This window comes from Mus musculus, chromosome 10 (assembly GCF_000001635.26).
Source record: "Mus musculus strain C57BL/6J chromosome 10, GRCm38.p6 C57BL/6J".
Lineage (NCBI taxonomy): Eukaryota > Metazoa > Chordata > Mammalia > Rodentia > Muridae > Mus > Mus musculus.
This window is the reverse complement of record NC_000076.6, coordinates 82,270,289-82,342,377: the sequence shown is the minus strand read 5'-3', so window position 1 is coordinate 82,342,377 and position 72,089 is coordinate 82,270,289. Positions and strand designations below refer to the sequence as shown.

Genomic DNA, 72,089 nt, shown 5'->3' with positions numbered 1-72,089 from the left:
AAGGCAGATTGCTGACTGTTTCTCTAGTGTCTTCCAGAAGTTCTGCACTTGGCACTTGACATTCAGGAATAGGGTCCGTCTGGATTAATTCTGAGCAGGTGTAAAGTCTGTGTTATTAACAGATTTGCATAAAGATGCCACGGTGGTCCAATCATGTGTGTTAGTAAGGCCAGACTCACTGGGTTTTCTAGCCTCATGTGTCAAAACTGACTGTATTTTAATTGTGTAATTTTTTTCTTCTGTTTGTTCTCATGTTCTGTCGATCTCTTTATTCTTTCACAGACAAAACAGTCTTGTTGTTTTGAAACAGTGTTTCTCTGTGTAGAACAGGCTGGCCTGGAACTCACAGAAATCCACCTGCCTCTACCTCCCCAGGGCTGAGGTTAAGGAGAGCGCCACCACTGCCCAGAGACACTATATTCTTTATTGCAATTTTGTTTGAAGTCAAAGGAGTCACAGTGTTTATTAATTATCCATTCTTGCCTTGATCACCTTTCAGTCATGATTACCTTTTCTCATCAGTTTTCTGTTGTTGGAGCATAAATTGTTAGGCTTTTTACTGGACTTTTGCTGAATCTATAGCTCAAATCCTGTAGTGTTGTATTATGATATTGGCATATTAGCCAAGATGGTAGCAAACCACATGATAGCTTTCTACTCAAAGTTCGCTCAACTCCCTGCTAAGGCAAGCCCATCCCAGTTTATCCCTGAGCCTTTTCAGGAGAAGTTTTTAAGCACAAAAACAGTAAGCTGGAGGTGGAACTATAGAGGCCAAAGAGCAAGGTTAGTCCATGTAGAGACTACCCCATAACTATGAGCTTTGATGTATAAGGCCTTTGTAATAATTATTATTACTATTATTACTACTACTGTTGTTGTTGTTTTGTTAGATACTGTCTATGCTGAGTTTACAGTCTGAATGGTAGGCACTGCCATCATGGAGTCAGTTGTGCTAAGGTCTGGGGCCAAATGTTACATTCCCTACTGGTCTTAGTGAATGAGTTAAATAATGGGCTCGTTCTACTTCAGTTTAAGATGCAGGGCCCCACTGTTAATCCAATCAGAATGAAAATTAAAGGCCCAGTCAGTGCTGAAAGCAGATTACTTAGCCAGAGGACCAAGAGAACAGAGACTAGTATCATTTATTTCCCTAAACATGACAAGATTTTTAAAAATTATTCCCGATCAAGTAGCATAGACACAATGGTTTTTCTTCAAAGCCAGAGATTTTTATTTTTATTTTTATTTTTAACCTCATGAGAAGTAAGTCTAAGCCTTTTCAATTTTGTAGGATCATTTTTGTAAGGAATCTAACTGTTGTTTTAATGCAGAAACTTTTAATACCATTAGGTCCTGATCAAATTAGTTTGGAAATAATCAAAAGAGACACATTTAATTAAACCATTACTATATGCCCTCAACATGTTCTCAGGGTCTCAGTACGATTATTGTTCTCAAGATGAATTAACCTGTAAAATTAGTTTGGGCTTCCCCTAGTCACAGTGAATTTTGTCAGTCAATGGGCTGAAAGTTTGGATAGTTCCTGCCCATATTTAGTATCACGGGGGCTAGGTGTCTGAGCACACCCAGCAATCTTGGTCAAAATCTGGCTGGTAATGTCTAAATCCATCTCTAGGGTCCTTTTCTATGGCACAGAGTCTTATTGTTATGAAATATAATATGGCAAGGTAACATGATGGACCCATGTCAAGGTATTCCCTTGAAATATTACCCCATGCAACAGATCTGTTATAAAGAGGTTTATTTGGGAAAGGGAGGGGAGTGAGGACCTGGACAAGGGGTAGAGGCAGAAGAGTGGACAAGTAGACAGACAGACAGATGGGAGCAGAGCCATTAGGGGCAGAGAAGCTGGACAGTGCAGAGAAGGACAAGAAGCAGACACTGCTGGGAGCCAAGCAAGAGCTTGGGAGGAGGCAGGTCCTTTTATGTGGCTGCCCTCCCCTGGACACCTGTTGATTGCTGCAGGTCATGACTTAAGCAATTGCTAGCTAGGTTCCTGAGGGCAGGCCAGTAGAGTCACCTGTATGGTAACATGCCTCCTTTTTTGTTTAATTAAAAAATGAGGAACTGGGAAGGTGTGATGGTGGGGCAGTAGTAAGGATATTATAGTCTTTAGCCTACTTCCTCCTTACTGGGAGCAACATCATCTTTGGGGACCCTAGGAAAATTGGGGTGCTGGTCATGTCCTGGGAGAGCTGACTGTTTCACTTGTCTAGGATCTATGATAACATCTTGGGCTAGGAAAGTGCGGGCCCAGTTGACGAAGTCTGTGAGGCTACACCATAGCATCTGTGGTTAGCTGCTCTGGAGCCATCCTGGGGGCAGATCTCAAGGAATCTGGAGTCCACTTGACCCATGAGAGGTGTATATGAGTGGATTTTCCGAAGCTTACAAGAAATTTTTTAAGTTTACAAAAAAGAGAAAAAAATTAGATATGTAAGTATTACCATTGTTTGTACTACAGTTCACATTGTAGAGGAAAGCAGTGGACAAAATATTTATGTCATAGCAGAGGCTTGGGAAACAATTTTGGGTTAAAAGCATGAATACTCTTTAATGTGAGCTCAGGGAAGACAGAAACCTTCCATGGGCAGAAGGGACAAAAGCTTACTTGATCTTGGTTTTCAGTATGCCTGCAGACTGTGAAAGAGGGGCTTGTTTCCTCTATTCAGAAGACTCGAGGTATATAAATTTAGCACACTGAGACACTTTTGAGTCTATATTTAAAAGACATCAAAGGAAATTTAAAATCTTGAGCATGCTACGATGATAATGAATCATACGTTACTAGAGTAAGGCTAATAATTTATCAGAACTCCATTGATCAGTGTTAGAACTCTGAACTTTTGAAGTCTTAACATGACAGTAGCATAGTGAGGGGAAGAAGTCCTTTTTTATACCTTAAATCACTTTCTTATCATCATTTAGGCTTTTGCTTGCATTTACCACCCTTAAATCACCTTCTTAGACCCTCAAGCACTTTCTTAGATCATCATAACATAAGTTTTCATAGCCTCAGACCTTACATAAACTTTACACTTTTTCCTATGCACACATGGTGAGTAATTCATGGTATTCACCATGAGACACAGGTGGTTGCTTACTGGGAGCAGTCACTGTAAACTGAGTTCCTTCAGATAAAGGAACAATAAAAAATTACATCTGGGGCTGGAGAGATGGCTCAGTGGTTAAGAGCACCGACTGCTCTTCCGAAGGTCCTGAGTTCAAATCCCAGCAATTACATGGTGGCTCACAACCATCCGTAATGAGATCTGATGCCCTCTTCTGGTGTGTCTGAAGACAGCTACAGTGTACTTAGCTATAATAAATAAATCTGTTTTTAAAAAATTACATCTGAGGGCGGTGGTGGCGCATGTCTTTAATCCCAGCACTTGGGAGGCAGAGGCAGGCAGATTTCTGAGTTCGAGGCCAGCCTGGTCTACAGAGTGAGTTCCAGGACAGCCAGGGCTATACAGAGAAACCCTGTCTCCAAAAAACCAAAAAACCAAAACCAAAACCAAAACCAAAAACCTCTTGGCTGTCTGAGCATGGAAAAAAAATTACATCTGAAACCTGTGTGTCTTTTAACATGACACCTGTGAACAAGACAAAATGTGTTTGCTGTTTCAGAAAAGAGACCTAGTAGTTTTAACTAACTAATGAATTGAATAATTAGCACAGTGGATTACCTTGGGGTAAGGAGCTAATTGCCTGTTGCTCTCTAGCTGTCAAGCTACAGTTAGCTTAGCTGTCAAAATGATCAGAGATCTGAGAAGGATAAATTAATCTAAATGGCCTATGTATCAATTGAAATGACAGACTAGTCCATCGTCCACTACCTAGACAGTTGTTCCTGTTTCCTGTGGTCTCCATGGCGCTGTGGGCAGAGCAGTCTTTGGCGGCCATCAGGCACAAAAAATGAGAGGCTTTTTCTGTGAAGGAGGAACATGGGGGAGACTATCCTCACCTTGTCTTAAGCCACATGTGGCAATCAATTCTCCAGTGTCCTGGTTGTCCAGGCTAGCCCGTAGCATCCAGTGAGGCATTGGAGTAGCCTTGCCCAGTGGTTAGCACACCACCATCCACGTGGAACACTTTGTCAATGGCCCACATCTTCTTGGAGACCTTGGGCATCACTGTTAGGATTTAGGAATATCTGTCAAGGTTTAAACTCATTAAATGCTGTATTAAGTAGATCTCTAACAGGTTTGAGGGCTAGTACCTTTCAAGCATATCTGAGTTATATAATCTTTGTTTTTCATTATCTGTTCTAAATTGTACCTTGCAAACTTAAAACAGGAGGTTAAATAAAGCTTATTCTTGTAATTAACTGCAGCAGTTCTTAGCATGACTTCAAATATATTTCTGAACACATTCAAGAAATTGATCCTTTATAAGGTTACTGACTACCAATTTCCATTTCTTAATGGTCCTTAACAGCTTACAGTAATTTAGTAGCTATTTTAAGACTAGGACTTTACCTTTTATCCCTGTTAGGTTTAGATTTAAAGATCATGGTTTCGAACTGAAACTCTTCTAGTATCAAAATAAAACTTTTTACTCCATAAACATAATCCATGAAGAGACTGGGAACTTTTCTGGCCTTTATATGGTGTATAATAGAACATAAAAGTATCTTCGGAGACCTGTGTCCTTGGTCAGCTCATGTCACATGCTGCTGCTCTTAGTCAAGATGATGATGACGCCATGGCTTTCAACTTACCCCATAGGAAAGGTAGCAAGTATCCACATGTTGCTTATATCTCAAAATATCTCAAAATATAGCCACATGGTTTAAGATTATGCAAGCACAGGCTACTAATCCTGCTATGAGTTTTAACCATATCTAATAATTTATATGTCAAAAATCCTGTTTTTGACTCTGGACTTTAAAAAATATGTTTGGGTCTGAAAAACAATGAGCAGAAACCCGTTTTTAGAGTCAGTAATGAAGTAGAACAGTATAAAACATTTTAATATTATCCTTATTTAATAACATGTGAATTCATAATTATATTAGATCCAGGGGCTAGAAAGCCCAGAGATGAATTGAACCCAGGCAGCTGACATCGGAAAAAGAAACAGAATTCATTCACACAGGCATGTACTGGCCCTGTACATCTTAAATTAGCTTTTGTTAATCTGAATAGACCTTTATAACCTTGAAATTTCATCATCATATAAAGAATTTTTTGAAATTGGGGTTGACTCACATATGCAATATGTTGTAGTAAAAATTGAATTTCTATCATGGCACAAAAATCCATACCAATCTAAAAGTATTTGGAACTTGTTGCTTTCTTAGTCTAAAAGGAGATACAATAATAGAGAGTTCATTAGGAATAAGAAGTTTTATATTTGTTACTTTATATCACATGGTCATCTAAAGATGGTGAGGTCTCATGGCAGGTTGCAAGCCATATGGCTGACATGGTTGCTTTTTAAAAACATTTGTGTTTCTATAGGTAGATATTTTTAAATGATAGCTGCAGCTTGCACATAACATATACACATAAGGGGTTGAATTTGAGTTATATACACACTCACATATATATGCCCTAAACATACATACATACATGTGTGTGTGTGCATTTGCAGATTATATAGATTCTATACCATATACAATGAACAAGTTATAAACCCTTTGATAAAAGTTTTCCGCATTAACTTAACATACATTTTTTGATAGCAAGTGCATAGAAAACAGAAATAAAAGATTTTTTAGAGTGGGTAAGTAGAGCCTTAGAGATAAGAGACTTTGGCACAGAAGAACAGTACACATTTAGATATATGGAAATCATTTGTCCATGGCAGTGAGAAGTTGAGTTTATGAAGAGAGTAAGAAAGCCTCTCTCACAGTTTGCTGGGTCCTGTTTATAGTCTTTCCAAACATCTCATGTTCTTACACAGGTCTTGCCCTCACCATGTGAGTCTATTTTAGTAAAATTGTACGTGGGTCTGTGTCAGCTGACATCACTCTACCAATTGGCCCAAGTCTGTGGAAGGGGCAAGAAGCCATAGGACCTTCATGAGAAGTTCTTTGGTGAGTTTCTCTTTATGGAGTCATGAAACACAATGTAAGGCGAAAAAATACATATGTGTCCTTAGCAAAGAATCCTTCATAGTGCATCCTTTCACGTTCTTGCTTTAGAAAAACACCCTCTCAACTGTGTCTGCTTCAGGAAAACATCCTTTGACATGACTCACTTTCCAAAGAAGCCAAAAGTTTCCACTTCATTTCCTAAGACTAGAATCTTTTTAAAGGAATTTTCCAGAAAGCCTCAGTTTCACAAACTTGTTTTGTTTTGTTTTTAGTGGGAATCAGCAGCCAGGAGGCTTAGCTGCAGGGCATGCATAGAATTGTAAAACCTGTATTTCTATCTCAATGGATAAATAGCTTTATCCTTCCCTTCTATAAAACAATACACATTTAATGTGGGCATCAGCGAACAAAGGTAAAATGAATATGGGTTGTTGGTCTATACTTACATTAGGTAATATCTTACTTGTATTTGTCTTTCTTGGTTCCCAGGTCCACGCCTGAAGACAGTGGGGGCTGGGTCATGACCCTGTATTCATACCAAACATAAGACTAAGGTGGAAGCAGAGTGTCAGGGTATGGAAAGGCTTGGAGACCAAATGAAACCTTAATTTTAATGGGTCCTTAGTCCAAAGACAGTTATTTCGTAGCAATCATGGCATCCACTTTTTGATCTGGGTATAGTGGATCCATGGTGCAATGCCAGCTACCTTCACTGCTAGAGGAGTGGAAAGAATCACCCTTTAGTGTTCTGCCCAGGGTCATTCCAGGGTCCCTTTGGCTGCTTACTTGACCCAGACAGTATCATTGGACTGCAACAAGGACAAACTGGTGATAGCATAAAAGTGCCATGATTCCCCGAAGAATGACACCCCGGACACAAATAGTATGTAAACACAAAGTGTTTTATTCTGCAGAAGTCCAGCATGCTTAGATCTCCCCATTCCCAAGACAGAGAGGCCCGGGTGAGCTTGCAGGCCTGATTTAAAGCACATTAGAGAATCCCCAGTTAGGTGAACTCTATGTTAATCTGTTGGGTCCATCTCTACAGATCTTCTGTCACCGGGCTGGAAACTTGCAGGGGAGGTCTGGAAACTGCTGCCAGGTGGCAGGGCAGCTTCTGAGGCCTGGGCTCGACTGGAACTGTCCAGTTCTTGGAAACAGAGATTTAGGCCTACTCTCCTTACCTGCCCATTTGAAGCCTGTCATGGAATCAGCCTAGCCTTTTCAGTGGACATGGAGGTCAGCTGTTTCTCTCAGATAGTCCAATAGTCTTTATGGAGGACTGGGGTGCCTGCGGTGAATTGAGAAAGGAAAGTTATAGAGTTCTGCCAACTATCATCTCTGAGCCTGTGAAGAGTGAAGGTTTTGTGAACACAATTTCATAGTGGAGTAGGTCCCGCCCTATATGGGATGCAGCTAACCAAAGTAAGGTAAAGGAAGGGGGCCTGTCCATTTTTTGGTAGACTCTAATTAGAGTTTTGTTAGAGGTTTTTTTGTTTGTTTGTTTGGTTTTGTTTTGTTTTGTTTTTAATGCCCTGTTTATTCTTTTTATCTGGCCAGAACGCTGAGGTTTATATGCCAGGCCAGATTAAGTCAGTTTGCCCAGAGTTTTTACAGGTGTTGGTCTATCATTTGGACCCTTTCCTGGAAAAGGGCTCTCTGTATTTGATTCACTTGCGCACAAGCCTGGCATCTGGCTCCATGTGAGGCTATGCAGTCTAGGTATAACACGACTTGATCTGAGCAACTCAGAAAGCTTTGTGGACCTCAGATGCACAGTTTGGTGGAGGTTATTTACCAACAGTTCTGGCAGTTGTTTTTAGAAAACAATCTTTTCCTCTTGTGTCTTCCATTAACCTGTGGGTTTGAGCTGTGCATTTCTTCTTTACCTTGGTGTCTCAGGCAGGAAGGGGTCTTTGTATGTCATCAGAATATCAATAGGCCCATTGTTCTTCTGGCCTTGAGTCAGGCAACCATTTAAGAAGGCCAGCTGTGGAAGACAGAATTTATATAGGAAGCCAAATAGCCTCTAGGAAGGCCAAAAAAATTTTTCACATTTTTTAAATTAGATATTTTCTTCATTTACATTTCAAATGCTATCCCAAAAGCCCCCTATACCCTCCTCTGCCCTGCTCCCTTACCCACTCATTCCCACTTCTTGGTCTTGGCATTCCCCTGTACTGGGGCATATAAAGTTTGCTAGACCAATGGGCCTCTCTTCCCAATGATGGCAGACTAGGCCATCTTCTGCTACATATGCAGCTAGAGACACGAGCTCTGGGGAGACTGGTTAGTTCATATTGTTGTTCCACCTATAGGGTTGCAGACCCCTTCAGCTCTTGGGTGCTTTCTCTAGCTCCTCCATTGGGGGCCCTGTGTTCCATCTTATAGATGACTGTGAGCATCCACTTCTGTATTTGCCAGGCACTGGCATAGCCTCACAAGAGACAGCTATATCAGGGTACTTTTAGCAAAATCTTGCTGGCGTATGCAATAGTGTCTGTGTTTGTGGCTGATTATGGAATGGACCCCCCCCCCCCCACCCAATATGGGGCAGTCTCTGGATGGTCCATCCTTTCGTCTTAGCTCCAAACTTTGTCTCTGCAACTCCTTCCTTGGATATTTTATTCCCTATTCTAGGGAGGAATGAACTATCCATGCGTTGGTCTTCCTTCTTGATTTTCTTGTGTTTTGGAAGTTGTATCTTGGGTATTCTAGGTTTCTGGGCTAATATCCACTCATCAGTGAGTGCATATCAAGTGACTTCTTTTGTGATTGGGTTACCTCACTCAGGATGGTATCCTCCAGATACATCCATTTGCCCAAGAATTTCATAAATTCATTGTTTTTAATAGCTGAGTAGTACTCCATTGTATAAATGTACCACATATTCTGTATCCATTCCTCTGTTGAGGGACATCTGGGTTCTTTCCAGCTTCTGGCTATTATAAATAAGGCTGCTATGAACATAGTGGAGCATGTGTCCTTCTTACCAGTTGGAACATCTTCTGGATATATGCCCAGGAGAGGTATTGCTGGATCTACCGGTAGTACTATGTCCAGTTTTCTGAGGAAGCGCCAGACTGATTTCCAGGGTGGTTGTACTAGCTTGCAATCCCACCAGCAATGGAGGAGTGTTCCTCTTTCTCCACATCCTCACCAGCATCTGCTGTCACCTGAATTTTTGATCTTAGCTATTCTGACTGGTGTGAGGTGGAATCTCTGGGTTGTTTTGATTTGCATTTCCCTGATGATTAAGGATGTTGAACATTTTTTCAAGTGCTTCTCAGCCCTTCAGTATTCCTCAATTGAGAATTCTTTGTTTAGCTCTGTACCCCATTTTTAATGGGGTTATTTGAATTTCTGGAGTTTAGCTTCTTGAGCTCTTTGTATATATTGGATATTAGTCCCCTATCAGATTTAGGATTGGTAAAAATTCTTTCTCAATCTGTTGGTGGCCTTTTTGTCTTATTGACAGTATCTTTTGCCCTACAGAAGCGTTGCAGTTTTATGAGGTCACATTTGTCGACTCTTGATCTTACAGCACAGGCCATTGCTGTTCTGTTTAGGAATTTTTCTGACGAAGACCAGCTTAAGGAGACAGATAGACTACTGCTCTAGTGGTAAGTAGCAAAGCTTTACTGATTTCATCAGCTTATAAACATGGGGTATGACTTTGCAATTTTTGCTCAAAAGATAACATCTTTACTTAGTTACTCTTGCCACACAATATTATCATTTTTGGAGTCATTTTCTCATAACAAGAACATTCTTCAGAAGAAGGAATTGTTTATCATCAGACCCAAGGACATCCTCCTCTCCGGGTAAATAGTAACTCTTGACTAGGAACAAGGAAAAACTCTGGCCCACAGAAAGTTATGTTAGGACATCCCTCCCTTCCAGGAGGGACGGCCCCTGAACTTTCCCCCAATTAACTGCTCTGATCCTTTCAGGCCAGAACCAAAGGGAAGCCATTGTTCTCCTCATTTTTCCCCTGTGCCCATATCTTTGAGGGTTTTCCCCACTTTCTCCTCTATAAATTTCAGTGTCTCTGGTTTTATGTGGAGTTCCTTGATCCACTTAGACTTGAGCTTTGTACAAGGAGATAAGAATAGATCAATTCTCAAGCTGGGCGTGGTGGCGCACGCCTTTAATCCCAGCACTCAGAAGGCAGAGGCAGGTGGATTTCTGAGTTCGAGGCCAGCCTGGTCTACAGAGTGAGTTCCAGGACAGCCAAGGCTACACAGAGAAACCCTGTCTCGAAAAACCATTAAAAAAAAAAAAGAAGAATGGATCAATTCTCATTCTTCTACATGATAACCGCCAGTTGTGCCAGCACCATTTGTTGAAAATGCTGTCTTCCAATTTTTTTAATGTCCTTCCCACCCACCCACCCTCAGTGGTGAGAATCCCTCTTCCTCTCTTTGTAGATCATACTGTAGACCTGCTGACTTTGTCTCTCGGTGGTTGCCAAGATAGGTAGCTTTCTACAAATTGGGCTTCCTTAGCCCACATTTTGTAGCCTAAGGTTGGTAGAGTCCCTCGGTGGCTCTTAAAATCTGTTTTCCAGGAAACCTCTGAAGAAAAGGCAGGAACTCTTCATTTACTGTCTTTAAATCCTAGGGCAACCTGGTCCAGGTATGCTGCCCATTGGAACCTCCAACTGGGTTTTTCTATTAAAAGCAAAGATGTTTTGATTCAACTCAACCAAAGGGAGGCTGAAGAATGCACTCTCAAGTCCAAGACAATGTACACCTGTTTCTCTGGAATAATCAGATTCAGGTGACTCAGAGGTCCCAGGTTTCTTCCTAGGGAGGAGAGGGACATTGGAGGTTAACTGGCAGGCACTGGGATGCCTGTAGCTTCAAGTCAGATAATATGGCCTGCAATTTCTCCTTTTTTCCCAGGGTCATTAGGTATTGTTTATCTTTTGAATGAAGGCAGAACTTTGGGACAGAGGCCACAATTTTGCTGAGTACCTATAAATCTTACTGTATCTCATCATTAGAGAAGGTGACAGTGGCTTTCTGTTTATGCAAAAGGTCTTGTTCAAATAATCAGTTTTTTGTTGTTAAACACCTTTTGGACTCCCTCAAGTAGCTGGGACCTACTTTATTCTCTCTCTCTCTTTCTCTCTCTCTCTCTCTCTCTCTCTCATCTTTAACCTTTTTTGTATTATCTTGGGCCAGTTGGATTGCAAAGGAAAGAAATCTTTATAGCAGCTGTGATTAATCTTTTTTAAAATTACTTAGGGAAATTGTTTAAAGTCTCTGTATTAGACAGAAGGGAATATCTGCTCTGTTCAGGCTATGTTGCATGGCAGCAACTCCCCTGGCCAGCCCAGGGGCAGAGCTTTTACTTTTATCTGAGAATACAGGGTTGTATGGATCACTGATTTTAAAAGACACATAAATTATGAAAGAGAAAGGAGTAGTAGAACTTTCTATTTTCCTTTGGGCTCAGCTCAGGGCAATATTTTCCCTTCCTCAGGACTGCTTAGAGCAGGCACAGAGTCTAGGGAATGCTCACCTATAGAACTGTTCCCTCCTCCCTAAGTGCATTCTGCGTAGGTGGCAGGGATGGGGCTCATATGAGAGGTTGACCTCGCTTCATCTTTATACGTGGAGCAACCCTGAGTGAGTAAGACTCAAGTAAGAAAGTAAGCAAGTGCTCCTCCAAATAGAGTGGGACAGGTGGAGGTTTGTTTGTTTGTTTGTTTGTTTGTTTCTCTGAGTGACCTGACTGAGCTAGTAGGATTCCTGTCCCCAACATGAAGGAACATAGGTCTCAAACCAGGTGCAGGAAGGTTTCATACCAGAGACAGCCACTGATCAATACAGAAAACCAAACTGATAGAAACACATAGAAAAACATATAGAGATATACATACACAGACAGACAGACAATAAAAACAGCCAGTGTTGCCATCACTCATTCATACCCCTGAATAGACAGAAGGATCCAGTGGCATCTCACAGGACACTGGATTAGCAGCTGTTGAGAGCCAGCCCGCGGCTCACATGGACCGGGTTTCACCTGGGAGGCAAGCCGGGGCTGAAAAGAGAGGGAAACTAGGCAGTCAAGAGAAAAATGGAGCTAAGTCAAGATTCCTGATCAAAGCTCAAATGTTTAATAGGGAGCTGTGCTTATAAAGGGGGGAAGGCCCATCCCCCCGCTAATCCATTCTTGGAGCCTGGAACCAACAGCAGGTGACAACGTGCAGGATAGGGTGTAGTCTCTGGAATAGTTCAGCGGCCTCTCCGCAAGTAGCAGTGTCTTGAAGGAGAACAGGGGCATTGGCTGAACAATAGAGTCATCTAGGCAGGAAGGCGTCACCCTAGGTAATCTCCTTAGTGGCAGCAAGGTCAAGGTCTGGATCAGCCTGCTTCAGGCTGGGAGTGTTACAAGCAGCAGTGACCTATCTCTTCTATGTGTCCAAACAGAAGGCCCCTCATCTATACTTACCTCCAAAGGTGACAGAACAGGTCACTTTCTGATTTTTTCTCTTTTTGTTGGAGGTATCAGATGTGTCTTGAAATAGGCAGCCAATAATCAAAGGAAGCCCTAGAGACCTGAAATATATCAAATTATGCATCCCATAGGAGTTCCCTTACTAATGAACTCTTGCCCTCTCCAAAGGGTGCAAGAGATACCTGGTGCCTCCATGTCTGCTCTCTGTGATCTCAGTGGGACCTCTAGAAAAGTTGTTGGGTGATCACCAGAGAAGATTGCTGGGGAATGGGTTTAATCCATTAGAAAGTTTCCTTCTTAGGTTTTGTTTGGGACCATCTGGCAGCCCGGTACCTCCTGCTCACCCCCACCACCACCACCACACCTTCCTATAGAGAGCATAGTTAAAGCTGAAACATTAACCAGATGCATTGTCAACTCAGATAAGCCCTGGGGTTTAGAATCCTTATACACCCCGACCTGCACGTACTACTCTGCTGACTCATAATCATGTTGCTGATGTTTGAATGGGCCAATCGTATGTAACCGCACCAGTTCTTCCTAGCCCCTAAACCCTACCCTATAAAAACCCTGAGTTTTTGAGTCTCAGGGTCGATTCCTCTGTCTCCTGCGTGAGATATGTATTGACCCGGAGCTCCACCATTAAAGCTACCTCGTGCTTTTGCATCAAGGAGGTCTCTCGTGTTTCTTTGGGTAACCCCGTGTCCTGAGGCTTGAGTGGAGGGCTCCTTCTTGGGGTCCTACAGAACTACAGAAGCTAAAAAGCAAGGTTAGTACATGTAGAGACTTTCCCACAGCTGTCAACTTTGATGAATTAGGCCTTTAGTTTTATTTTGGCAGGTGGTATACTCTATGTACTGTATTTTTATAGCCTGAATCCCACTTTCATCATTAAGTTAGTTGTGCTAACGCCTGCAGCCCGGTTATAGTGCTAAGAAGGTTTATTCTTTTGTGTTTGGTGTAGTAGAAAAATTTAATCCCAATCTGGGGTTTCTAACCATGCCTTTGACCATTTAGTTCCCTGATAAAAGATACACACCACCTTTATATTTACAATAAGCCTAAAACAGCACAATAGCTGGGCAAATATCAACCCACTATGCAACTAGAATCTACTATCCTATGGATAACCCTGAATTATTACTTACTATCTTTCATCTGAGCTGCTCCTAACTCCAGTGGACCAGCCCTCAAGGCGGCCATGTTCTCTTGAAGTCACCTAGGCCATGGCAGTGGCTTCTTCCTCCTCCATCTCCTTTCCCCTCCTTATTGCCCAGTTTCCTGAAGATATCCAGTTTTAAGTGAGTTCATGACAAATGTGACTTTCTGGGTCTGCATTACCTCACTCAGGGTGATATTCTTAAGTCCCATCCATTTGCTGGCAAATTTCATGATGTCTTTGTTTTTAATAGCTGAACAGTATTCCATTGTGTAGACGTACCACACTTTCTTTATCCATTCTTCAGTTGAGGGACATCTAAGTTGTTTCTAGTTTCTGGCTCTTACGAATAAAACTGCCATGAATATAATTGAGCAAGTGTCCCCATGGTATAGTGGAACATCTTTTGTGCTGTAATCCCAGCACTTGAAAACCTGAAGCAGGAGAATCACCACCGGCTTGAGGACAGACCAGAGGACACAGTGAGACCTTTCTCCAAAAACACAAACTAATTTTCTCATTATAAGACCAAGAGAACAAGCTGTACAAATTCTGCAGTGTGTTACTGAGAAACAAAATGCAAAGTTTTCTAAGGCAGCAGGAAATCCAGTGGTGACACCTCTTACATGGGTAGACTTTTCATTGGCAAGAGTTAAAATTTTCTAATCTATCATTTTCACTTCTTCTTCTTCTTTTTTTTTTTTTTTTGCAAATTCTTTAAGAAGTTACCGTGTGTGTGTGTGTGTGTGTGTGTGTGTGTGTGTGTGCGCATTAGTTGAACATGGAGCTTTCACACCCATCATCCTAGTACTTTCGAGGGAGACTCCAGAAGTCCAAGATTCACTTGGTCCAAATACTAAATTCCAAGCCCTCTAGAACTATAAAAATGTTCTGTCTCAGTTAATACACACAAAATTACAATGTGTGTAAATATAAGTATGAGACCGTCTGTGGTCAGAATTTGATCAAATAGTTCTGGTAACATGTCTCAGTAAGAAAAGTGCTTGGTATGCAGGCCCGATGACCTGAGTTTGACCCCAAGAACCCTTGGTAAAAGGGGTAACCAACTCTTAAATGTTGTCCTTTCATCTTCAAATTCACAACATGGCACTCTTATGCCTGTCTTGACACATATATCACCCATATACAACACAGATACACACAATAGTAAATTTCTTAATTGTCTGAATATGAAAGAAAAAAAAAAACTTGGGTCTTGGATTATCCTTAACCATTGTGATGGGATTGAAATGTCTTGTCAACCTTTGTGTAGATATTTCAAATAAATAATACTTGCAATGAGAATGAAGTGGGTTTTTGTTGTTGTTGTTGTTGTTTCTTTGTTTTGTAGCACTATTTTCTCCATTTCTCCTAGAGCTTCTTTTAATCATTCTTTATGTGTGACCTTAGAAAGACTTTGTTTTGTTTTATGAGATAGGATCTCAAGTGGCTGACCTTGTATTCCAGATTCTCTTGCTTCCACTTCCCCATTGGTGTATCATGGCTTTTGTCAAGGAAGTTAAGGTTTCACTGGCAGATTAGAACCAAAGAACACTACAAAGTCATACCATGTAACAGGCCTCAAGGGAGAGGATTATTGTGTGTTGTATACAGAGGTTATTTCTAAGTGAGGGTGGACAGAAAAAAAGAGGGTGGGCAATGAAGGCACTGGCTTTTTACAAAGGAATACATAGCATATATGCATAGGGAAAATACACTATGTGTGGTAACTGCAAAAATGTGTTGCTTTTCAATGACTGGTGGTAATGTTGCTGCTGTTTGTCCATTATTCAAGGTGGACTTGGAGAAGAGTAGTTCAAAAATTCCTTCTCTTCTTTATCATAAAATGTGAGGAAATATTTAGACATGATTTATGAGCCAGGGATAGGGGTGCTGTGCTCTTTAGTTCACTTGCTGCTGTCTGAGGGAGGCAACATCTTTGGAGCATTGTTGGTCTTCATTATCAGGACATATTTGGTAGTCATGAGTCCCTGGTTCTTTTGCTAGCCATTGGTAATCCTGTAGCAATAACTGACTAATTGTTTGATTAGAGATTTTTTTGAATTTGCCATTGCAGAATGAAGAATATAAATTAATGTAGGGGTACAGTTAAAGCAGGAAAACAAGAAGAAAGTGGTAGGAGTTTTACCCAGTTGAGGTGAAATTCTTGTGAGAGTTCTAAAATATTTTATAAGGAGTAATTAGTCATTCAATTTTTACTGAGTAGTTGGGGTTGGTAGGGAATATGGAAATATCAAGGGTGTTTCAGCCTTTGGACAATATGGCCATTGTCCAACTTGAGGGAAGTGGGGATTTATCTCCAACAGTAAAGGTTGGAGTCTGTCTTGAGCCCTTTTGCTGGTAGTGGCAATGCCTCCACCTACCCTGAGAATGTGTCTACCAAAAACTGGAGGCACCTAACACATTTAACTGTGGGCATATTGGTAAAGTCAAGTTGCTCATCAACACTGGGGAAAGAGCCTCTGGGCTGGTAAGTAGGAACAAGGGGAATATGATAATGAGTTGGGTTCTGATACTTGACATATTTTACAAGAGGCAGTAATAACCTTTAAATGGGTTGCAAATGAGCCTTGATGAGATGAGACTTGGCTATTAGGATGAAAGAGCTGGTATAGATAGAACAGAATTTGTTGAGTGTGGAGGGTGTTGGGAATGATAGTGTGATGATGTCCTATAGTGGGTGGGACAGGTCTGGGCCTCTAAGGGCTTCAGTTTTAGCCTCCTCATCAGGTCTGTTATTTCCCTTAGACATTATAGAATTTTGGGTGTGGTGGAACCAGCCATGGACAATTTCTATAGCCATGGGGAGATGTGTGGCTTGTAGCATGGCCATAATTTGGTCTTAGTTGGTTATTGACCCTCCTCTTTTTGTAAATAGTTAGTACTCTTTCCAGATGGAAGTGTGAGACAGGGGAATATGAAAGGCTTATTTGAAATCTGTGGGCAGGAGAGGGTCTGTGCTTCAAATAACTCAGTATCTGACACTATGGCATAGCCTGTTTGTTTGTTTTCTGCTTCCCCTCCCTTTGTAAAACGGATCTGCCACTTGTGTACTAGGAATACATGGCCTGAACAATGTGCATCCTGTGTATGTAAGGAGTGGAGCAGTAGTTTCTCTAAGGTTTCAATGCAAGAATGAGATGGAGAGCGGTTTGTGTTTGGTCTGGGAGGAAGATTTGAGATGCTTTCTTATCCAAGTTGACTTTGGTCATGGTGTTTATTACAGCCATAGAAAACCTAAAATACTCAGATACCCCCTCTTTGCTATATTCAGATTTGTTTTCACTACTCAAACAGTAGCAGAATATCCTGTCTCACAGTCACATCTCCAATGCTTAACTGTAATAGCCAGTTCCATTATGTTTTAATCTGATTTGGAACATCAAGCATAGAAAAATAATGTAAGCAATGACTAATTACATTTTTAGTTGCTTCTCCTGTTAAAGCAGTTACAACTAGAAAGCCTGAAACGATATCAATAGTCACATGTGCATATTTTAATTTTATAAAATCAGAAATATGAGTAACATCCATTTATCATAATTGATTAGGTATAAGACCTTGAGGATTAACACCATTATGTGGTACAGGTAGAAACTGAGGACACTGAGAACAAGTCTTTACACACATGTGCACATTCTCTAAAAATACCAAATTATTGTCTCAAGCTATTACTATTTTGATGATGTAAAGAATGAGATTGTATGGCCAATTGTTCCAGAGTAAGGCTTATAATCTGCCTGGTATACAAATCTGCTATGGCATTGCCCTTAGGGGACTGTCCAGGCAATCCAGTATGAACTCTTAAATGTCCAGGACAGTACTTTAAAGGAACAGTACTTTCTCTTAAATTGAGATGTATTTGCATAAATAATTGCAAAATTTGAGAATTAGCAGTATCTAAAAAAGTAACAATTTCAAGCCATTGCAAACCATGAGCTATATATTGACTATCAGTCTACAAATTAAAAGCTTTTTTTTTTCAATATTTCAAAAACAGTGGCTGCAGCACATAATTCAATTATTTGTGCTGAAGTGGAGGGAAACTCAAGAAAACATGTGAGCCAATTATATATAGTTCTCTCCCCTTAGGTGAGCTATTTACAGTAATGTATTCTTTATTGGCTGCATGCGTAAATTTACAGGAAATATAAAAGCATGCACAGAGGCAAATAGTAACAACTTGTCTTTTGGATGATTATCAATTTTGTCTAAAATGTTTGCCATGCAATAGGCCAAATATCAGTATTCTGCAATAACCAATTTAATTGTTTGAAATAAGGAAGAAATGTTTCATCAGGTTCTTAAGACATTCTTCCCAAAATACTTTCATGATTCTATCCTACAATTCTGTATTAACACAGCAACAGTTTCATAATAGGGTGTTCAAACTTTACTTGGAGATGAAGAAAGATGAATCCACATTAATGGTCCCTTTGCCAAAGAATTGCTGTGCACACATGAGTAGCAATAACTAACACAAACAGCCAACAATTGATTATAGTAGCTTCCTCTACTTTCTGCAGAGCTGTTTGTCCCTCACAAGTTAATTTGCATCCCCCTTGAGAACATCAAACAGAGGCTTAAGTCCTCCTGTGGTGAGCTGAAGGTGAGGTCTTAGCCAATTAACATCTCCTAGAAGCTTTTTACAGTAAGTAAACTATCCTTTCTTATTTGAATTTTCTGTGCCACAGTTTGTTTAGGATATAACTGATGTCCCAAATAGTGAAAAAGATAATGCCTTTGAATCTTTTCTGGAGCAACAACTACTCCAAAATTTTAAGGTCCATTGTATGAGAGCAAAAGCTTGTAGTAAAACGCCTTCAGAGGGATCAGCTAATAAAATATCCTCCATATGATAAATAATATACACTGAGGGATTCAAAGTCCTACCTTCTTGTATTGAAGCAGATACAAATTTTTTACACAATGTAAGGCTATTAGCCATTCCTTGAGGCAAAACTTTCCAATGATATTGCTTCATAGGCTCTTTAAAATTACAAGCTCACTAAAAGCAAACCCTTTACAATCAGGATGCATAGAAACAGTATAAAAACAATGCTCCAACTGATAAACACCTCTGTAGGGTCTTGCCAGTATGACAAAGACAAAAGGAATGCCACACAAGCCTCTGCTGAGGCTGCTCTGAGCTTCGCATTAACTCAATTGTAAATATTTCTTAATCTGAGCCTATTTCATGAGGCCTGGCCCAGTGATTACCCCTCCTGCAGCGAGGACAGATTCCAGGGGAGTGATTCTGCTGCCTGTCTATGCCTCTATTTTTTCGGACAGTCTTTCCTAAAATGATTTATGCCCCCATACTTAAAACATTCCTTATCACCTCAGCACTGTGAAAGCATTGCTTGTACTGTAGTCCCCTGCAAGGCAGCAGCCATAGCCAAACCCTGATTATATGAGAGTCCAAATTCTGTACAAAGACAAATGTATTCATATAAGTCTGTCTTTGCCAAAGTCTCCAAAAAGTCTACCAGCTGCTTTTAGCAGTTCCTTGGGAACCTGTTAAATAAACTCCCACTGAGATCTCCTTTCCAATCTTGGGGGGTTAAATTTTGCTTCCACCACTATATCCAATAAAGTTTTTGTAAAGGGGGCAACAGGCCCATACTTTGCCATGGCTATTTTTAACTTTTACTACTCTTGCAATCATCTCCACTTGCTTGACTTGTTCTTAATTACAAACATGGATGAGTTAGAATCCTGAGCCTGTGATTGAGCTGCAGACTGCAGCCAATGGAACACTGGCAGCTTAACCATAATTTTTAAGTTTCTTTTGCAATATTAGAGCATAACCATAACTTTGAAAAGCAAAATTCAACTTCCAACAAACAATCCAGTCTCTCCAAAATCACCACTAAGTGCATCACCCCATGCTACAAAGTTTTTGGCCACCAGTTCCTGTGCACAATGGTGCAGCCTTTAATACCTCAAAGAAATGCTGCCGTAAATCCTAGTCTTATTTCTAGGATAAGAATTACATACAATATTATCCCAATTTAGAGGTATCTTTAGAGACCTGTTTTCCTGGGTTGGCTCATGCCGCGTGTTGTTGTTTAAAATGACTCCAACCCTGAGTTACCAGTTTTAAGCTAACTTTCTGTTACCAATGTTACAAAATTTCTAATACCAAATAACTTTTAAAAGCCAATACTCTATTGCCAAGATGTGCAGAACATATTTATACTTTTAAAACCAGTCAGAAACAAAAATGAAGTGGCTACACATCTTATATATTTAGACCAAATAAAATGTTCTTTCTTTTTCTAGCTGTAATTTCAAGAAAGGAGCACCTGTTACCTTCTGAACCCAATAATCACAAGTGCATGGAATTTTCTAGGAGAAAGCAGCCATCAGCTTATTTGCCATAGAACTTGAGAAGCTGCTGGCCCCTTTAAGAGCAGCTTTTCTCCAGCTGTGTTTGACTCCCAGCTACAGTGCAGTAACTTATCAGCTTCTGCTGTGCAAATTGAGACTACCTTCTAAACAAGTTCAACTAAATCAAGGGATGGACAGCCAGCAGATAAAGTTTTAACCATTTTTTTCTTTTGAACATGAAACATAGAACAACAATCATTCAAACAACAAAACAAAAACAGACATAAGTTGACACATGGACAGATTGGTGCACCAAAGACAGACAATAGACAGAGAGGGAAGAGAACTTGTAACCAGAACTAAGGATATCTCCAGTAGGAGCCAGAGAGGAAACAGAACGGCTCCTGATTTCCTCCAGTCCCTAGGAGAGCTCTGAAATCCACTTTCCTTCTCTTTTGCTAATGCATCCTGGATAGGGGACAACTGCTTTTCTGAAACCTATTCTCTCTCTCTCTCCTTCTCTTTCTCTCTCTTTCTCATGTCATTTGTATATTTATCATTCCACTTCTGAGAATGATGCACAGCATAAACTTACTTGAGCTAAGAATTTTTCTAACATGTTTTTTATTGTTTTTTTTTGGGGGGGGTCTCTCTCTCAAAAAAAAAAAAAAAGGAAAGAAAGAGAGAAAGAAAGGAAGGAAGAGAGATAACTGCTCCTTTCGCCTGAGCTGTTGACTGCGGACAAATGCCTATATAGAATTCCCCTGTCCGAATTGTACTGTCACACCCTAGGTGAATTCGACACTGACTCAGCCTAGCCTGTATCCTCTCTCAAATGCACCTCCTGCAACAGCCTCCAAAAGATGAAATGAACGGCTAGCGCTAGTGTTAATGCTGTTTGTTGCTTGCCACCATGCAGGATACTATTACTTCTTCTGTTTTCTGTGGACCCACCAAGACAGTGTTTCTCAGTTCATCCCCCACCCCAACCTCGTGTCCAGTGCCCTTGTTTGGGCATCACCCGTAGCTGCCCAGCAGCCAAGGAGAACTGGGTACCTGAAAGGGAGGCTGGAAATGAAAAAGGACGGGCAGGTGAGAGAAGGATAAAGCCAAGACACAGGTTCCTGATCAAGGCTCAAAGCTTAATATTCATTCAGCTCTGCGTTTATATAGGAAACCCACAGACCCATCCTTTGTTTCAGCTGGATTATGTTGCAAAGCAAGCTCTGCAGGCTGTCTGCTCCTGTAGAAAATTGAGGGTGCAGCAAGGCAGAAGACCTCCACCTATGTCGGAAAACTCCACCCTAGGTCGGTTAGGTCAGTGGAAGACAAACTGTGGCAAACAATTAAGGTCTGTTTAGCCTGCTCATGGTTAGGGGAAGGGCATATCTGGGTCCTTGGAAGAGTCTCCGTCTAGTTCTGAGGGGACTTGTGCCAGCAATACACATTGTGGGACAAACTCAGTTTCTGGTGGGTGGGGCTCTAACAGCCCAGAATTGGGGAAGAGTCCTGTTCTCAGCTGGGTCATTTCTATTTTTACTGGCATCTTCTGATCTCAGAAATAAAGCTGTCTTGTGTTGGAACCCAACCTTTTTAATTAGTAATCAGACTTAATACACAAATCAAGGAAAGCAGGGGCTTCAGGTATTCCCAGCTAGAGAGAAGCTGTGTTTCAGACGTCATTCGAGAGAGAAAAAGACAATGCCAATTAGACAAGATCCTTGGGGACTAGGATGAATGCTACATCCACTCAGAGACCAGTGAGCAGGGACGTTGGCTACATCCTCTCCCCGTGTTTGCAAGAAGTATAAGGAACTCTGGAGGTGCTGGGCACCCTTTGGTGAGAGAATCCAACAAACAGTAGAAAGTTGTCTGCAGTGCTTTAGACTGAAGCTGTCATGGTTTTTGATAAACCAAACGGACCCGGATAAATCCCAGATCCAATCTTCAGGTGCCTGCAGCCAAGGATCTCACTGTTGAGATCTGGCTCCCCCTTGTGACAGAGAAATAGCCAATTAATAGATTTCCCCCAGCAGCTCCCCCATGGAGAGCATTCTGGGAACTTTTAGTGGCTAGAATTATCTTGGGATATGACAGGGGAGGTCAAGAATCGAGGAGAGTTGTGGAACAAAGGAAGTTTAAGTGGGACAAACAAACTCTGAGAATGTCTTCCTTCAAGGCTAACAGTAGTTATGCAGAGTGAATAACGGAGAATTGGGGCTTTGTCCAAGGATTCTGGGCTCTAGGCAGAGCTAAAGACATTCAGAAACGTGTTAGAATAAGTGGAGAAATGAATGTCTGCAATCCCTTCACGTGGGAGGATGCGGCAGGCATGCGGTGGAGCAGGGTGTGCCCTGGAAGCTGCATAGCAAGATCGCTCTCCCTCTCAAAAAATTATTCAGAGACAAATGTGCTACAGCTTGCCTCTAAATAGCTAGCACTATTTGAAGAAAACAACATCCGAGGGGATGAAAACAACAGGAGAATAGGCTGTGGTGGTGCTGAAAGGATAATGGGGCAGGATGTGTAGGAGGAGGGGAAGGGCGCAGATGACCCAGAAAACTCAGGACCGAAGAAGACAAAAGGAAATGATCTCTGGGATACCCAGTGACCAGATCAAAACTGAGAGGACTTAGAGTAGCAGACAATTGGTTATTGAGCGCATATGAAGTCTAATGTGTTGAAAATGGAACTCACATCCATGCTGTCAGGTCAGCCAGGGGCTGTTTTTCACAACTTAGGTCAGCTAGCTTGGATCTTGGATATGTTTGTTAAAGAGTCTGTAAGATTAAAGAAGAGAGTTTGAACCAGGAAAGGCATGAAAGGACCAACCTAGCTCCATACATGGCCTCAACAAACAGCAAAATGCTAGTGTCCCATCTAAACTTAAGGCAGGGTTTGTTCACAGGGATTAAATCTTAGTGTTTCAGAGCAAACTTAGCATATAGAATGTATTATAAAACACTCCCTTTGTAGGAGGGGGAAGAATTGGGTCTCTGTTCAGCTAGTGACTGAAGGCTACAGAGGGAGAGACATAGAAGGTGAGCTCTTTTTTATAGGGTGCCCAGACTCCCCAGTGATATGAAGTGGAAACCTCTGATTTATTTAGAAAGTCAGTTTTGTCAAATGATGTTTTCCTGAGGCACACAGGTGTAGGGATGTCTTACTAAAGGAGACAGGTGAAAGAATGTTTTCTTGAAGCAGACACATGAAAGAACCCATGATGGAGTATAAATATGACCCCACAGAGTTGGAGAGGAGCATTGAGCATTGGTTTGTTTTGCTCTGCCTCACTATTCTTTGTTAATGATACACATATACTGTTTTGCCTTACATAGTATCTTAGTCAGGGTTTCTATTCCTGCACAAACATCATGACCAAGAAGCAAGTTGGGGAGGAAAGGGTTTATTCGGCTTACAGTTCATCACCAAAGGAAGTAAGGACTGGAACTCAAGCAGGCCAGGAAGCAGGAGCTGATGCAGAGGCCATGGAGGGATGTTACTTACTGGCTTGCTTTCCATGGCTTGCTCAGCTTGCCTTCTCATAGAACCCAAGACTATCAGCCCAGGAATGGCACCACCCACATGGGCCCTACCCCACTGATCACTAATTGAGAAAAATGCCTTACAGCTGGATCTCATGGAGTCATTTCCCCAACTGAAGCTCCTTTCTCTGTAATAACTCCAGCTTGTGTCGAGTTGGCAGACAAAACCAGCCAGTACACATAGCATTGTTGAGCCAGCTTGTGGTAATGATGCCATAGAGAGAAACTCGCTAAAGAACTTCTCATGAAGTTCCTGTGGCTTCTTGCTGCTTCTGCAGCCTTGCTTCAGGTTGGTTGGCAAACCTTGCAGTTTCTTCAGGATTGAACTATAGCTGCTGGTTCATGTGTAGTGTCTACTTGCTGAGGGGACTGGACTGCAGCTGCTGGTTTGTATCTGGTATTTGCTATGGAACTGAACTGCTGACAACAAAGACTGAGCTCACCCCACAAATAATTATTGCTAAACAGGTCCATGTCCTCCATCTCTTAACTTTTCTCTTCCACTACCTCTGGCCAGTGGTTGGCAAGAGAGAGGTTGAATGTTTATTAAAATAGACTGCAAAAGATTTATACCTACAATGATGAAGCCTATCAAAAGCAAGCAGGCAAGAAGAGCTTCCCACAGATAAAGCTGGAAAAACAGAGCAAAAAATCGAAGGATGGTACTGAGCCATAACACCAAGTACAAAAGAAATATCCATGCATCCATAACAATAAATATAAATGAACAAATAGAAGTGGTGAGGGGGTGGCAAATCTTTCTTACTCAAGAATTTCAAGTAGTATGTGTTCTATTATTCCATCCAGAAGATGGGGCTTAATCATGCTAACCCCATACCTCCAATAGGAGTTATATTTATAGGACACTTCTGGAAGCAAAGTATGAACAAAGGAAAATAGCAACATCAGGTAGAGAGATGCAGCCTGCATGCTCTGTAAATGGCTTGACACTAGTGTTACAAGTTGATAGCATGTTCCTCTTGATCTGCTGGAATACGGAGAGTGGACCACTGCTATGTGTTCTCCATTCCTACCCCTCCCCAAACACAGAATCTCAGCCTAACATAAAGAGAACATGGCAGAGACTCAAATATAGGGACTTCTTTTCTTTGTTGGTGTAGTGGTAGAACATTTGCTTAGGACTCAGAGGGCTCTAGGTTGGGTCTTCAGGAACATGGTGCTCCAGGTTGGATCCTGAACACTGGTGGGAAAATATGAGATGCAAGAGAAATCTGGAGTTAATGTACCATGTACCCATGTTTTCATTTTATTGAGCTTATGTAGCTCACACTGGCTTTGAACTTTCAATGTAGCCAAGGATGCCCTTTGAGATTCTGGGTCCTTCACCTCCCATTTTAATCTCATGGTCTTGAAAAGTGTACTGAAGTCATATAAGATGTGAAGAACGGGGCTGGGGAGACTTCTCAATGGTTAGAGCACTGGCTGTTCTTGCAAAGGACTTGAGTTCCAGCACCCACATAGCCTCTCACAACTGTCCCTAACTTGTTTCAGGGCATCTGATGCTGACTTCTGACTCTCTTGGGCATACATGTGGTACACAAACACAAATGCAGGCAAAATATACTTACACATAAAATATATCTTTTAAAAAGATGTTAAGGATAGATGAGAAAAGGTCAGTGGTATTTACTGTTCTACTATTGCAGCTTCTGTGGTTACTCCAAAATAAAAAGCATAGATAAACTTGGCAGTAAGACAGTAGGTCTTAGGATAAGGTATTCCTCTAAGGCCACTACTCAATTTGATGTATCCCAGATTAAAAGCAACTAGAGAATATGGACCTGTAGACTTAGAAAACCGAGCACCTCATAGTGTATGAGGGTTCCCACTCCAACTTTTCTAACTCTCTCTGGTTCTGCTTGATTCTGCTTTCTAACCTGCAGTTTGAAATGTATGGCACAGGATCTAATCCAAACTTAAGACAGTGACTACTAGCTCCAGAGAAGATGCGAATCTGAACAAGCCACTTTGGAAGACTTTGAAACTTTGCCTGATCAGTTCTTCCTTTAATGACACTTTGTCAAGCTGGACTTCAGAAGATTCATAGATATATTCTTCCCTGAGACTTGGAATATAGCAGCTCTGAAAGCCAGGGGCAGCCTCAGAGAAAGGCAGTGCCTGCAATGTACAGTGAAGTACCTATTATGACATACCTATTATGATGTCATGTGGAGAAGCTCTGCAGGCAGAGACTGTTGAGTTGAGTTTAGTTTAGTTTAGTTGGGCTTGAGTAATGGAGTCAATCTGGGTGCCAGCTATACCACTTCTGGACCATCTCAGCCTTATTCTACTTAGTTTATTGTTTGGTGGCATCTGGGTGTTGTTTTCTAGTTATCGCAGCCGAACACAGGTGGCATCCAGGACAGAGGTATGTGATAGCCACTCTCTTTCAAAACCCACTTCTCTCTATGCTGAATCCCTCTGGGTTAGTATAAATACTTAGCCTCTGAGTATCTGAGGGAATGAGCAGAGGGTAGATGAAGTTGAGACAATGTCCATAGATGTCTTTCTCTTAATTCATTTCAAGAAGCTTTAGGTACACACCTTTGATGTCAGCACTTGGGAGGCAGAGGCAGGAGGGTCTCTCTGAGTTCAAAGTCATCCTGGTCACCGTAGTGAGTTCTAGGACAGCAAAGACTACTGTTTCAAAAAGCCAAGAGAAGAAGAGGAAAGAAAAGAAAGAAGAAGAGAAAGAAAAAAGAATAGGAAAGAAGGAAAAGGAGAAAAAGGAAGGGGAGGACAGGAAGAGGAGGTGGTGGTAGTATTAGTAATAGCTTTAGGATTGTGTTATCAAAAAGACACTGAGGAAGAACATACACAATATTGAAGAAGTGCTGCCTAGGAACCTGAGCTGAAGGGAGACATTCAGACTGACATATATAAAACTTTGATTTGGTAAAACATTTGAGAAACTACAAAAAAAAAAAAAACCTGGTGAATTATGGAAATTTTTTCTTGATTTAATACAAAGATGACAGATGCCCACAGCCTCTGCATATCATACCCAAAGTCATAATCATGAAAGCAAGGAGATTAAAAACACAAGGATTGGAAAATAAATAATAAAGAATAACAGAAAATAAATTTAGATCATTGCTCATGCTAGGCAAAGCACTCTACCACTGAACTACATCTCTGGTCCATTTTTCCTTGATTTTTATTAAGGATAATTTCAGGCAGATTGGTAATGTACCTAGCATGTGCAAGGCCCTATGTTCTATTCTTAGTTTAAGGGGAGAAAAGGTGATCTGATGACTCAGCTCACTGACCTTTCATTCTGTTCCAACCCTTGCTCCATTATTTTGAAGCAAACCACAGATAATTTCATGATAAATATTTTAGTACATATAGTTTGAGATCCTGCCTCCACTCTGCAAAGAAGAAAAAGGAAAAGAAAAAGAATTCATCATAATATCATTATTACACCTAAAATTTATCAATAAAATGTGAACAGTTCCTTAATAACCCAAATATACATCAGTGTTTAAATTCCAATAGTCATGCAGTGACATGAATTATTATTTAGCCAGACTCAGTATCACATGTTGGTATTGAACAGCTTTTTTTTTTATGGTTTTTTGAGACAGGGTTTCTCTGTGTAGCTGTGGCTGTCCTGGAACTCACTTTGTAGACCAGGCTGGCCTTGAACTCAGAAATCTGCCTGCCTCTGCCTCCCCAGTGCTGGGATTAAAGGCGTGCACCACCACTCCTGGATGAACAGGTTATTTCTTGACACTCCTCTAGTCTACAGATTCTTTTTCTCCCCCTTCTATCTGTTCTATAATGTATTGGAGAAAAGGGTCATTGCTCTAGATTTCACAGCCAACATTTTGTTGATCAAACACCCATGCTGTGTAGCCATGTATATATGGGCAGTGCTAGTTGGACTTAGTGGCTTATCAAAGAAACAAATAAAACATAAAATTGGAAGGTGGACATTTGTGGGAGGTGAGGGAAAACCTGGAAAGGGAGGAGAATATGATTATACTTTATTGTATACATGCATACAATTTTAATTAGAAAAATTATAATAACCCCCCTTCATGTGATTTGACACATTCTAATGCTTCTTGGACTTCCTGTGAGTTGGGATTTCTCTAAAGCTCTTGTAGAAACACATTTGCCAGGGAAGCAGGTTGGGAAGTATAACCTTCAAAAGAGATTAACTGCCCCCTCCCACGCCCCCCACCCCCCCACGCCCCCCACGCCCCCCACGCCCCCACGCCCCCCACGCCTCCCACCGCCGCGTATTCTTCTGCCAATGCCGCCAATGGGAGCACAGGGCGAGCTGAGGGTTGAAAGGGAGCGGTTCGGGCTGAGTGGATGCGTCACCCTCTTGCCGTCTCCCTGTTGGAGCAGCACCTTCTTACTAAATCATGGGCTGAGGGGGGAACGGTCAGGTCTTAATTAGATTTTAGAATGAAGATTGTTCCAGCTTCCTCAATTAAAAATAGAAGCGAACCTACATTTGCATCTCATTAGTCTAACAGACACCCTCAACATTAATGGAGTCACAGGGATTTTGGAGTTCTGTACTTAGAATCTAGAACAGAGACCAGATTGTTCTCTCTCTCTCTCTCTCTCTCTCTCTCTCTCTCTCTCTCTCTCACACACACACACACACACACACACACACACACACACACACACTGGATCTCATAGCTCCTCTGAAATTCATAAACAAGCTCAGGTAAAAGTTAGTGTCATTGTCCTGAATCCAAAACATGCAGGAAAGGGCAGACTAGGAAAACGGCTACACTTTTTGTGCTTCACTCCTGTGGAAGAATTCTTTTCTCTTCGGGGAGTTCTGGTCTCTGCTCTTAAAGTCTTCAGCTGATTGGGTGATGCCCACTCACAGTATGGAAAGCAATCTGCTTTAAAGTGTACGGATTCTAAATGTTAATCATATGAAAGAATTACTGTCAAAGAAATGTTCTAGGCTAATATATGACCAAACTGGGTTCCATAGCCTAGCCACATTGACATAAGATTAACCAGTATAATTCTTTCTCTTCTTTAGGTTTATTTTTATTATTTTTTAAATTGTGTGTTTTTAATTGTGTATGTGTGTACTTGTATGTAAGAATATGAGCACAGGTGCCAGCAGAAGCCAGAGATGCCTGGATCCCCCTGGAACTAGAATTCCAGGCTATAATGAACCATCTGATAGATGCTAGAAATTGAACTCAGGTGCTCTGAAAAAGCAGTAGGTGCTGTTAACTGCTGAAACCATCTCTCTATGCCCTCCTCCTCCTCTTCTCTTTCTCCTCTCCTCCTCTTCCTCCTCCTCCTTCTCTTTCTTCTCCTCTTTCTCCTTCTCTTCCTCCTCCTCCTTCTCTTCCTTCTCCTTCTTCATTTGTAAAGAGTTTCATAATTTTAGTTTTTAGATTTAGGTGTTTACTCTATCTCAAAATCGTTTTTAAATATATGAAGGCCCAACTTCATTCATTTACATGTGGCCTTCCACATGTAAGTTCTGGCCAGCCCAAAGTAGGTGTACTGTGTTTATGCTTGAGGAAAAATTTCATTTGACATTAAATAATGGAGTAGCATCACTGTCTAATTCTAGATAAGCAGTTGTTTTCTTTTAGCACAGAGAACAGAATGTTATTCTGTTTTCTGGTGCCCAGTATTTCTAATAGCACACCAGTTCTTCACTTGGATATGATAACTCTTTTGTTTGGGTCAGGTTTTAGAACTCTCTTTCATTCTTGGTATTTTTGAATGTACTTAATTCAGCTATTTTGGGGGCTTCTGTTGTTGTAATACTGACATATCAATGTTTCTCAGTTCTCACAACTTTCTAGTTATTAAGTCAAAGAACAGACTGCTGCAAAGACTTTTTACAGATGAGGAGATATGTCAGTGGGTAAAGTACTTGCTTGCTTTGCAAGCATGAGGACCTGACTTTGCTCCCTACAGTTATGTAAGAGATCTGTGTTCAGTGGCACACGCTTGTAATCCCAGTACCAGGGGTAGGGGATAGAGACAGGTATTCTTGGGGCTCCCTGCCCAGCCAATTTAGACTTCCTGACAATCCCCAGACTAATGAAAGACCTTGTCTCAAAAACAAACAAACAAACAAACAAACCAGTGTGGATGGCACCTGAGGTTGACTTGGACCTTTGTGTACACATGCCCCATAAGCAGGTATACCTCTGCACATGTATCCTAACATGCACACACACACACACACACACACACACACACACACACACACACACACAAATGAACAGGTTTTACAGTCATGGAAAACTGAGCAGGCAGTGCTGAGTTCCCATATATTTCAGTGTTACTGATCTGCAAGTAAGTTCTCGCTACATTCTCCCCCACTTTCCTTCGGGGGCTCTCGTTACTGTCTCTTCTGTTTCTTGGCTCTATTTTACCTCTCCATCTACACACCATTCTTCAGATCTATCATCACATGGAAATTCTAAGTTGAACAGGAGAGATTTTCAAGATGTGCTTTCATTCAGTATCCCAGGCTGGCTGGGAACTTGGGAGATATCCTAAGCTGGCTTTGAACTCATAATCCTTTTATGTCTGCCTCCAGAGTGGAGTGTTTACAGGCATTGCAACACCACAATCTGGCCTTGTGGTGGATTTGAAGCCTAAGAGTCAAAGTATTCCCTTTACCTTTAATGATGGGACCATCAATCCAGACACTAAAATTAATGATCTGAAGGTGTTTGAGGACCTCTCATAATGTGAACTCAACACTATCGACAGTCTGCTAAGAGATAAATGTGCAGGCATACTTGTGAGGGAGCATCTAGACTGGGCTCACTGAGTTGGGAAAACCCACCCTAACCCTGGGCAGCATGGCTACATGGGCTTTGAACATTAGAAGTAAGAAATAGAAACTTTGAACACACAATCAGCCTGCAGTTAATAGTTTCTGGGGACACCCTTTAGTTTTTACACTTTTCAGTGTGAAGGCCACTTTCCTAGTATTTCCCAAGGGCTTGAAGTAAATGGTAAATTTGTCATTTGGAGCTTGTAAGTGAGCATGTCAGGGGATGTCTTCTGCTGGATTGAAAATGTTATAGCAAAGTGGTTAAGAGCACTTGCTGCTCTTGCAGAGGACCCAGGTTCAACTCCCAGCATTCACATGGTGGGTCACAACCGTCCGTAAACCTAGTTCCAGGGAATCTAACACCCTCTTCTAGACACAGCGAGCACCAGACATGCAAGTGGTATGCACACATACAAGCAAATACTCACATGAAAAAAAGTTATGTTATACTAAAAAATACATAATTATGGAATATAACAGTTTCTTTATGCAATGTGTAATAACTAAATCAAGATAGTTAATACATTTTTCACTTCAAGTTTTTTCATGTATATGATGAGAAATTTAGATCGATTCTTTTAGCAATTATGGTTTTCAAAAAAGTTTTCATTAATTAGTTCTTTGACCAAGGTGGTAAAGATTTTCTCTTTTATATTTTGTCTGTTGTAGTTTTTCACATTTGAATTCTTTAAACTTCACACTATTTTTCTTTTTTTCGAAAGCTTAATTTTTATTTTGTAAATTTGTGACAAAATTATACCAATTACAGTTTATTTTATGAATTAAATTTTTCCTTTTTTAAAAAATATTTTTATTAGGTATTTTCCTCATTTACATTTCCAATGTTATCCCAAAAGTCCCCCATACCCTCCCCCCACTCCCCTACCCACCCACTCCCATTTTTTGGCCCTGGCGTTCCCCTGTACTGGGGCATATAAAGTTTGCAAGTCCAATGGGCCTCTCTTTCCAGTGATGGCCAACTAGGCCATCTTTTGATACATATGCAGCTAGGGTCAAGAGCTCCAGGGTACTGGTTAGTTCATAATGTTGTTCCACCATTAGGGTTGCAAATCCCTTTAGCTCCTTGGGTACTTTCTCTAGCTCCTCCATTGGGGGCCCTGTGATCCATCCAATAGCTGACTGTTAGCATCCACTTATGTGTTTACTAGGCCACAGTGTAGTCTCACAAGAGACAGCTGTATCAGGGTCCTTTCAGCAAAATCTTGCTAGTGTATGTAATGGTGTAAGCGTTTGGAGACTGATTATGGGATGGATCCCTGGATATGGCAGTCTCTAGACGGTCCGACCTTTTGTCTCAGCTCCAAACTTTCTCTGTAACTCCTTCCATGGGTTTTTTGTTCCCAATTCTAAGAAGGGGCCAAGTGTCCACACTTTGGTCTTCGTTCTTCTTGAGTTTAATGTGTTTTGCAAATTGTAACTTATATCTTGGGTATTCTAAGTTTCTGGGCTAATATCCACTTATCAGTGAGTACATATCATTTGAGTTATTTTGTGATTGGGTTACCTCACTCAGGATAATGCCCTCCAGGTCCAACCATTTGCCTAGGAATTTCATAAATTCATTGTTTTTTTGTTTTGTTTTGTTTTTTTTCCATTTTTTATTAGGTATTTAGCTCATTTACATTTGCAATGCTATACCAAAAGTCCCCCATACCCACCCCCCCACTCCCCTACCCACCCACTCCACCTTTTTGGCCCTGGTGTTCCCCTGTACTGGGGCATATAAAGTTTGCAAGTCCAATGGGCCTCTTTTTCAAGTGATGGCCTATTAGGCCATCTTTTGATACATATGCAGCTAGAGACAAGAGCTCCGGGGTACTGGTTGCAGTTCCCTTTAGTTCCTTGGGTGCTTTCTCTAGTTCCTCCATTGGGGGCCCTGTGGTCCATTCAATAGCTGACTGTGGGCATCCACTTCTGTGTTGGCTAGGCCCTGGCATAGTCTCACAAGAGAAAGCTATATCTGGGTCCTTTCAGCAAAATCTTGCTAGTGTATGCAATGGTGTCAGCGTTTGGAAGCTGATCATGGGATGGATCTCTGGATATGGCAATCACTAGATGGTCCATCCTTTTGTCACACTTCCAAATTTTGTCTCTGTAACTCCTTCCATGGGTGTTTTGTTTCCGATTCTAAGAAGGGGCAAAGTGTCTACACTTTGGTCTTCGTTCTCTTGAGTTTAATGTGTTTAGCAAATTGTATCTTATATCTTAGGTATCCTAAGTTTCTGGGATAATATCCACTTATCAGTGAGTACATATTGTGAGAGTTCCATTGTGATTGGGTTACCTCATTCAGGATGATGCCCTCCAGGTCCATCCATTTCCCTAGGAATTTCATAAATTCATTCTTTTTAATAGCTGAGTAGTACTCCATTGTGTAAATGTACCACATTTTCTGTATCCATTCCTCTGTTGAGGGGCATCTGGGTTCTTTCCAGCTTCTGGCTATTATAAATAAGGCTGCTATGAACATAGTGGAGCATGTGTCCTTCTTACCGGTTGGGACATCTTCTGGATATATGCCCAGGAGAGGTATTGCGGGATCCTCCGGTAGTACTATGTCCAATTTTCTGAGGAACCGCCAGACTGATTTCCAGAGTGGTTGTATAAGCTTGCAATCCCACCAGCAATGGAAAAGTGTTCCTCTTTCTCCACATCCTCACCAACATCTGCTGTCACCTGAATTTTTGATCTTAGCCATTCTGACTGGTGTTAGGTGGAATCTCAGTGTTGTTTTGACTTTCATTTCCCTGATGATTAAGGATGTTGAACATTTTTTCAGGTGCTTCTCTGTCATTCGGTATTCCTCAGGTGAGAATTCTTTGTTCAGCTCTGAGCCCCATTTTTTAATGGGGTTATTTGATTTTCTGGAGTCCACCTTCTTGAGTTCTTTATATATATTGGATATTAGTCCCCTATCTGATTTGGGATAGGTAAAGATCCTTTCCCAATCTGTTGGTGGTCTTTTTGTCTTATTGACGGTGTCTTTTGCCTTGCAGAAGCTTTGCAATTTTATGAGGTCCCATTTATCAATTCTCAATCTTACAGCACAAGCCATTGCTGTTCTATTCAGGAATTTTTCCCCTGTACCCATATCTTCCAGGCTTTTCCCTACTTTCTCCTCTATAAGTTTCAGTGTCTCTGGTTTTATTTGGAGTTCCTTAATCCACTTAGATTTGACCTTAGTACAAGGGATAGGAATGGATCAATTCGCATTCTTCTACATGATAACCGCCAGTTGTTGCAGCACCATTTGTTGAAAATGCTGTCTTTTTTCCACTGGATGGTTTTAGCTCCCTTGTCAAAGATCAAGTGAGCATAGGTATGTGGTTCATCTCTGGGTCTTCAGTTCTGTTCCATTGGTCTACTTGTCTGTCGCTATACCAGTACCATGCAGTTTTTATCACAATTGCTCTGTAGTACAGCTTTAGGTCAGGCATGGTGATTCCACCAGAGGTTCTTTTATCGTTGAGAAGAGTTTTTGCTATCCTAGGTTTTTTGTTATTCCAGATGAATCTGCCAATTGCCCTTTCTAATTCGTTGAAGAATTGAGTTGGAATGTTGATGGGGATTTCAGTGAATCTGTAGATTGCTTTTGGCAAGATAGCTATTTTTACAATGTTGATCCTGCCAATCCATGAGCATGGGAGATCTTTCCATCTTCTGAGATCTTCTTTAATTTCTTTCTTCAGAGACTTGAAGTTCTTATCATACAGATCTTTCACTTCCTTAGATAGAGTCACGCCAAGGTATTTTATATTATTTGTGACTATTGAGAAGGGTGTTGTTTCCCTAATTTCTTTCTCAGCCTGTTTATTCTTTGTGTACAGAAAGGCCATTGACTTGTTTGAGTTAATTTTATATCCAGCTACTTCACTGAAGCTGTTTATCAGGCTTAGGAGTTCTCTGGTGGAATTTTTAGGCTCACTTATATATACTATCATATCATCTGCAAAAAGTGATATTTTGACTTTTTCCTTTCCAATTTGTATCCCCTTGATCTCCTTTTGTTGTCTAATTGCTCTGGCTAGGACTTCAAGTACAATGTTGAATAGGTAGGGAGAGAGTGGACAGCCTTGCCTAGTCCCCTGATTTTAGTGGGATTGCTTCCAGCTTCTCACCATTTACTTTGATGTTGGCTACTGGTTTACTGTAGACTGCTTTTATCATGGCTAGGTATGGGCCTCGAATTCCTGATCTTTCCAAGACTTTTATCATGAATGGGTGTTGGATTTTGTCAAATGGTTTCTCCACACCTAACGAGATGATCATGTGGTTTTTGTCTTTGAGTTTGTTTATATACTGGATTACGTTGATGTATTTCCGTATATTGAATCATCCCTGCATCCCTGGGATGAAACCTACTTGGTCAGGATGGATGATTGTTTTGATGTGTTCTTGGATTCTGTTAGCGAGAACTTTATTGAGGATTTTTGCATCGATATTCATAAGGGAAATTGGTCTGAAGTTCTCTATCTTTGTTGGGTCTTTTTGTGGTTTAGGTATCAGAGTAATTGTGGCTTCATAGAATGAGTTGGGTAGAGCACCTTCTGTTTCTATTTTGTGAAATAGTTTGTGCAGAACTGGAATTAGATCTTCTTTGAAGGTCTGATAGAACTCTGCACTAAACCCATCTGGTCCTGGGCTTTTTTTGGCTGGGAGACTATTAATAACTGCTTCTATTTCTTTAGGGGATATAAGACTGTTTAGATCGATAACCTGATCTTGATTTAACTTTGGTACCTGGTATCTGTCTAGAAACTTGTCCATTTCATCCAGGTTCTCCAGTTTTGTTGAGTATAGCCTTTTGTAGAAGGATCTGGTGGTGTTTTGGATTTCTTCAGGATCTGTTGTTATGTCTCCCTTTTCATTTCTGATTTTGTTAATTAGGATGCTTTCTCTGTGCCCTCTAGTGAGTCTGGCTAAGGGTTTATCTATCTTGTTGATTTTCTCAAAGAACCAGCTCCTCATTTGGTTGATTCTTTGAATAGTTCTTCTTGTTTCCACTTGGTTGATTTCACCCCTGAGTTTGATTATTTCCTGCCATCTACTACTCTTGGGTGAATACCCTTCCTTTTGTTCTAGAGCGTTTAGGTGTGTTGTCAAGCTGCTAATGTGTGCTCTTTCTAGTTTCTTTTTGGAGGCATTCAGAGCTATGAGTTTTCCTCTTAGAAATGCTTTCATTGTGTCCTATAAGTTTGGGTATGTTGTGGCTTCATTTTCATTAAACTCCAAAAAGTCCTTAATTTCTTTCTTTATTCCTTCCTTGACCAAGGTATCATTGAGAAGAGTGTTGTTCAGTTTCCACGTGAATGTTGGCTTTCTATTGTTTATTTTGTTATTGAAGATCAGCCTTAGTCCATGGTGATCTGATAGGATGCATGGGACAATTTCAATATTTTAGTATAAGTTGAGGCTTGTTTTGTGACCAATTATATGGTCAGTTTTGGAGAAGGTACCATGAGTTGCTGAGAAGAAGGTATATCTTTTTGTTTTAGGATAAAATGTTCTGTAGATATCTGTTAGAACCATTTGTTTCATAACTTCTGTTAGTTTCACTGTGTCCCTGTTTAGTTTCTGTTTCCATGATCTGTCCATTGGTGAAAGTGGTGTGTTGAAGTCTCCCACTATTATTGTGTGAGGTGCAATGTGTGCTTTCAGCTTTACTAAAGTTTCTTTAATGAATGTGGCTTCCCTTGTATTTGGAGCATAGATATTCAGGATTGATAGTTCCTCTTGGAGGATTTTACCTTTGATGAGTATGAAGTGCCCCTCCTTGTCTTTTTTGATGACCTTGGGTTGGAAGTTGATTTTCTTAGATATTAGAATGGCTACTCCAGCTTGTTTCTTCATACCATTTGCTTGGAAAATTGTTTTCCAGCCTTTCATTCTGAGGTAGTGTCTATCTTTTTCTCTGAGATGAGTTTCCTGTAAGCAGCAAAATGTTGGGTCCTGTTTGTGTAGCCATTTTGTTAGTCTATGTCTTTTTATTGGGGAATTGAGTCCATTGATATTAAGAGATATTAAGGAAAAGTAATTGTTGCTTCCTATTATTTTTGTTGTTAAAGTTGGCATTCTGTTCTTGTGGCTGTCTTCTTTTAGGTTTGTTGAGGGATTACCTTCTTGCTTTTTCTAGGACATGGTTTCCGTCCTTGTATTGTTTTTTTTCTGTTATTATCCTTTGAAGGGCTGGATTCGTGGAAAGATAATGTGTGAATTTGGTTTTGTCATGGAATACTTTGGTTTCTCCATCTATGGTAATTGAGAATTTGGCCGGGCATAGTAGCCTGGGCTGGCATTTGTGTTCTCTTAGTGTCTGTATAACATCTGTCCAGGCTCTTCTGGCTTTCATAGTCTCTGGTGAAAAATCTGGTGTAATTCTGATAGGCTTGCCTTTATATGTTACTCGACCTTTTTCCCTTACTGCTTTTAATAGTCTATCTTTATTTAGTGCATTTGTTGTTCTGATTATTATGTGTTGGGAGGAATTTCTTTTCTGGTCCAGTCTATTAGGAGTTCTGTGGGCTTCTTGTATGTTCATGGGCATCTCTTTCTTTAGGTTTGGGAAGTTTTTTTCTATAATTTTGTTGAAGATATTTGCCTGTCTTTTGAGTTGAAAATCTTCATTCTCATCTACTCCTATTATCCGTAGGTTTGGTCTTCTCATTGTGTCCTGGATTTCCTGGATGTTTTGAGTTAGGATCTTTTTGCATTTTGCATTTTCTTTGATTGTTGTGCCCATGTTCTCTATGGAATCTTCTGCACCTGAGATTCTCTCTTCCATCTCTTGTATTCTGTTGCTGATGCTCACATCTATGGTTCCAGATTTCTTTCCTAGGTTTTCTATCTCCAGCGTTGCCTCACTTTGGGTTTTCTTTATTGTGTCTACTTCCCTTTTTAGGTCTTGGATGGTTTTATTCAATTCCATCACCTGTTTGGTTATGTTTTCCTGTAATTCTTTAAGGGATTTTTGTGCTTCCTCTTTAATGTCTTCTACCTGTTTAGCAGTGTTCTCCTGTATTTCTTTAAGTGAGTTATTAAAGTCCTTCTTGATGTCCTCTACCATCATCATGAGATATGCTTTTAAATCCGCGTCTAGCTTTCCGGGTGTGTTGGGATGCCCTGGACTGGGTGAAATGGGAGTGCTGGGTTCTGATGATGGTGAGTGGTCTTGGTTTCTGTTGTAAGATTCTTACGTTTACCTTTCGCCACCTGGTAATCTCTGGAGTTAGTTGTTATAGTTGTCTCTGTTTAGAGATTGTTCCTCTGGTGATTCTGTTACCCTCTATCAGCAGACCTGGGAGACTAGCTCTCTCCTCTGAGTTTCAGTGTTCAGAGCACTCTCTGCAGGCAAGCTCTCCTCTTACAGGGAAGGTGCACAGATATCTGGTGTTCGGACCTCCCTCCTAGCCGAAGATGAAGGCCCAAAACAGGACCTTTCCCAGAAGCTGTGTTGCTTTGCCCTCTCACAGAAGCTGTTAGCTTCTGTAGTCCACACTCTCACCTGTGCAGACTACTTTCCGCGGAGTCTCAGAACCAAGATGTCTTCCGCCGATGCTGAGGCAAAGCCCTCCAGGGCTGGGCGGACACCTGTCCTCATGCCGGGAAGGTGGCCAGATGTCTGGAGCCTGAAAGGGTGCTGCTTCAGAAGCTCTGTGGCTCCCGCCTGTCTCAGAAGCTGTTAGCTTCTGTAGTGCACACTCTCACCTGTACTGACTCAATTTTTTCCTTTTTTATTAGATATTTTCATTATTTACATTTCAAATGTTATCCCCTTTCCTAGTTTCCCCTCTGAAAATCCCCTTCCCTCTCCCCACCTCCCCCAGCTCTCCAACCCACCTACTCCTACTTCCTGGTCTTGGCATTGCCTATACTGGGGCATAGAATCTTCACAGGACCAAGGGCCTCTCCTCCCAATGATGACCGACTGGGCTATCCTTTGATACATATGCAGCTAGAGCCATGAGTCCCACCATGTGTTTTCTTTGGTTGGTGGTTTAGTCTCAGGGAGCTCTGATGGTACTGGTTAGTTCATATTGTTATTTCTCCTATAGGGCCACAAACCCCTTCAGCTCCTTGAATGCTTTCTCTAGCTCCGTCATTAGGGACCCTGCACTTCATTCAGTGGATGGCTGTGAGCATCTACTTCTCTATTTGTCAGGCACTAGCAGAGCTTCTCAGGAGACAGTTTTATCAGGCTCCTGTCCGCCAGCTCTTGTTGGCATCTGCAGTAGTGTCTGAGTTTGGTGGTTGTTTATGGGATGGAACCCCAGGAGGGGCAGTTTCTGGGTGGTCATTCCTTCAGTCTCTGCTCCGAACTTTTATCCTGACACTTTTATTCTTTTATATTAATCCTGATAATCCATGAGCATGGGAGACCTTTCCATCTTCTGAGATCTTCGATTTCTTTCTTCAGAGACTTGAAGTTCTTATCATACAGATCTTTCACTTCCTTAGTTAGAGTCACACCAAGCTATTTTATATTATTTGTGACTATTGTGAAGGGTGCTGTTTCCCTAATTTCTTTCTCAGCCTGTTTATCCTTTGTGTAGAGGAAGGCCACTGATTTGTTTGAGTTGATTTTATATCCAGCTACTTCACTGAAGCTGTTTATCAGGTTTAGGAGTTCTCTGGTGGAATTTTTGGGGTCAGTTATGTATACTATCATATCATCTGCAAATAGGGTTATTTTGACTTCTTCATAAGAGAGCATCAGATCCTCTGAAACTGGAGATACAGTTATAAGCCACCATATGGGTTCTGGGAACCGAGCCTAGGTCCTCTGCAAGAGCAGCCAGTCAGTGCCCTTAACTGTTGAACCATCTCTCCAGCCCCCTCACATTTGAATTCTTAATTCACTCAGAGTCCATCTCTGAATCCCATATTAAGAAAGCATCCACATTATCTCATTATTAATTGCCATCATCTTAGTTTCTTTTCTGTTGCTGTGACAGAACAACCTCACAAAAGTCACTTCATTGGGGAAGGGTTCATTTCAGCTCTCAGTCATTCAGAATTATGGTCCATCCCCCCACCATGTGGGGAGAAGAAGCCATAACCTTAGGAACTTCTTAAGGTAGTGATTCACTGTACATCTGCAGTAAAGAAGCAGAGAGCAATAATGAGTCCAAGCTGCTGCTCACATCTGTTTCCCCTCAGACACCGTTTAGGATCCCAGTCATAGAATGGTGCCACCCAGAGGCACCTCGAGTCGGTTATGCAGACAGTTCCCTGCAGGCATGCTCAGAGGCTCATCTCCAAATGATTCTGGACTTTGACAAGTTGACATTTGTCATCATAGCGGTGCATGCAAGTGTTCTCTTGCTGCTCTGTGGCGCTCTCTTCTTAAGCTGTCCTATTGTCACATGTAAGTGAACTTGTCTCAGAGCTGGTGTTTTGTTTTGTTTAGAGACAGGCTCTCTTTTTGTAGCCCTGGGTGTCCTAGAACTAATTATTTAGACCAGGCTGGCCTTCAGTGCACAGAAATCCTCTTCCTCCTGATATTTGGGACCCTTTAAAAATTTAATCCCACCTGCCTGTTCCTGTTATTAACTATGCTTTTGTAGCTATTTGAATTTTTGGTCCTGCAAGTCTCTCCCTCTCTTCTTATTCTCCATTAAGAAGGCCTCAAAGTAGAATTTAACTTGGGGAGGACTGACATTTTTTATGTTAAAATCTTCCCAGCCAAGAGTCTTGGATATCTGTCCAATTATGCAGATTATTATATATATATATCCTGTGTTAAATGTTTATAATTTTATATATAAGGCCTTCTGTATTATTTATTAATTCAATACTTTGATATTTATACTTTTTATTAGTATAAAGAATATATTTTATTACTTTAACTGTTATACAGCTTTTACTGAAGTTAAAAGGCTGTATGTGTGTGTGTGTGTGTGTGTGTGTTGTCTTGTTTTAGTTTTTGAGATAAGATCCTGCTTTATAGCCCCGACTAGGCTGGTGCTCACTGCTCACTACATAGTTTATCACAAACCTGTGACAATACTCCTCCTTAGCTCAAGTGTTGTTATTTCAGGCATGTGCCTCTAGATTCAGAAGCTATTAATATTTATAAGTTGTTTTGGATTCATAAATTTGGTGAAGTATACTGTATGCACTATACATAGCTTGGTTTGGTAGGGTTTGCCTGGAATCTCAGCACTTGGGAGGCAGAGGCAGGAAGATCAGGAGTTCAAGTTCATGTTCAGCTAAATAAGAAGACCAAAGCAGCCAAAGCTATATGAATCCTTATTTCAATATAGCAACAAAGGCAGGGCAGAGTGGCCCATGCCAGTAGCTTGTGCTGGAAGGCAGGCAGAAAGATCAGGAATTCAAGGTCACCTTCAGCTGATTAACAAACTTGGGGCCAACCTGGGCTACATGAGTCCTTGTCTCAAAAACACAAATCAAACAATATGTATGTGTGCATATATTAGATTTGTTGGAAATGTCTATTACCATCACTTTTATAGCCATTGGTTTAATCAAGTAGTGTATGTCTTCGTAAATTCTGGTCACTTACATTGCATTGAGGAGTAGACTTTCCACACTTATGGGACATTTCAGTGAAAACATATTCTGAGCTCGTTCTTCCTCACCTGATGAGCAGGCATTTTATAGCCACCATTGGCCTAAATAACCATCAGAGAAAGAAGGGGGGGGGGAGAGAGGAGGGAGGGAGACATAAATAGATTTCGAGTAGCAGATCACTGTAGGGAAATATGTATAAAATAGTAAATTATGGCTGGATTCAAAGAAGCCAAGACAGAAGAGAGCTCTTAAAGTCAAAGAGTGAGAAGTTGGGACTGGAGATATGGCTCAGAGGTTAAGAGCACTGGCTGCTCTTCTAAAGGACCTGGGTTCAATTCCCAGCAACTACATGACAGCTCACAGCTGCCTGTAACTCCAGCTCCAAGGAATTCAACTCCTTCACACAGGCACACATGCAAGCAAAACACCCATGCACATAAACACACAGGCACACATGCACGCAAAACACCCATGCACATAAACACACAGGCACACATGCAAGCAAAGCACCCATGCACATAAACACACAGGCACACATGCAAGCAAAACACCCATGCACATAAAATAAAAATAAATGAAAACTTTAATAAGAGTATATATTTTTAAAAGAATGAGAATTTTATGTAGGCTGTTTGGATTCAAAATTCATGGATCTGAAGCACAAGTTTGCATCAGTAAGAGCTGTCACTAGGCAGATATTCTGTTAGGAGCATCTTGACTGTAAGGTTGCAGTTTTAGAGAACATAAAGATAAACCTGTGTACATACTGAGGCATACAACACACATGTGATTCATGAAGAATAGTGGTTCTCAACTTTCCTAATGCTGCAACACTTTAATCAAGTTCTTCACGCTCTGGTGACCCCCAACCATAAAATTGTTTTGCATCATAGTATAAATAAACTGTTTTCTGATGGTATTAGGTGACACCTGTGAAATGGTCCTTTGACCCCCAAGAGAGTCATGAACCACAGGTTCAGAACCACTGATGTAGAAGGACTCTCCTGTGATACATGTAGTCTTTGGAACTGTATTTATCTCCACCAGTCAGAAATCTAACAGGAGTAATTTTATCTCTGTATCAGCATCTTCTTGACTGTGTCCTCTGATTATGTGGCACTCTAAGAATCTTGATTTTCTTTTTTTTTTTAAATGAGATTTTTATGTGGGACATTTCTTTGTCCCAACACTGTTACCAACACATTTTTTTTAACAGTCTGACAGTGAAATGAGTTAGGACCTCAACGTAGCCTCTAAATTTTCACTGTTGCTTTCAGTGTTTCCAGTAGGGTCTCTCTCTCTCTCTCTCTCTCTCTCTCTCTCTCTCTCTCTCTCTCTCTCTCTCTCTCTCTCTCTCTCCAATCATTTCAACCAGAACCTTGTAAAAGGACTTCTTTGAGATTCTATAAATAACAACTCAGGAAACATAGGTTCAGGAGCCTTTGAGTCCATGTTCTAAAGAAAGCAGAGAAAAGTGGAGTTTGTATGGGCAAGCAGTTCTGGCTGTGGAGTGCTGGGGAGGAACAGGATTCATGTGACCAATAGAAGACAAAAGAAAAGCATCTACACACCTAGTAAAATGTCCATAAAACAGGAGCCAAATACCTACATATATGTGTCCCAAGTCTCTAGTCATCTGGTTTGTTTCAGATGTCCACAGTACAGGGTAGAGGTGAGCAAGTTCCCTAAGCAGCAGCATGGGACAAGAAGAGGTTCCATCAGTAGCTTCTTGAACTCCATTTTGAAAAATATTCAACTGAAATTTTATTCTAACCTTTTCACAGAGGATAAAGTCTACATTTTAAAAACATGCAGGGTTCTATCCAGTATCTGTAGTTATTTCATCATGAGGGTGTTTCCAGATTACTCAGGTCTGCAATATTTGTAGATCGTGTGGAGATATAGATGCAGAAGGATCATAGGTAGACATATTAACTGAGATTTCACCACCAGTTTTCTTTTGCTTTGTATCTTTACTTTATGGTTCCAGCACAAACAGATGTTATTAAATAATGCATGATTAAGCAAGCATAAAATAAGTTTTAAAAAAAAATCTATCAAAACTACCACTAGATTATTTAGCTCTGTGTTACTAAATCATAGACATACCAAATGCTCCAGAATTGTCGTCTAGGCTCTTTAGACATTGATGCCCTGACGCAAAAGGGAGGAGTGTATATTTGCTTTATTTTAATGGTGACAAATGTCATTAGTACTCTTAAACTGACTAATGGCATTGCTGCAAAGTCCCAGAGTTTACTACTTTCTAGGAAGACATTACGGAATAGAATTGAACTTCTACCACCAAGCTTCCCCTGCTTCTCACCTTCTCAGCCCCATCTCCCACACCTCAGCAAAAGTTCACCTGAAAATTGTAGCAGAGCTCCAGACCTTAGCACAACTCACTCCATGATGGAAGTACCACTCAGCACATAGATAACACCACCTACCAAAACTAAAACAAAGGCCCAACCCATCAAAGTCCATAGTTCTGGGAGTCTCAAAATGTACTAGTCTCACTTTTTGGCTTCTGCTTCTGGCTAATTGTTCTTGTTAACTGAAGTATGTCAACACAGAACATGGTTTTCGTGCTTAAAAGGTCATCCTGAAAAAGGCTTGGGGTTACACTTGGATCCTGAACATCCATTGTAGTTGCTGGGTGGCGAATAAAGACTTTTTGTTGGCATAAAGCTATGTCCATCCAGTCTTCTCTGGTGAATTCCTCACAACAAAAATTACAATATGTCATTTTCAGTGATGTCTTGCTTGCTTATAATGTTCTTTTTCACCCAGAAATCAGCTGACTCTATGAGATCTATCACAAATAGAAATTTGTGGAAAAACTATTCTACTCTGTCTAAGGAAATTAATCTGACAAGGTAAGCAGAGTCTGTCTTCAGACTGTCCTACTGACTGTTCATGTCAACTTGATACAAGATAGAATCATTTTGGAAGAGGGACCCTCAATTGCTCCTTCCAGATTGCCCTGTAGGCAAGTCTGTGATGCATTTCCTTAATTGATGATTGATGTGGGAACATCCAGCTCACTGTGGGTGGTGCCACTCCAGGCTGGTGGTCACAGGTGACATAAGAAGGCAGGGTGAGCAAGCTATGAAAGCAAATCAGTAAAGTCTCTGCATCAGCTCCTGCCTCATGGATCCTGCCCTGAGTTCCTACCCTGATTTCCCTCTGCAATGGAGTATGACTTGAAAATTGGAAGGTGAAACTAACCCTTTACCTGCAAGCATTTTATGGTCATGGTGTTTCATCACAATAGAAACCCTAACCTCGACATTACCTTAATTATAAGTGCTAGAAGTATAAAATACCTGGTACTTTTACTTCATTTACTTTGAGAGCAATTGTCTCGTTCCTAAATTAACTTTCTATTCTTATTGGTTAGCTTACTGGTACGTTGATATCACTTCAGTTCCACTAACCTATCCTGCTGTGTCCAGTATTTCAGGTCTTCCTATGGGCTGGACCCAGGACTATATATTCTCAATAGAAAAGAGCCTTGAACAGATCTTCCAACATCTGGAAAATGCAAGGTCAGGAAACAGAGTTTCTGGGTAGAGGGTAGAGAAATATTTAAAATAAAAGAAAGGAAGGAAGAAGAGTAAAAGGGGGAGGGAAAAGAAAAAATTGAATATAAACAACTAATTTTTGAGATTTATTTATATTTTATGTGTATGAGAGTTTTGCATGCACGTATGTCTGGGCACTACATGTATGCCTGGTGCCCTCAGAGGCCAGAATAGGGTATGTGATTCCCTGGAACTGGAGTTCCTGATGTTTGTGAACAACCATGTGGGTGCTAAGAATCAAACCTGTGTCTTCTGGAAGAGCAGTCACTGCTCTTAACTACTGACCCATCTCTCTAACCCTCAAAGCAGTGAAGTTGGTTTCTTTCTTTTTTTTTAATTAAAAATACATTTATTTATTTATTTATAACTTTTTTTTGTACGTGTATGTACATGTATGCCACATGTTTGCAGAGGTCAGAGGGCAAGTCACAGGAGTCAGTTCTCTAACATGTAGATCTTAAGTATTGAATTGAACTCAGGTCATCCAGCTTAATGGCAAGATTAATGGGAACTTGTGTGTGTGTGTGTGTGTGTGTGTGTGTGTGTGTGTGTGTGTGTGTGTGTAAAACTTATGTGTTATTCCTTGGATCTATCCACCTTGTTTTTGGAATAAAGACTCTCAGTGGGACTCACTAATTAGCCTTGACTGGCAGTGAGCCCCAGGGATGTGCTTGCCTCTGCTTCTCCAGCACTGGGGCACCACGTGTTTTTATTACCGTGTGTGCTCTCAGGATAGGGCACAGCTTCTCTATCTGTGTGCTGTGCACTTCACTGGCTCATCTCCCTTGCTCCTGGTAGAGGGGTTCTTTACGGAAATAACTGATGCTTATGAACATCACCCATTTTCCACCCTCACCTCCCTTAGACCAAAAATATTTTGGACTTGCAATGACCACTCTCTTTCTTTGTCCTAATTTTCCCACTACTGATTCCAAATAAAATAAAATAAAAAATTCTCTTTGTTTTCAGCTCAGCACTTATGGAACTGAATTTTCCAGAATCCTATGATACATCTTCTTCCTCCATCTCTGACACTATGGCTCAGGAGAGTGTCCCACCTTGCTGTTACTGTGAAAATGAGAAATGTTCTACTGACTACAGCATATGCTCTGACTCCTCCAACAACAGCTCCATCCTGTCTTATCTTCCAATCTTTCCTGAAAGTACAACTTGGCAAATCCAGAGCAATAGTGCCCCCTATTCCCCAGAAAAGGAATTGTCCGTGTCCAGAAACAGAAGCACACCACTGCCTACCTTTCAGCTGATGGATACTGAGAAGTCAGATCTTTCCCAGAATTTTGCAGTCCTTCCTCCCTTACAGGATATTCCATCAATTCATCTCCATGTGAACATCGGGGTGAATTCTGGAATAAATAGGACAGAAGCAAGAATGTCACAGCCACTTACCTCCAACAAACAGTTAGAATCTGAGAATGACCACCAAATCATTAGATGCAATCCTTTAGTTATATCAATGGATGCACCATCTTCCAGAAATGTAGAAGTTAATGCAATTCAGGAAGAAGCCTCTTTACTGAAAAAAGACCCAAAGCATGTGTTAAAGCTGAATACAGAACAGAGGGTCACAGGTCTTCCAGAAGAAAGGATAAAGTCACATAAGGCACAAGGAACTAATGTGGAGCTGACACCCAAGGCACCATGTCCAGCCACAGACAGCATAAAGGTCACTCCGATGGCACTGCTTCAGGTTATGGATTTAATGGGAATAATCCCAGATTCACATTCAGAGATAACAGACTCTGTGGGGGAAACAAAAGATAAGACTGATTTATCACAGCAATCACACCAAGTTGAAAAAGTGATTATACCTCCCGAGTCAACAGTAGCAAGTCCTGAGCATCAAATGAGGGAATCAAAGAGTATGGCCTCAAAACCAGATAAAATCACAGATATCTCCAAAGTAATCCCTGTAGCACTGTTTAATATTGTGGATTCTAGGGGGCTGATTAATGAATTATGTTCACATGTCATAGAATCAGCAGGAATAGCCCCAAAGTCACAACACCAAGTCACAGAATCAGTGGGGGTAAATACATTGCATAAGTATCAAGCTGTAGAACCAGCAAACCTGAGTCTGGGGCCACATCATACAGTCTACAATGCTGAAGAATGGATTCTGCAGCCTCAGCATAAAGTCACAGGAACATTAAACATGGACTCAGGATCACAGAATCAAGCCAGGTTTACTCCTAGTTCACCCCAACCTCCACAGGCACCATCTAAAGTCCCGGACTCATCAAGGATGAGTTCAGAGCCATCAGAGAATGCTCTTAAGGTAAACTCAGTGGTACAGGGGTCACCCATGGAAGTGATCACAGAAACATTAAACATGGACTCAGGATCACAGAATCAAGCCAGGTTTACTCCTAGTTCACCCCAACCTCCACAGATACCATCTAAAGTCCCGGACTCATCAAGGATGAGTCCAGAACCATTAGAGAATGCTCTTAAGGTAAACTCAGTGGTACAGGGGTCACCCATGGGAGTGATCACAGAAACATTAAACATGGACTCAGGATCACAGAATCAGGCCAGTTCACTCCAACCTCCACAGACACCATCTAAAGTCCTGGACTCATCAAGGATGAGTCCAGAACCATCAGAGAATGCTCTTAAGGTAAACTCAGTGGTACAGGGGTCACCCATGGGAGTGATCACACCACTACAAGATGGTTTGACTGCTCAAGCCAAAGAGTCTCCAGAGTTGCCTTTTGTGTCCCAGGTTCAAGTCAGAGACTCCATAGGGATGACAGTACATCAAGGCACAGAGAATGTGTCATCAACTCCAAAACTGCCTCATCAGGTCATGGACCCTTCTGAGTTCACCCCTTGGCACCAAGACTTAGACTGTTCAGAGGTAAGACAAAGTCATAAACTGAAAGAACCTGTGGGGTTGACCTCTGACACCTGGCCACAAAGGAAGAATCCTACAGAGAGAGCACCATCACTTCAAATAACAGCCCCAGGGGCACCAGATCAAGAGACAGTACCTATAGGGATGAGACAACAGCATCAACTTACAGAATCTGAAGTAGTGCCAGCTACTCTGAAACTTGAAGAAGTGGAGTATTTGGGAAAAAACACAACCCCACAATCTCAGATTATGGAGTCAGTGGACTTACTCCCAGAGTTACAGAATATAAACTCTAAGAACCTAGTTCCAGATCCAAGATTGAAAGGTATGAAACCTGTGGACATATCCAAAGATTTAGTTTTAATTCCTGAGACCCTGGTGGAAACTATGAAAATTGGTGAGTTACCCACACACCTTTATGCATCAAAATCTTCAGATGTGAGCCTCAACTCAAATTATTCTTTCCCAGAACCTGAAGAGCTGACTGAACAACAGCAAGCCTCAGAAGCAGGGGTGACTTCTGACACTTGTCATCAGGTGGAAGAGTCTGCTGAGTTGACACAATCATCAGAAGGAATGACTCCAGCACTACTCAGCCAAACCTCAGAATCTATGGAGATGAGCTTACCACCACTCCAAGATAAACCAGAAGTGATGGTCCCAGAACCACAGGCTCCGGATGTGAACTTTGCTCATGTGACACCAGAACCATGCTCAGAAGTTATTAACCCATTAGAACTAAGTCTACCTGAATACACAGAAAGCACCGAATTGGCATTGCCTAAAGTTGATGATACTCAGGAGACTATTGTAGAAATATATTCAGAAATGGGATATCAGGAGTTGAATCTAGAATCAAGTGTGCAAATTGAGGAATCAGAGTCATTGGCAGAAAAATTGAAATGTGAAGAATTAATCCCTGAACCATCTGTACTAGTTGTAGAACCTATGGAGTTAACTATAGGACCCACACCACATATTATAGATGTGATCCCAGGGCCACAGCTCCACAATGTAAAGTCTATGCAGATAGACACAGGATTCGAGTTACAAAGTGAGTTATCTGTGAATTTACCACAGCCGTTATCTATAGGAGTGGTAGATCCTGAAAAGGCAAAACCAGAGCCAGGGCTACAGAGTTTGTCACCAAAGGAGTCAGTTGAGGGAATACAGATTCCAAATGTGAAATCCATGGATTTGAATCTGGACCAAGAGCCGCCAAGTGTCAAATCAGGATTGATTCCAGGGCCACAACTGCAAAGTGTCAGATTTCCAAAGTTATATCAAGGGCTACTTCTTCAAGGGGAAAATCCATCAAATTCTATCTCGGGCCCCCTACATTATAGTGTGAAATCTGATGAAGCAATACCATGTTCCCCAATGCCAGAAATCAGATCATCTGGTTTTATTCCGGGGTCAAAGGTTCCAGAACCACAACTACAACATGTGAAATCTATGGAAGTAAATCTAGGACCATGTTTGCAAGATGTGAGATTTTCTGATTCGATCCCCAAACCCAAGCACCATGGTTTCAAATATACACAGTTCATACCAGGTTTTCCACTTCAAGAGAGTACATCTCAGGGATTTATGCCAGAATCATTTTTACCATTAAGCCAAGAGCCACAGTTCGAAGATAGGAAGCTTGCTCTAGCTACACAAAGATCGGAGTTTCACAGCATGAAAAATGCAACACAAGCCTCTGAACTACAGCGTTCATGCGGGATATCTGAGGAGGTCAACATAGGACCTTGGGAACAAGATACCAAATTTTCTGAGCTGGCTTCAAGACCAAAACTTCAAGGGGTCAAATTTGGGGAGCAAATCTCAGGGTTGATGTTTGATAGTGCAAGTTCTATGATTTCAGAGTTAGGGATGCATGACTCCAAATTGGCAAAGATGACTGCAGGGCTACAGGATAGCAGGCATCTGGGTTTTAACTCAGGGCCATGGCTTCAAGATGTCAAATTTTTGGATGAAATACCAGGAACTCCACCTCAAGGTATGAAAACTCCAGAGCTAAACTCAGGGCCACACTTAGAATGTATAAAAATTTTTGAGTTGACCACACAGCCAGAGAGGCAAGGGATGAAGCCAGAATTGATAGTACAAGAGTCCCCCTTTCAAGTTGTCACAGGGAATCAAGAACCAAGCTTTGAAGACAAAATGTCTTATAAAATGGTACCTGAGCCACAGGTGCCAACAGCAGAAACAATGAAATTGGCTACTGAGAGACACTTAGCAAATGTAGATCATTCTGAGTTGATCAGAAGCCCACAGACCCAAGGCATAGCATCTTCTGAATTGATTGAAGGACAACTTTTGGGACATATAAAACCTGTGGAGAAGAACACAGTCTCAAAACAAGAAGCTCTGACATCTGTGGAATTAACACCAGGGCTACATTTGGGAGACATTAAATCTACAAAGTTAAAGTCAAAGTCAGAGATAGAGCATGCAGAATATATGCTGTCAACCCCGGGGATGCATGCAGGAGATAGGAATCTTGAGCTGCCTCCAGGCTCCAGCTTGAAGGGTTTAAAACCAAAGTTACTACCTTCAAAGCCAAAAATAGAAGATAGGAAATCTGTGATCTTAACTGTAGAAGAATGTCTCAAGAGAATAAAATCCACTGTGGTATCCCCAAGTAATTCCCTAAAAAGAGATATTAAGTCTGTGAAGTTGATTCCAGGTTCAAAAATTCAGGATTTGAAAAATAAGGGGTTGGCCCATGGTACACATGTTCAAGATGTAAATGCCATGGACTTGAAACTTGAACCAAAGAAGCAAGGGGAGAGTCCTGTGACTTTTGTACCAAGGATGCTTTTTCAAGAGAAGTCTATGGAGGTGTTTCAAGAGCCTCAACTGCAAGGTATGAAACTCAAGGAACTGACTTCACAGCCACAAATGCAAGATCAGAAACCTGTGATCACCTCATGTTTGAAACACCAAAGTCTAAAACCTGTAACTGTAGCCAAAACACAAGGGATCCGAGGAGTAAAATTTGTAGATTTCACCTCAACACAACAAGGGTGTCAAGAGATGGCACCCATGGACTTAAATCTTAAGTCTAGACAGGATGACCAGATAACTGTAAAGTCACTGGAGTGGAAAGGTGGGATTTTCGACCAACAGAAAAAACAGCTTGAATCAGAAAATACATTGCCCATGGAGTCAGATCAAGAACCCAAACCTGCAGATATGACACCCATAGAGATCCAATCTAAACTACAATTCAAAGATACAGCCTCATTTGAATTGGCTCCTGAGCCAGTTGTTCAAAGTGTAAAAGCTAAAGAGTTCCAAAATGAACTACAGGTGCCAAGTATGAAACCTTGCCAGTTGATCCCAGTGTCCCAGATGCACCAAGAGAAAGCTGTGGAGTCAACGTTGGACCCACAACTTCAAGGTGTGGAAACTGTGGCACTAATTACAGAACCCCAAATTGAAAGCACAAAGTCTATTCAATGGATACCAATATCTGAGTTTCAAAGTGAGAAAGGTATAGGGTCAAACTCAAAGTCACAGTCTCAAGAAGCCAGACCCACAGAACTGAAGCCACCTGTGCTATGGAGAGGTATGAGGTCACCTGAACTGACTGCCAGGTCAAAAATTCAAGGAGAAAAATCTGTGGCATTTCATCTTGAGCCACAGTTACGGGCTCAAGAACCAAAAACGTTCAACTTGACTTCAGAGCCACAGCCTCAAGCCATCACAACTGAGGAGCTAAACAAAGAACTACAGACTGAAAGTGTAAGATCTGTCCAGTGGCTATCTCAACAGGAGTTCCCCAGTGTGAAGTTTTTAAGATCCAAAAGTTGGTCACCATTTCAAGGCGTCAAATGGACAGAACAGAAACCCTCCATAAAATTGGGAGGTGAGGAGTTGATGACAAGGCCCAAGACAGAAGGTAAAGCATGTGACCCAACCTTAAGGTCAATGATCAATAACATAAAATCATTTAAACCTAGGTTCCATGTAGAAGACAGGATCTCTAATGAATTGACCCCTGGGATAAAGTCACAAGTATGGAAACCGATAAAGTCATCCCCAGGAGTACAAAAGCCTCAAGATATGACATCTTTACTGTTCAAACAAGAGTCACAGTCTTCAGAAGCAAAATCTGGGATATTAGGCCAAGGGTCACAGTCACCTGAGCCCCAGTGGCAAAGTGCAAAATGTTCTGACTTGATACCTGAAACAAAGTCCCAAAATATGAAATTTAAGTTAAGTTCCAGCCTACCATTGAAAAGTAAACCATTTACTGATTTAATCATGGAGACCAAAATTCAAAGGGTTAAGCTAGACTCTAGACCCGGGCCACAGTCCCAAGGTATAAAAGCAGATTCAACTCTGAAGACAACGCCTCAAAAAATTGAGATGGAAGACTGTGAATCAGGCCCACAGCTACAAGATCTGAAATCTCTGAGGACGATCATGGGTGTAAAAGTCCTAGATGTCAAGTCTATGAGCTTCAGTCCTAGACCACACTTAGAAGATATGCCATCTGAAGTCATCACAGAGAAGAATGTTCTTGGTATGAAACCAGTAGAAATCAAACCTAGTCCAAAATTACAAGGTGAGAAACCTGAGTTCACCCCAAAGAAGTTGTTTTTAGGCACACAATCTATAGGACTGCATTCAGGCCTTAATTTGCAAGACTTGAAATATCCCCAGCTGATCATGGGCATGAAACTTCAAGGTGTAGACTCTATGGAACAACACTTGACAAATATAAAACCTTCGGAGGTGATTACACAAATAAACTCTCAAGGTGTAACATCAGTGGACTTCGATTCTGGACCACAGACACAAAATAAAAAGCCTTCTGAGTTGTTTCAAGGGGGAAAGCTCCAAGATATGAAATCTATAGAGTTTAATCAAGGCCCAAAGTTACAAAGTATGACTGTGGAGTCAATACCAGAGACAAAGCCCCAGTGTGGGGAATCTGTAAAGTTAAACTCAGGCCCTCCATTGCAAGATCAGAACAATTCTAAGTCAACTCTAGGGACAAATCTTCAAGATGCAAGATCTCCAAAGATCAATTCTGGCCCACACTTACAGGGTGTAAAGTCTTCAGAAGGGATTTCAGGGGACACAGTTCCAAAAGAAAAACCCATGGCTTTTGTTTATCAGCCACTGGGGCAAGATGTTGAATCTTTTAAATGGATTTTCTCTAAGGCACTTGATGGGAAACCTTTGCAGTTCAAGGTACCCTCTGAGTTACAGGACAGGAAACTATCTAAGTTAAAACCAGAATTATATCTTCAAGGTATGAAGCCTGGGGCTTTCAACCTTGGATTGAAGTTGGAAGATGTGAAAGCCAATTCTACAAATCCGCAAACAACAAAGGATAAAGAGATCAATTATGATACAGACTTGCAGGTTGTAGGATTCTCTGAATTGGCCTCACCAATTTATAATGTGGTACCTTCTGGACTAAAAGCCACAAATCAGAAGCAAGATGGGAAGCCTCACAAATTAAGTCAAAAGCAACAGCTTCAAACTATGAAATCAACAGTGTTCAATCATGAGCCACATCTGCAACAGATCAAGTCATCAGACTTATGTACAAAGCTTCAAGACCTGAAATCAGTGGAATTCAACTCAGAGCAACAGTTGCCAGATGTGAAGCCCTCTGAGTTGGGCCTGGGAACAGGTACACAGTCTTTAGGGTTCAACCCTGGGCCACAGTTTCAAGAGCTAAAATCTTCTGCAGTGAGCACAGAGGTCAAGCTGCTAGAAGAGTCATCTTCGGAATTCAAGCATGAACCTAGATTGCACTGTAGGAAACCCTGTGACTGGAGTCACAGTAAAAATGTTATGGCACCCAAAACCGAGATACAAGATGTAGAATTATCTGAGTTGCACCCTGGTCCATACCTTCAGGGTATACACTCTAAGGAGTTCGTCCCTGGGTCACACTTGGAAGATCTGAACTCTGCTTGTACTCCCAATATAAATTCTCAATATGTAAATTCCAGTGAGTATATATCTAGGCCATATTTGCAAGATACAAATTCCTTTGCATGCATTCCAGAGCCAAACGCTCAGTGTATAAGCTCTGAGTGCAATCCTGGAATACATTTGCATGGAACGAATTCTTCCTCATGCTTTTCAGGATCAAAATCGCAATGTGTAGATTCTACTGGGAGCAACCCTGAGTCACATTTGCAAGACATAAATTCTGTTGAATGCACCCCAGGGCCAAGTCCTCAGTGTGCAGATTCTCCTGCATACATCCCAGGGCCAAGTCCTCAGTGTGCAGATTCTCCTGCATGCATCCCAGGGCCAAGTCCTCAGTGTGCAGATTCTCCTGCATGCATCCCAGGGCCAAGTCCTCAGTGTGCAGATTCTCCTGCATGCATCCCAGGGCCAAGTCCTCAGTGTGCAGATTCGTCTGCATTGTCCCCAGAGCCAAGTCCTCCATGTGTAAATTCCACTGAGTGCAATCCTGAATCATATTTACAAGGTGTGAATTCGTTTGTATACACCTCAGGGCAAAATCCTCTGTGTGAAAATACTAATAGGTATAATCTTGGGCCACTTTTTCAAGGTATGGATTTTTGTCCATTTCCATCACCACAAATTCTGTGTGTAAATCCTGTTTGGTGCAATACTAGAGTACATTTTCAAGATATAAATTCTTCTGCATGTACTCTAAGTCAAGAATCTGAGTCAGTAAATTCTATTGGCTACAACTCTGGGACACATTTACAAGCTCCAAAACTTCAAGAACAACACTTGAAATATTTGAAGTCTGAATTAACTCCAGGGTCAAACAATTTGGGTATAGCACCTATGGAATACAACACTTGTCCACAAAGTCAAGATACGAATTCTTCTGGGTTTAATCCTGAGTCAAAACCTCAGTGCATAAGTTCTGTAAAGCCCAGTTCAGGGCCACATTTGCAAAGCATAAAGTACTTTGAATTAGACCCTGGTTCAGAGTCTCAAAGTACAAAATCTGTTCTGTTAAACTCTGGATCACCTTCTCAAGGTGTGGATTCATCTAAATTTATGCAAGGGGCAAAGTTTCAAAAGATCCCACTTTTGAAGAGCCAGCTTGGATCATGGCAGCGAAGTACAGAACCTATATTTACTTTGAGGCCTCAGTCAAATGGTGTGAATTCTATGATTTTACCAAAGTTGCCTCCTGAAGATAGAAAGTTTCCAGAGAAGAGTACACAGACATTGTTTTGTACAAATGCTGTAGAACTGACATCTAGCTGTGATCTGAACGACTCGAGAAGCAGGATGTTTTCGCCAGAACCTTGTTTTCAAAATGTTGAGGTTGTGCAGTTGAAGCCAGCGTCACAGTCTCAAAGTGTGAGTTCTTCAGAATTTATGTCATGCCACAGTTCACAACTTCCTATGTCTTCACTTGCACCAAAGCCATGTTTTCAAGATACAAACCCTAAGCAGCTGAGGATAGGATCCAAACAGGAAAGTCTGAATTGCCAACTATTTCCTTCAGAGGAGAAACCAATGATGGTATTGGCACCACAGTCCACCAGGAAGCTCTTAGCAGGACCAGCACTGACTAGTGTCAAATTTTCAAATTTGTCACTGAAATCACAGCAGCAAAATACAAAATCTTTGATATTAACTTCAGAGCCAAAGTGGCAAGGTGTAAAACAGGTGAAATTGTCATCAGTGTCTCTGCCAGAACCTGGAAAATCTGTGGAGTTAGCACCAAAGTCAATTCTTCAAAACATGAAATCTAGGCACCTAATGCCCCAGACAATTGATCCAGTCACAAAATCCACTAAAGTCACATATAGACCAGAGCGACAGGTGGACTTTGCCGAGATGAGCATGAAGCCTAGGTGTCAAGTCCCTAAATCAGTGAATTTTACTTCACCACCAATTTATCACGATATGGGATCTTTAGAAAAAACAAAGGGGTTGGAACATAAAAGCACAGAAATGATGGAGAAATCTGTGAGCTCCAAACCAACAGATCAAGTCAAAGAATCATTAGAGATGCCCCTGAAGCTTGATCTTCAAGTACCAGAATTTTTTGATCTGACTCCAACACTAAGTGATCAAGATTCAATATCCTCAGAACCAGACCTACAGAAAAGCTACCAGATCCCAGAAACTCCTGAGTCACATTCATCATCATGGCCTCAATTTCAAGATTTCAAGAAGTTACAGATAAAAGAAGTTACAGAATCTGATAGAGTGACCCTCAATGTCAAGAGTCATGTTGTAGACATGATAGAGGTGACTTGTGAAGCAAGACAGGAAGGGAACGAATTTCTTAGAACGACTCCAAAGCCAGTAAATACAGAGACTGGATTTGTAGAAAAATCTCCAAGGCCATGTCCTCAAGACTTAGGACCTCTGGGGGTGGGCTCTAAGAAAAGAACTCAAAGGGAACAATCTGTAGTATCAACACCAAGGACATCCTGTCACATCCCAGATTCTGTTTCAGGAATAACACCAGGAGGACCTCAGATTCCCAATTCTAAAAATTTGGCCTCTACACTGTGGCTGCAAAAAGAATCCTCTGAGTTGTCATGTAAGCAAACCAGTCAAGTTGAGGGAAATACAGACTCTGTAGAGCTCACCTTTGGTACACAGCAGCCAGGAGAGATAGCAGCTAAGCTAACAAAACCTCAGAATTTGAACCTGGAAAATGCAAACATCACTACAATAGAATCACTGGACCAAATGACAAACTTTGTGGGAACTAGTCCAAAGCCACAAGATCAAGTAACAGAATTTACAAAGGCATCGCTTCCAGTTTCTCAATCAGTTGCCCTCCCAAAAGTTTCTGAATCTGTGGAAGTGACCCCCAGAGTTATGAAGTCTGTGACGATTCCAGAGAGTACCCCTCAAAAGTCAAAATACAATGATTTGACTCCCAGAATACATGATATGATAAGTTCAGGATTTGCTCCAAGCCTTTGGCTACAAAATGTGCAATCCAAGAAGTTAATCATAGAGCCAACACATCAGGTTCTAGAAACAAAACGACGGACAAGCTTTCGAATTATAAAAACTGTATTAATTCCCAAACCACTGGTTCTGATTGTAAAATCTGAAGAAGTGGCACCAGGACCATGTGCTCAGGCTGTAGAACCAATAGGACTCTCCACAAGATCAAGCATTAAAGAAAAGGAGTGTTTGAATTTACACCCAAGACCCCATCTTCAAGACCTGGTAAAACCTATGGAGTTAACTCCAAGGGCAGATATTCAAGTGACTTCTGCAGAAGTAATATTTCAGCAAACATCTCCCCTTAAGGAACCTACAGTGTTAATTCATGAGCAAAGGCTTCAGACTGAAAAATCCCTAGGCCTCAAAACAGAATCTCCTAAAGAAATGAAAATCAAGGATTCGAATCAAGAATTGATGTGTCAGAATAAAGACTCAGAGGTGACCACATCAGCAAAATTACAGGCAGAGAATTACTTATCTAGTTTCATACACAGCTCTTCAATCCCATTTCTTTCAAGTGTTGACAAAACAACTGAATTAGGGCAACTTCAGGGTTCTGGGGTGCCTGAAGTTTCAAGAACTTTCGGTACGGAAAACCTTGGTGTTGATATTTTGCAGTCTTCAAAGCCCTATTCAGACACTATTATAATAAAATCTTCAGTTCTTCCCTTGGTCCTTCCAAATCTACCCTCTGATAAGACAGGAGACACCAAGGGAACCCCCTATCCTGAGATCTGGGGCATGAATATCTTATCTAAGGAAGAAAGCGTAAAGGAAAAAATGGAGGAATTCCAAAGGTATTCTTCATATTCATTCAAACTACTATCAGAGGAGTTACAGGAAGGATTAGGGGCTCGAAGAAGCTCTATCCGTTCTTTCCTGGGCATACAACAGAACATCTGGGAAAGTCATGTCTGTAGGCAGCGACTACCTAGGAAATATCTCTCCAGTATGCTAATGCTGGGTAATGTCCTGGGAACCACGATGGAAAGGAAGCCTTGTTCTCAATCATTTTTAACAGAAGGATCCACTATGGACATCTGCCAATCTATTCAAAATTTATTTGGGGTTCCAGCTGAACTAATGGAATTTTCTCAAAGCCTGCAAGAGAGAGTTCCAAGGACCATTTCTCAGACTTCAGTGGTTAAAAACTATATTCAAAGACATATTTTATGTCACAGTAATGAGAAAAGAATGCCTTTAAAGATGTGGACACGTGGCTCAACATCTTCTATAATACAGCAATACTCTGGTACTAGATTGGGAGTAAAGAAAACAAGCTCTAAGCTCAGCGATATATTACAGAAAGTCACTGAGCATGTGTCTGTCTCATGTAGCGGAGCCGGGTTTCCTGCCTTGATGAAATCAGAGTCTTCTCTTGAGATACTTTACACTAGGGAAGATTCTGTTTCCAGGAAGCAGAGTAAAATTTCACCATGTGGTTCACCTACTAGGACTTTTGAGTCTCAGCATTCCCTCAAGACAAGTTCTCTCTCCCAGTCCAAGAGTGATATCTCAGAACAGTCCCAACTGCTAAAAGGACTACGGCTAAAAACAGCAGGAAAACTACTAAAAAGTCAAATACCCCACAATGTTCCTCTGCCTCTAGAGTCAGGTCTTGTCCTAAAGTATCCCATCTGCTTACAATGTGGCCGATGTTCAGGATTTAATTGCTGTCATAAGTTACAGTCTGCTTTTGGGCCATGCCTGCTTATCTACCCACAGCTCCACCTTTTAAGCACCCCTGAAGGCCATGGTGAGATTCGGATGCATCTTGGATTCAGATTACAAACTGGGAAAAGACCTCGAGTCTCAAAGTATCATACAAGAAACCAAGCAGATCCACGGAAGGGTGCGGCATCACCATCAAGAAGGAAAGATAGATTCTCTACGCTGGTTTCCAAGAGTCCTAGTCCTAGAAATTTCCAGTCCAGTTCTTCCCTATCTCCTGCTTCTGTACAAGTCCACACGCAGCAAAAGCAACGGCACAGCCATAGTGTGGCAGGAAAGACAACAGCCAAAGACTATGAATTCTGTCAGGTTCACTCTGTATCAGAGAGTGAGTATGGAAGCATCCAGGATGAAAGATTTGTTAAATCAAGTCTCAGAAAAACCTCTGCCTTAACATATCCAGTGAAGAAATCCAAGGAACCTAAAACACTAAACACAAGGCTCTATGAAATCAGTACAAGCACAAAAGACAGTCATCATAGAACAATGAGGGGTCTGTCAAGCAGAATTGAAACCACCCAGATGAGCGATGTTTCTGCCAAGAGACAACCTAAGAAATCCTCCCAGTCCAAATTCATCCAACTGCTTTTTCATAGCCTAAGGCAGGCATTCCAAGCAGCACACAGAACTGTGATTTTTACCAGCAAGAAACTTAAGTACAAGATGAGGCCAGACAATTTGTGGTCAATCAAAAACTTGCCCCCCAAACAAAAAGGGAAGGACCATTGTTTAATGGAAGATAGCAAAGGAGCCAGGACACCAGTTGTCAGGCACATGTCAAAAAGCTTAACCCCCAAGCAAAAAGACAAGTTGCAGGAAGCAAGTGAGTGCTGTAGACCAGCTCAACAGGCCAAACAAGCGAGCTCTCTCCTCCCCAGACCCTTGAAATTGCAGACCACCATGGTTTGTGGAAGAGAGGTCTTTAACCAAGCTACTTCAGCCCCAGAACCTTTCAAGAGAGTTCAATATGTCTCCAATATAGCAACGAAAAGTTGTAGTGATGACGTATCCAGTCAAGAGTCTAAGAACTGTTCTAATGTAGGAGTCAAATTTCATGTCCAAGAGAGGATTGTATCTAATCCCCTCTTGAAGGAAACCCTGCAGAGTCACTTTGGAAAGAAACCCATAAACCAGGAAGAAGAACAAGGCTTCTTCGGGGAGAGAACCCTACCTAATAAGCCATCTGAAAGGACCCATCACAGGCTTCTTCAGAGAACTCATCGGCAAAGTCTCTCTGAGAGGAGACATCGCAGTCCCTCCCAGAGAAACAGTCTTAGCTCCTCTGTAAGAACCTATCATAGTCTCTCTGACAGAAGCCATAACAGCCTCTATAAGGGGAGAGGCCACAGTCCCTCAAGGAGGAGCCCTGGAAGTCCCTCAAGGAGGAGCCCTAGAAGTCCCTCAAGGAGGAGCCCTGGAAGTCTTTCAAGGAGGAGCCCTCGAAGACCCTCAAAGAGGAGCCCTCGAAGACCCTCAAGGAGAAGTCCTTGCAGTCCCTCCGGGAGTAGCCATCATAGCCCCTCAGGGAGTAGCCTTCGAAGACCTTCAGGGAGGAGCCCTCGAAGTCCCTCAAGGAAGAGCCATCGAAGACCCTCAAAGAGAAGTCCTTGCAGTCCCTCAGGGAGTAGCCATCATAGTCCCTCAAGGAGTAGTCTTCGAAGGCCTTCAGGGAGGAGCCCTCGAAGTCTCTCATGGAGGAGCCCTCACAGGTGCTCAAGGAGGAGCCCTTGTAGACCTCTAGAGAGAAGAGGACACAGTTCCTCTGTGAAGAAGAGTCTACACAGTTTTTCTGAGAGGAGCCAACAGAGTCCCTCTTCTCTGAGATGCCTCAGTCCCTCAAAAAGGAGCCATGTCAGTTTCATGCGGAGGTCACTGGGTAGTTACTCAGAAAGGAGCATTCCCTCTGTCTGGAAAGAACATAGTTGTAGATTAAGCCAGTACAATTCTGTGCCCTTCCTTGGGTTGGCTAAACAAGTCTCTGATGGCTGGAGTCCAGCGGTGCCTGGCCTCACTGCATTTACATCTTCCTGCCAGAGCCTTGAGAAGCTGACCACCTACTGAGCTTACCTTGCAACAAAATCCAGCTGAAATGAAGGGATGGGTTTTGGGGGTTTGCCTATATAAACGCAGACTGGAAAATTAAAATTTGAGCCATGATCAGAGAAACTTTGTCTTGGCTAGTTATTTCTCTCGTCCACCCATCCTATTTCATCCCCAGCTCTCCTTCCAGGTGTCCCCTGTTTTCCATGGCCACTGGATGACTACACAGATTGTCTAAGCCCAGGCTACACAGGCATTCTTCCAAACTCATCTACCATCATTCTGAGAGAACTCAGTATAGTCCCTCTCAAAGCAGACACAGTCATTGTGAAAGGATGCACGGAAGTCACTCTGAGAGGAACCAGCACTGTCACTATGAGAGACCCTATCACAGTGCCAAGGAGAGGCTCAAGCATCATTCCCCTAAGGAGAGATCCAGATGTAGTTTGGCTAAAAAGTTCATGTCTTTCAGGGATCACACCAAAAAATCCAAAAGCTGGACAAGTTTGGAGGCATGAAGTTAGTGGATAAGAAGAGATCTGTCCCTTAACCCAGCAATGAAAGAGCTATTGGGGCGGGAAGGGGAAGAGAATGGGTCTGTATTTAAGATCAATAAAGGGGTGATTTGAACTCCATTTGCATCTGTAAAACCACTTATGGAATGGGTGGGACTAGGTGTGCAAACGGGGGTTCATGGGGAACCCTTAAATCTTCAGACTCCTCCCATTTGCTCCAACCCTCTCGCCCTGACAGCCTCCCTACTCCCCTGTTGCGATGGGGGCATGAAAACAGAGCTGTCCATTCAACAGATGAGGTGGGTAATCGTGGCAACACAATCCAGTGTGATAGGAAAAAACTATTTTTTGTGGTAGGGGCTCACTATCTGGAAATTCCCTGTGACACTTAGGTTGGCCTGTAACCTGTAGTCCTCATGCATCTGTCTCCTGAGTGCTGGGATCACAGGCCTGTGCCACCACACACGTGTATTTTTGTGTGAGACAGGATTTCACTATGTAGCCCAGGCTGGACTTAAACTGTTTCAGTTTCTGCCCTCAGCCTTCCCAGTGCCGGGATCACAGGCATGCGCTATGCCTTGATCAGTGCACTGCTAGTAAATATTTTTATAATGGAATTTAATGCCACTTTTGGGAAGCAGAGTGATGATTTCAGTATTACCAGAATAGTCCACTCAAAGACAGGCGTGAAGCCGGGCATGGTGGAGCACACCTTTAATCCCAGCACTCGGGAGGCAGAGGCAGGCAGATTTCTGAGTTCGAGGCCAACCTGGTCTACAGAGTGAGTTCCAGGTCAACCAGGGCTACACAGAGAAACCCTGTCTCGAAAAACCAAAAAAAAAAAAAAAAAAAAAAAAAAAAAAGGCAGAGGTTTGAAGGTCAAAGAATAATTCCGTTAGCTGGTGAGGAATCCCAACCTCCTGTCCCAAGAGATCAGTGTTTGAACTGATAGAAGAAGTTTGTAATAACTACTTCTGTATCATTGGCATGGAGGATGATAGCAGGTGGAGGGTATTGTGGAGCATCATTAAGAGGAGGTAGCAGGGCCTTTAGGGCATGGTAAGGTACTGCAATTGTAATTATCCTATAAGGGAAAGGTCACTTTTGAAGAGATGGATTGAAAGATGTGTGAAAACTAGTACCAAGACTATTTTACCCAGACCTAAGGAAGAAAGTGAAAGGTGGCCTATGATGGTAAACGTATGTGAAATGTAGCATGTGATTGTAACTATATCCTAGATGCAGGTGATGAGAGGAGGTAAGATTAAAAGGGGGTGGGGAACCGTGTGTCGATGGGTTTCTGTCTTTGGCAACAGTTGGATTTTGGATTCATAAACCAAACTGGGAATCTTTGAAATAAGACTCAACATTACCAACAAAATGAATTTGCACTTAAATGAAGAGCTGATCTGAAGTGCAGACTTAAGAATTACCTTCTGTGAAAAATAATTGGGATCATGTTAATTTTTTTCTCCAAAAAATGAGTGCATTCATAAGCTCTTCTAGGAATTATGGTAAAAGTGGTGTGTGTGTGTGTGTGTGTGTGTGTGTGTGTGTGTGTGTGTGTGTGAGTGTGTACCTTGAGAAAATTGTTAAGTAGTATAAAGGCATATGGGTCTGTCTCTTAACCAGGGTTGGAGTCAGTGGGAGTACTCACTTAAAACTCTAGATTTATTTATGTGTTCATGATGTTCTCACATGAATGCCTGTGCACTACAGACCCATGGAGGTCAGAAGAGGCCATCAGGTCTCCTGGAACTGGAGTGGTGGATGACTGTGAAGCTCCATGTAGGTGCTGGGAATAGAATCAGGTCCTCTGCAGGAGCAAGTGCTCTTAAGCACTGAGCCTTGCCTCCAGTGCCAGGAATACTTGCTCTTAATTATCTTCTTAGGACACTGCAAAGTTTGGGAGCTGATGGTTCGAAGTGAGACCCCAAAAAGAGAGAGAAAACATGGAATGTATTATTCTTTAAAGATAAGTCTAATAGGAGAAGACTACAAAGGATGCTGAGACAAACCAAAACTTTTTTTTAAATGAAATCTACATATTTGTACTTAGAAGAATAGGCTACAGAGCAGCGATTCTCAGCTTTCCCAATGCTGTGACCCTGTAATACAGATAGACCCTCATGTTGTGGTCACCTCCAACCACACAATTATTGGCTTTGCTTCTGCATAACTAATTTTGCTACTGTTATGAACAATAATGTAAATATCAGTGTTTTTCACTGGTCTTAGAACAAACACATTTAGAACCACTGGGCTAGAGGTTCTTAAAAATTCTTAATCCAGGCTGGAGAGATGGTGCAGTGGTTAAGAGCATTGATTACTCTTCCAGAGGTCCTGAGTTCAATTACCAGCAGACACATGGTGGCTCAGAACAATCTATAATGGGATTCAATGCCCCTTCTGGTGTGTCTGAAGATACAACAGTATGTTCATATACATAAAATAAGTCATTAAAAAATTCTTAATCCAAAAAGAGTTGAAAATAGGCTAACCTTTTCATCTGTGATTAGAAGCTGAGATTTGCTATACCAGTGATTAATTATAAAGTCACCAATCACTTTCCTATAGGAGGACCAGCAATCTTAATTAATCTGAACCCCCGAGATTTTTCAAACACTGGACCACCAAACAGACAGCATACACCAGCTGATATGAGGCCTCCAACACACATACAGTAGAGGACTTACAGGTCTAACTCTCTAACTCTCGAGAGACTGGAGGCCCCAGGGAGTTTAGAGGTCAGATGGGGTGGAGGGTAGGGCTGTCCGTGTGGAGACTGGGCGTAATGGGGAGGAGGTGTGGGATGTGAAGCATTTGAAGGGTGGGAGGGGAGAGGCAGGGAATGGAATATGGGGTGTAAAAAATGAATTACAAATAAAATTAAAATTTAAAAAGTCACTAATGTTAAGCATTCCATCATAATAGAGCACATATTGTTATAATATCATTTAGTATCATTTTTAATACATAGAACTGCCTTGGGTTGATAGATTATACAACATACGTGAGAATTGCTTTTTGTTCAGTCTTTTAAAAACTAAAGGTAGTAGCCCAGGCGAGACTCTTAACAGTCTTGACTTAATCTAGCATGTTAATCCTGCTAATCTTGTAAACTATTCATTTCCCCCAGGCTCACGCTTATTCATGAGACAGAAGATGGAAATTTCTAAGTCCTCTCTTGATAGTAAAGAATTCTCCATAAGACCTTTCTAACAGGGATCCTGTAGGATTTGTCTCTTAATGGCCTATTGGTGATGTGATCTCTTCATTAAACAGAGATGGCTCTTCTCACTTGGAATGCTGAGTTTCAGCTCTAGAGTTCTGTTAATTCCTATTGTTAAGGTGTAGTTGATATATAGTGCATTTGCTTCATGTGCACACTATCTTCACTATTGATATGAGAACAAATCTGTAAAACTGCAACCACAATGACAGACATTTCTATCTCCCCATTTTTTTTTTTTTTTTTGGTGTTGTTTTCTGCTTGTTGAGACAGGGTTTCTCTGTGTATCCCTGGCCATCCTGGAACTCACTCTGTAGACCAGGATGGCCTCGAACTCAGAAAACTCAGAGATCCACCTTCCTCTACCTCCTGAGTGCTGGGGGTAAAGGTATGCACCACCACCACCTGGCTCCTCCCAATATTTTTTAAGTATTAAATTCAACTTAATTTAATGTGTATGGGTATTTTCTTTCTTGCTTGCTTGTATATCTATACCATCTGTGTGCTTGGTGCCCAGTAAGGCCAAAAGAGAGCATCAGATCCCTGGAACTAGAGTTATGGACAGTTGTGAGCTGCGATGTAGATGCTGGGAGCTGGACCCGGGTAGGCTGCAAGAGCAGGCACTGCCCTTTACTGCTGAGCTCTCTCTTCTGCCTCTCAGAAGTGGTTTTTAAGATTTATTTTTATTATTTTAAATAATGTTTTGCATTTGTATCTGCGTGGGTGTTATGTTTGTGAGTGCTGTATGCATAGAGGTATGAGAGTTGGATCTCCTAGAGCTGGGGTTACAGGCATTTGTAAGCCTCCCAGTTTGTGTCCCAGAAACTGAACCTGGCTCTTCTGGAAGAACATCAAATGCTCTTAACTGCTGAGCCATCTCTCCAGCCCCTCCCAAAAGTTTCTTGTGTGCTTTTGCAGTCTGTTTCTCCCTTTACCCTGTCCCAAAGCACTGGTGATCTGCAACTGTACAGAGGTTTACATGTTCTACAATTTTATATAAATTAAGTCACATCTCATGCCCCTTGTCTTTAAAGAATTCTTACCAGAACAATAATTTTAAGTTGAAAGCAATTATTCATTACCAAGTAGAATTCCATATAGTTACATCATAATTTGTGTAGTCTTTATGAAAATTTGGGTTGATAGGCTACTTTTCATTTGGGAATTACAGTAAAAACTGAGATTCCTGTGTTAATCTTGTGTAGACAGGTGTTTTCATTTCACTTGGTAGACAGCTAAAATAGCATTTAAATACTGCGTTGACTGGGTCACATCACAGCATTATGCTTAATTGTTTTATTTAAAATTTATTTTCATACCATGTATTTGGATCCTATTCTTTCCCCTCCATAACTCCTCCCAGATCCTCCCAACCTCTCTACCCACCTAACTCCATGTTCTTCATGTAAAGTTCCTTTGTCGTTTGTATATGGTAATAGTGTGTGTGTGTGTGTGTGTGTGTGTGTGTGTGTGTGTGTGTGTGTTAATTTTACATCTAGCTACTGCGTTTATCATCTGTAGGAGCTTCCTGGTGGAATTTTCAGGGTCACTGATATATACTATCATATCATCTGCAAGTAAAGATACTTTGACTTTTTCCCTTTCAGTTTGTATCCCCTGATCTCCTTTAGCTGTCTTATTGCTCTATTAAGACTTCAAGTACTATATTGAATAGGTATGGAGAGAGTGGACAACCTTTTCTTGTTCCTGATTTTAATAGAACTGCTTTGAGTTTTTCTCCATTTAAGTTGATATTCGCTATTGGCCTTTATTATGCTAAGTTATGTCCCTTGAATTCCTAATCTCTCAGAGTTTTGGTTTTTTTTTATCATGAAAGGTGTTGGATTTTACCAAAGGCCTTTTCTGAATCTGATGAGATGATCATATAGTTGTAGTTTCAGCTTATTTATACGGTGGATTACATTGACAGATTTTTGTACGTTGAACCATCCCTGCATCTCTGGGATGGCGCCTGCTCAATTGTGGTGGATGATCTTTTTGATGTGATTGTGGACTTAGTTTGCATTGAGTATTTTTGCATGTATGTATATAAGAGATCTTGGTCTGTAATTCTCATTGTTTGTTGGCTCTTTATGTGGCTTGTGTGTCAGGATAACTTATAAAATGAAGTGGGCACTGTTCCTTCTATTTCTGTTTTGTGGAATAATTTCAGGAGTTTTGCCATTAACACTTTTTTGAAACTCTCTTAAATTCTGCACTATACCACCAGGTGATAGGCTTCTTTTAGTTGGAAGTCTTTTAATTACTGCTTCAATTTCATTAGAGTTTGTTAAAATTACTTATCTGATTTTAATTTAACTTTGGTAAGTTGTATATATTGAGAAAATTATCCATTTCTTGTTGTTTGTTTGTTTGGGTTTGTGGGGGGGGGGTTGAGACAGGGTTTCTCTGTGTAGCCCTGGCTGTCCTGGAATTCACACTGTAGACCAGGCTGGCCTTGAACTCAGATCTGACTGCCTCTGTCTCCTAAGGTCTGGGATTAAAGCTGTGAGCCACCAGTGCCTACCTGAAGTATAGGGGTTGTTGTTGTTGTTTAAGATTTATTTTTATTTTATGTATGTGAGTACACTGTATCTGTCTTTAGACATACAAGAGGGCATCAGATCTCATTACTGATGGTTGTGAGCCACCATGTGGTTGCTGGGATTTGAACTCAGGACCTCTGGAAGAGCAGTCAGCGCTCTTAACTGCTGAGCCATCTCTCCAGCCCTGGAGTACAGGTTTTTAAAGTATGGAGATGAAACTGGAGACTTGGACTTGGACGTATGGAGGCAGAGGGGAGGATCTGCATTAGCCAGAGTGACCTACGGGTCCCAGGGAACGACTGTTGGGAGTTGGGGGCTAAGCAAAAGCAATAAATTGGGTGAGAGGGAACTTAGGAGAGGAAGATCTGTGTGATCAACTGGAGATGGGCACCGTGGTTTGGGGTAGAGGGAGGCTGCAGCGGATAGTTGCTACAGAGCTGGGGATAAGACTGAGGAACTGGTTTTGGAAGAGCCAAGGGAGAGGTGAAGATCTGCAATTAACGTACCACTCCCCTGGTTGGAGTGCCAGAGGCCTTTGAAAAATATTCATTCATGTTTCTTCTTTGTGTGTGTGTTGAATAAGTGCAGGTGCGTGTGCCTGTGTGTGTGCGTATGGAAGCTAAAGGTCCAAGGTTGGTGCCCTCCTCTATTTTTTGAGACAAGGTCTCTCACTGAGCCTGAAGTTAATGTTTAGATTGGCCAGTGAGCTTCTGGGATCCAGTTGACTCCTCCCCTTGCCCCAGTGCTAGAGTAATAGACACATTCATCCACAACTGGCTTTGATGTGTGTGCTGGGGATTTGAACTCAGGTCCTCATACTTGCATAGCAAACACTTTATCCACTAAGCTAGCTTTCAAGGCTACAACTGGGTTTCTTGATTTTAAGGATCCTATTTAAGAAATCTTTGCCTCCCAAGATTGCAGAGATTTCTCTTTCATCTAGTTTTTGTTTTGTTTTGGCTTTTGTTGTTGTTTTGTTTGTTCATTTGTTTTGAGATGGGATTTGGCCAGGAGCTTGCTATGTAGACCAGGGTACCCTCAAACTCATAGAGGTCAATTCATGGTTTTGTGCATGCTAATCAAGCCCTGGGCTATATTCTTAGCCAAGGTTCTCCATTTAATGCCTATTTCAAAGCATCAAGAGTTTCTCTCCCAGTACTGGAGAGATTTCTCAGAGGTTAAGAGCATTGGCTGCTCTTCCAGAGGTCCTAAGTCCAATTCCCAGCAACCACATAAACATCTATAATGAGGTCTGGTGCTCTCTTTGGCCTGCAGTCATACATGCAAGCAGAATGCTATATACATAATAAATTAAATGTTTTTTTCTCCTAGTTTGTGCATTAAATTGTTTTTCCTTCTTTGGTTAACTTTGCTTTTCTTTTTAAGATGTCTTTAATGACCTTATGTCTTTGATGTTGAGTCCTCCTGAAGGGAACTTTGTGTTCCCTCCCAGGTGCCGTGTTATTTGTCTCACACCTTAAGATAAGTGCATCTCGATTGCTCACTATATGATATCCCCAGTGTCCTTTACGATTTCATTTTTGCATGTGAATTATTTAGGAATAGGTTGTTAAATTCCTAAGTATTTGAACTTTTGTGTGTTTTAATTAATAGCTTTTTGTTTTTGTCTTGTCTTGTTGAGTTGAGACATGATTTCTTTGTGTAACAGCCTTAAATGTCCTTGATTCACTTTGTAGACCAGGCTGGCCTCCAACTCAAAGAGATCCACTTGCTTCTGTCTCTGGAGTGCCAGAATTAACATGCCCGGCTTGTTTTAGAATATCTTACTACTCTTAGTTTCTAACTTGATTCTGATATGGTCAAAAAACACATAGTCACTTTCCTCCCTTCAATAAAAATTTAACATTTGAGACCCAAATTGGTATTTGAGACCCATATTGGTGAATACACAAACGTGAACTTGAGAAAAACACATATCCTTAACATAGTATTTTGCAAAAGCTACTGGTCATGAGATATTCTGTAAATGCTAAAGACCAATGATGTGATTCAGATCATTTATTTATTCACTGAAGTTTTTGTCTTATTGTCTGATCAGTTGCTGAGACAACTATAGTCTTTAAGTTTATTGAGTTACTTGCTTTGTCTAATGCTGTCAGTTTTCAGTATGTGTAGTTTGAAGCTCTATTATTAGATGTTGTAACAAATCATTATGTCTGCTGAATAATTTGACATTTTGTCATTAGGAAGCCTGTCTTTTATATCTGGCAGTACTCTCTGTCCTGAGGTCTGTTTTATCACAATCAAAGTAGCTATCTCGGCCGTCTTGTGTTTGGTGACTACATACTATACTTTCGTTGATGCGTTATTTTAAAATTTATTCAGTTTAAAAGTGTGTGTGTGTGTGTGTGTGTGTGTGTGTGTGTGTGTGTGTGTGTGTGTGCTATGTGAGTATGTGCATGCAAGTACAGGTGCATGTTAAGAGCAGAGGCATCAGATCCCTCTGGAGCTGGACTTGCAGGTAGTTGTGAGCCACCTGATGTGGTTGCTAGGAATCGAACTCAGCCCCTCTGGAGCTTAATACACACTTTTAAATTATGAGCCATCATTCCAGTCCCATGGATTTTTTTATTTATGTATGTATATTACAAGTCACCAATAATAGGTAGCATATACAAGTAGGATATCATTGTAGTGACTCTGTCAATCTAAACTGGTGTCTTAGTGAGAGTGTTACTGCTATGAACAGACACCATGACCAAGACATCTCTTAAAAGGACAACACTTAATTGGGGCTGGTTTACAGGGTCAAAGGTTTAGTCCATTATCATCAAGGCGGAAATGTCACAGCATCTAGTCAGCCATGGTGCAGGAGGAGCTGAGAGTTTTACATCTTCATCTGAAGGCTGCTAGCAGAATACTGGCTTCCAGGCAGCTAAGATGAGGGTCTTAAAGCCCACACCCACAGTGATACACCTACTCCAACAGAGCCACACCTTCCAATAGTTCCACTCCCTGGGCTGAGCCTATGCAAACCATCACAACTGGAGTGTTTAGTCTGAAAGCATTTGAATTAACATTAATAGGGTTGGATTTGGGTCTACCTTCTTCTTATTGGCTCTCTGTCTGTGGTTTGTTCCTGTACTTCTATTGGGTCAGTTGAATGCTTAGAGTCACATTCAAACTTTACTGTTAGTGGCTGGATAGATGACGCTGGTTAAGAGTGCATTCTGCTCTTGTAGAGGACCCGAGTTGCACCCACATTGGGGAATCTGCACATTCTTTCATAGTCTATTTAGAGTTAGTGTCTGCTTCTGCTTAAAGGTAGAAACCTCACAAACTCATAAATTCCTTCCATCTCCTGCCACTTACCCTTATATAGTAGTTTTGGATGTGCAGTCTATGTGTAGTATACTGAAAACATTATCAAATAATGTTAACGTTTTGCTTTAAATTACTTGAACATCCTGTAAAAATGTTTCCCAAACTATTTGGGTAAGCATATATTCTCATACTGAGAATGCAAAATGTGCACCATTGTTCCTGTCAGTCATTTTCTTTTTTTCTTTCTCTTTCTCTCTCTCCCTCTTTCTTTCTTTCTTTCTTTCTTTCTTTCTTTCTTTCTTTCTTTCTTTCTTTCTTTCTGTCAGTCTGTCTGTCTGTCTGTCTGCCTTTCTTTCTTTCTCCCTTTTTTCTTTCTCTTCTTTCTTCTTCCTCTTCCTCCTCTTTCTCCTCATTCCTCCTTTCTTCTTTTTCTTCTTCCTCTCCCTCCTTCCTCCTTCCTCCTCCTTCCCCTCCCCCTCCTTCTTCTTTCTTCTTCTTCTTCCCTGCCCCCAAGCAGGGTTGTATTCTATAGCTCAGGATGGACTTGAACTTGAGGCAGTTCTCCTGTCTCATCCTTGTAAGTACAGGGATAATAGTTAAGAGCTTATATATCTGGCTGTCTGCTGCCCCTTCCTTCTCCCTTACCCCCTCTATTTAATTCATCTATTCTTGAATTGTCAAGATGGCCCAGTGGGTAAAGGCCAAGCCTAAAGACATGAGTTCAGTTCCTAAGATCCATATGGTATAAGAAGAGAACAAACTTTATCTCCACACAATTAACTTTCTCCTTCTTATGTATTCCAGGACACAGGAAATAATGTCCACTTCTAGGGTGGATCTTCCTACCTCAATTAATAAAGTCAAGATAACCACTCACAAGCATGCCCAGAGGCTGATCTAATCTGGATAACCCATCACATATTGTCCCTTTGGTGATTCTTGATCCTGTCATTTGATGTTTTAATGATCAAAACTCTACCCCTTGTCAACTTGACCGAAACACATCAACCATATTTTTTTATCACATTTTTGTATATGTTATGTGCATGCTTGGGTACCAAGGTACATGTGTGGAGATCAGAAGACAACTTTCAGGAGTCAGTTATCACCACCATGTGGACCTGAAAAATCAAATTCAGGGAGTCATGTTTGACAGTAGGCAGCTTTACCTGCTGAGCCATCTTGCTGACCTCAAACACATCAGTCTTAATTCACACTCTTCTACTATTTGTCTTCATAGGTTCATGCTACCTATGAAACATGCTACAAAAATATACTCAGTACAACTTCAAGTGTCTGGAGTCTAACAGTTCTGAAACTTCTAAGTCTCTTGTGACATTTCAGGGAATGTCCTAACTCTGAGCTTCAGCATGATTAAAAACAAGTTACATCCTTAAAGCATGAAGGTATACAAAGTAAACACTCCCAGGCCAAAGAGAAGACCCTGAGCACAGCAGTGATCAGACCAAGACAAGACAAATCCAGCAGGGCAAACACCAAATCCTGCATCTCTCTGTCCAGCATCTTGGGCTCACTATGGAATCATCTGAGACAAGACAAATCCAGCAGGGCAAACACCAAATCCTGCATCTCTCTGTCCAGCATCTTGGGCTCACTATGGAATCATCTGGGGCCCGGGGGGCTTGAGTGGCTTCTTCCTCCAACTTTGCCATCTGTAGTACGCATCCTCTAACTCGAGCAAGCCCACTCTATGCCTCCAGCTTGCTTTCCTCTCTGGAAATCCTATGGTCTCCATGTCTTTACTTTCACAGCTTCACACAGTGGCATTGTGGGGCCTCCTCTCAGGAAACCTGACCCTGCCACATATTGCCAACTTCAGGGTAGATTTTCCCACTTCAATCAACCTAATCAATGCAATCCTTCATAGGCACATCTAGGCTAATCTAATCTAGAAGGTTCCTCACAGGTATGCCCTCCCTTGATTCTCCAGCCTCTTGAGTATAAACTCTCACAATTAGCTTACAAAAGACCAGGAGTGGTTACAAAAGGTGACTCTCTGGTTAAAGTGCTTTCAGTGCAAATGTGAGGACTGGAATTTGGATCCCCAGAAACCCATGGAAAGGTTGGATGAGTTTGGTGGCCCACCTGTAATTACAGCCTCAGAAGGTGGAGGAGATAGAATTTCCAGAGCAAGCTGGCTAGCAAGAGTAGCTATACCAGCTAGCTCTGGGTTTGTTTGAGAAACCCTGTCTTCTCCAATGAATGAGGTGGTAAAGCAATTGAGGACTATTTTTGACATCAAGCTTGGGCCTCCATATGCATGTACACATGTGTACCCACATACATGCAAAAACCCCAAAACATGTATACAACACATGGGGTCACACATGAAAAATGGAGAAAGGAA

At 41.4% G+C, this 72,089-nt stretch overlaps 1 protein-coding gene across 2 annotated transcripts; it reads left to right on the top strand.

Moving 5' to 3' along the window:
- Window positions 1–25,796: 25,796 nt before the first annotated feature.
- On the top strand, window positions 25,797–60,264 carry LOC102635990. Of its 2 annotated transcripts, XM_006514362.2 has the most exons (5): window positions 25,797–25,982; window positions 43,755–43,840; window positions 44,420–44,512; window positions 45,518–46,714; window positions 46,892–60,264. In XM_006514362.2, exons 1-5 carry the CDS (start codon window positions 25,848–25,850, stop codon window positions 60,162–60,164), a joined length of 14,784 nt encoding a protein of 4,927 aa, XP_006514425.1. In that variant the 5' UTR covers window positions 25,797–25,847; the 3' UTR covers window positions 60,165–60,264. The 2 variants fall into 2 exon arrangements, with proteins under 2 accessions (XP_006514425.1, XP_006514423.1); XM_006514360.2 differs by having other exon boundaries at window positions 45,518–60,264.
- The last annotated feature ends 11,825 nt before the right edge of the window (window positions 60,265–72,089 follow it).

Coding starts and splice junctions, on each gene's coding strand:
- LOC102635990 (XM_006514360.2), top strand. CDS start 25,848: ATGGAGTCAATCTGGGTGCCAGCTATACCACTTCTGGACCATCTCAGC. Junction 43,841..44,419: donor AAGGAAATTAATCTGACAAG/GTAAGCAGAGTC, acceptor TGCTGTGTCCAG/TATTTCAGGTCTTCCTATGG. Junction 44,513..45,517: donor CAACATCTGGAAAATGCAAG/GTCAGGAAACAG, acceptor CTTTGTTTTCAG/CTCAGCACTTATGGAACTGA.